General features: G+C 53.7%; 4 protein-coding genes and 1 long non-coding RNA gene across 16 annotated transcripts in view; 4 read left to right on the top strand and 1 right to left on the bottom strand.

Annotated features, from left to right (window-relative positions):
• Positions 1–2,348, top strand: part of TRA2B (transformer 2 beta homolog) — a 15,070-nt gene extending 12,722 nt beyond the window's left edge. Inside the window, exons 7-9 of the mRNA XM_085069935.1 lie at positions 853–915; positions 1,368–1,441; positions 1,939–2,348. Of these exons, the coding sequence (XP_084926061.1) occupies positions 853–915; positions 1,368–1,441; positions 1,939–1,949 (148 nt within the window). The 3' untranslated portion in view covers positions 1,950–2,348. The remainder of the gene's footprint in view (positions 1–852; positions 916–1,367; positions 1,442–1,938) is intronic.
• Positions 2,349–7,955: 5,607 nt separating this feature from the next.
• On the top strand, positions 7,956–30,354 carry IGF2BP2 (insulin like growth factor 2 mRNA binding protein 2). Of its 3 annotated transcripts, none has more exons than XM_085069927.1 (17): positions 7,956–8,283; positions 8,756–8,816; positions 17,935–17,983; positions 18,274–18,325; positions 18,848–18,911; positions 20,121–20,393; positions 24,097–24,231; positions 24,384–24,506; positions 25,074–25,209; positions 25,448–25,573; positions 26,313–26,336; positions 26,887–26,955; positions 27,246–27,362; positions 27,610–27,684; positions 27,902–28,033; positions 28,262–28,375; positions 28,806–30,354. In XM_085069927.1, the coding sequence occupies exons 1-17, from the start codon at positions 8,094–8,096 to the stop codon at positions 28,899–28,901; spliced, it is 1,836 nt and encodes a 611-aa protein (XP_084926053.1). In that variant the 5' UTR covers positions 7,956–8,093; the 3' UTR covers positions 28,902–30,354. The 3 variants fall into 3 exon arrangements, with proteins under 3 accessions (XP_084926053.1, XP_084926051.1, XP_084926050.1); XM_085069925.1 differs by having other exon boundaries at positions 25,445–25,573; positions 26,316–26,336; XM_085069924.1 differs by having other exon boundaries at positions 7,957–8,283; positions 25,445–25,573.
• On the bottom strand, positions 29,248–46,398 carry SENP2 (SUMO specific peptidase 2). 7 transcript variants are annotated; one of them, XM_085069930.1, is made up of 18 exons: positions 45,486–45,651; positions 43,943–43,998; positions 43,651–43,781; positions 43,361–43,427; positions 42,868–42,946; positions 36,531–36,669; positions 36,271–36,374; positions 35,767–35,855; positions 35,101–35,158; positions 34,030–34,093; positions 33,532–33,675; positions 33,240–33,371; positions 32,669–32,872; positions 32,483–32,562; positions 32,176–32,260; positions 31,837–31,932; positions 31,227–31,349; positions 29,248–29,701 (listed from the first exon to the last, which is right to left on the bottom strand). In XM_085069930.1, exons 1-17 carry the CDS (start codon positions 45,611–45,613, stop codon positions 31,272–31,274), a joined length of 1,734 nt encoding a protein of 577 aa, XP_084926056.1. In that variant the 5' UTR covers positions 45,614–45,651; the 3' UTR covers positions 29,248–29,701; positions 31,227–31,271. The 7 variants fall into 7 exon arrangements, with proteins under 7 accessions (XP_084926056.1, XP_084926055.1, XP_084926058.1 ...); XM_085069929.1 differs by lacking the exon at positions 29,248–29,701 and adding an exon at positions 29,919–30,858; XM_085069932.1 differs by lacking the exons at positions 29,248–29,701; positions 45,486–45,651 and adding an exon at positions 46,326–46,398 and having other exon boundaries at positions 31,139–31,349.
• Positions 46,399–46,466: 68 nt separating this feature from the next.
• Positions 46,467–51,200, top strand: LOC146433508 (uncharacterized). The gene is made up of 3 exons (XR_014854139.1): positions 46,467–46,733; positions 50,394–50,505; positions 50,645–51,200. It is a non-coding gene; the product is annotated as an uncharacterized LOC146433508 (long non-coding RNA).
• Positions 51,201–51,555: 355 nt separating this feature from the next.
• On the top strand, positions 51,556–65,824 carry AMOTL2 (angiomotin like 2). Of its 4 annotated transcripts, none has more exons than XM_085069921.1 (10): positions 51,556–51,574; positions 59,180–59,970; positions 61,296–61,518; positions 62,019–62,163; positions 62,303–62,395; positions 63,030–63,325; positions 63,428–63,720; positions 63,847–64,058; positions 64,331–64,486; positions 64,670–65,824. In XM_085069921.1, exons 2-10 carry the CDS (start codon positions 59,267–59,269, stop codon positions 64,726–64,728), a joined length of 2,181 nt encoding a protein of 726 aa, XP_084926047.1. In that variant the 5' UTR covers positions 51,556–51,574; positions 59,180–59,266; the 3' UTR covers positions 64,729–65,824. The 4 variants fall into 4 exon arrangements, with proteins under 4 accessions (XP_084926047.1, XP_084926049.1, XP_084926048.1 ...); XM_085069923.1 differs by lacking the exon at positions 51,556–51,574 and adding an exon at positions 58,041–58,187 and having other exon boundaries at positions 64,346–64,486; XM_085069922.1 differs by lacking the exon at positions 51,556–51,574 and adding an exon at positions 58,041–58,187 and having other exon boundaries at positions 64,343–64,486.
• Positions 65,825–67,284: the final 1,460 nt, after the last annotated feature.

Here is a 67,284-nt window from a genome sequence, read left to right as displayed (position 1 = left end):
CCAAATAATCCTGGATTTCTCTAAATATGGAGCCACAAATGGTTCATGTATGGCTACTTGGAAAATGTCATGGTCTGCTACTTTCCCCTCCTGTAGACATCAGTCGGTTGAGGGAGAGGGCAGTTTTGGGATGTTGAGAGCTTCCCTGAGGAAGGGAAAGTTGGAATTGTTCAGGATGCAGTGGAGCGTTGCATACCCCACCCTAAAAATTCCATTGGTAACAATTCCTTTGCATTCCCTGCCCTCTGTGAAAATAAAGCCTGAAGGGAAATTCAGTGTCAGATGGGAATTGTCCTGTTAGAACTTCAGTTTCTCCTTTTTGCTGTGGGAGGCTTAATTTTGCCTAAAAAAGTATCTGTAAATTAAAGAATAACCTTAAAGAAACGCAATCCCCAAAAAACAACTGAAGAAGATTTTAAACTTAATTTAGTCTCCTCCTTGTAAAGCTTTGCTGATCTGAGTCTGTGAGGTACCAGTCCAACCACTCAATGTTAAAAGATGCTGTTTCTTTTCTAAGAAGTTCACATTTCTTGTTTGGATGTGACTGTGAAGTGTTACAATGTCAGGGTGGCAGGGTTTAACCTTCCTCCGCCTTGGAATCAGTATTTTTCCTCAGTGAGTTGATCTTGCTACTTGAAAATAATTAATTAGTAAAAGGGTTTTCCTTGAGTGAGTAAGTGTTTAAAAATTAACATAAATGATGTAATTCAGCATCATCCAGTGTAGGGACTAATGTCTTATTTTCATGCTATTTTCTTACTCTGATGAGTAAGTACAGTGTGAGTTTTAGTACAGTGAACTTCTTGTTTATTTTTTAAATTCTTAAAAGTCATTCTGCTTTTGTTTTCACAGAGGAGGAGGTGGCGGCGGCGGAGGAGGCTGGAGAGCTGTTCAGGACAGGGATCAGTTTTACAGGTATGTACTGGATTAGTGGAACCAGGCAAGGAAACACAAAACTTGGGAGTGCCTGGATTGGAGGGGTTTGGGGGTGCCTGGCTGTAACACTGACTACAAGTCAAGGAAATCTTCACCTTGGACAAATAATTCAGATTAAAAGTGAAGGTGGATTTGGCTTACCCTGCTTGTGTGGGATGCTCCTGGCTTGAGACTAAAATCACATGTAAGCAGATTGTGAGTGCAAGAGCTTGTATTTATTGTGTTAGTCAAAAATAATACTGGACCTGGTAACAAAAAAAAGAATTCAGATTTGTTACCCAGTAGAAATGCTGATCAGCTCTTCCATGCTTGTTAGCTTTCCCAAGTGCATTCCTGAGGCCAGGATGGGGTTAGAGTTACCCACATAAAGCTGCTGCCACTCACCTGTGCAGGTTTTAATGGAGGGATTGTTTGTGTCACCCCTGTCACAGGAGGAGGTCACCGTCCCCGTACTACAGCCGAGGGGGCTACAGATCCCGGTCCAGATCCCGATCCTATTCACCTCGTAAGTACTCATGGAATGGGTTGGGTTGGGGGGACCTTAAAGCTCATCCCATTCCATGGGCAGGGACACCTTCTGCTTGCTCCAAGCCCTGTCCAACCTGGCCTTAACTGGGCCTGGCCCCATCACAGAGTTCACCTCTCAAAAGCAAATTTCCCATTCCTTGAACTTGGTTTGAGCTTCTATGTCCACTAAGATTGACTTTGGTGTGGATATTTTACTGAGCCACAGTTCCTTTCATGCTTTGTTGAGCAACTGGCAACCTTGAGGACAGCACATACTTAGTTCAGAAAAAACAAGTGAGATAACAGCCCTTGTTTTGAATCTGAGATCCTGTTTCTTCCTCCAGAACTCTGTTAAAACAGGAGTTTGGGAGTTTGGTTACCTCTAGGACATCAGGCTCAAATTTGATGCAGGTTTGAGGGGTGGCAGTGAGTTTAGCCAGAAATCTCCCAATCTTTGAAAGTCTGACTGTATTTTGTTGGGTTTTTGTCTTTCAGGTCGCTATTAAAGCATGACACATAGAGGAATTTCTAGCTACAGCCTTTGAGTTGAAATTGCAAGTTTGTGGACAATATTTTTTTATTGTCTCTTCTGTTTAACCAAGTGACAGTGCCTAGTGAATTAGGTGACTTTTACACCTTTTATGAAGACAACTTCTGTGGTGTTCAATGCTGTTTCATTCTGCGTATTTGTGTGGTTTGGTGCTTTGTTTCCAGTTGTGTTTTGAAAGGAGTATGTTTTGCATGTATTTTTTTAGTCTCCATTTTGACTCCTGAAAGGTTTCTATTGTAAAGACAAAAACTGTTGAGTTAGTTTTTTCTACTGATTCCAAGTTATTCCCAAGATCCAAACCTGTGTAAAATGCTTTCCGAAAGCGAGAAAATAAAATAAAAAGAAGTTTGTTTTTTTTCTTTTCCTACTTATTTTTGCCAAGAAGACAAAATCCCAAAGGTAATTTCAGCAAGTGCTGTCCATTCTTTTCAGGAGAAACCAGTCCTTTGGTGTCCCACAAATAAACTTGCCTTTGGGGTGCTCCTCAAGTCCATTTCTCCCTTCCGAAATCAGCACCCTCGTTTGGGTGTTCAGCTGTTACCTCTTGGATTTAAAAGATTTTGGGCCAACACTTCATGGTGTGTCTGTCATACCACATAGTGAGTTTGGGCACTTGGATCTATGAGCCAGTTATTTTTTAATCTTGTGTTGGAGGAGCCTTCCACATTGGTTTGTGGAAATAAAAGAAATTTCCAGACTCAAAACTGATGCTTTCTGTGGATGTAGGGAGGAAGGTTTGAGGAATGATTGCCCATTGTACGAAGGAAGGGACTGAGGGAACAGGCCCTGCCTGCTGCAGCACACCACGTGTCTTAGAGATTTACAAATTATCCAGGTATTTATTAAGACTTCCCTGTCTTTACTGTCCAGAGTGGACAGTGGGACCATGGCAGTAATTATTTTTAATTGTCTGAGCAGTAACAGCCCATTGAGGGCTGAGTTGGTTGCTCCTGGTGACACATTTCTTGGAATGTATCACGTGGCTCCTGTGCTGAGAGTGTCCCAAATCCCTGCGCTTGGTGTGAGCGTTGCAGGCCATGGTGAATTATGGATCATGGAATAATTTAGATTGGAAAAGCCCTCTAGGAACGAGTCCAGCTGTTTCCTAGCACTGCCAAGGCCACCACTGACCCCTGTCCCCAAGAGCCACAGCCAGAGGGTTTTTAAACTGAGGCAGGGAGGGGGTCTCCACCACTTCTGTGGGCAGCCCTTTCCAGTGCCTGACCACTCTTTCCATGGAAAAAAATTCCTCCTGATGTCCAACCTGAACCTCCCCTGGCACAGCTTGTGGCTGTTTCCTCCTGTCCCTGTTCCCTGGGAGCACAGCCTGAACCCTTTGGCTGCCCCCTCATGTCAGGGAGCTGTGCAGAGCCACAGGGTTCTCCCTGAGGCTCCTTCTCTCCAGGCTGAGCTCCTTTCCCAGCTCCCTCAGCCTCTCCTGGTGCTCCAGCTTTGTTCCCTGCTCTGGACTCACTCCAGCCCCTCGATGTCATTGTGGTGAGGCCAAGGGGTCCTGGTTAAGACTCAGCTCCAGATGAAAATTTCACGAAGGGTGCCAGAGGAAATGGGTGTTGTGTCTGTGAGAGACAGCTTGCTGACGTGCACCCCAAAATCCACATTAAAGCCATTCTGGGGTTTGTGGAAGCAGCTGCTGTGGAGCTCTGCTGTGGGGAGAGCCTGTTGTGCCTCACTTCCTGCTGCTGAATCATTCCAAGGGCTCTGAGTGCAGGAAGAGCCCCAGCTCCAGCGCTTCCAGGGTGTAGTGTTGCCCTGGGGCAGGGCTGACAGGCTGCATGGGATGGGATGTGCTGGAAACCACAGCTGGCTGGCCTGGTGCTCTGCCAGCAGTGAGGCAGGAATTAGCCATGGAAAGGGGGAGCATACCCTGACCCCCAGCATGGATCCCACCAGGACGGTGAGGCATCCTCTGCCAGAGCAGCATCTGCTGGCTGGATATGACAGGCTCTGCCCTTTCCCGACCCGCTTTCCCATCAGCAGAGGAGAAACAAAAACTTTGGAAGCACGTGGGGGTGGAAAAGGAAACCAGGACTGTTTGTGCCACTGGTGTCTCCCTGCACATGCAGGTGGAATTTCCTCTGGGGCCGTTGGAGCCTCTCTGAGCACAGGGATGCTGAATATGGATCTGCCGACATTCCCTGGGCACAAGGAAGGGCCCTGGAGGATTTGTGGAGCTTGAGGGAGCTGCAGAGCACTTAGGGCAGTTGTGGATTGCACAAGTAGTGCAGCAGCTCTCTGCCATTCATGGAATTCTGTGAGCTCCTAAAAATGCCATTTTTCCTTGCAAGTCCTTAATTGGGGTTCAAATGGTTGATTTTGTGGTTCATGTTCCAGCTCCAGCAGACTGATGGCACACAAGGCAGGTGCTCCCATCCCAACGGAGCTGCTTTGGAGCTGGGAGAAGCTGATGCTTTTGTTTTCCTGCTTGGATAGAAAGCATAGAGCTCCACAGGGTGCTTAGTGCCCATCTCTGCTACCTGGTCCCTCCAGCCTTGTTCCCACAAATCCATACCTTTGAGATCACCTTAGGAGTCAGCAAAACTTGGAGCCTGTTGGGAAGGACTACTGCTGCCTGTCCACCATTCCTGTCGTTAATGTCTCCTCGTGCTCAGCCCCAGTGCAGGTGTAATTAACACAGATATTAGTTTAATTACCCAGCCATGGAATTGCCTCCACCTCGGCATTCCCAACTGTTGCAGGCTTGGAAGCTTCTGAAATCCAGTGAGTAGTGGGTAGATTTTCACTCATGTCCCAGCAAAGGGTGAGCAAAGGGATTGAAAAGCATGGATGCATTTTCCAACCAAATTGTGAGTTGTTTCCTGAGCTCTGCTCTTCCTGAGGGATAATCCCACCTCCCAAGGTGGGCTGCTGTGCCAGTCCTTGATGTTCTTCCTTCACCTCCGCAGCAGCTGCACTGTTCTCTTGCTGAGAGGTTTTTTAAAAGCTAAAACCTACATTTCAGACAGTTCATCATGAGGGACATTTTGGATCTGCTCAGCCTGCTGCTGCCTCATGCCTTGCTCAGAGCAGTCAGGGGCAGGTGGAAGCCACTCTGGCAGCACATCCTGATCCCACTCTGCTCCATCGTGGCACATGGAGTCACCTCTGCCACACGCTTGGGAGGACAAAGGAGAGCAAACCAAGTCCTTTTGTGAAAGAAATGGGCTCATTTTTAGGACAGGGCTTACTCGGGGCTTTGTTTTGGCACTGCTTCTCCTGTGCAGTCTGCAGCCAGAGGTGAGTTCCTCACAGAGCAATGAGCAGCTTCATTCCCACCTTGTTCCCAACCCTGACTGTGCAGGGGTGGGATGAGGCTCTGCTGAGACTCTGCATGATGAATAGTTAAAATTATCCTAAGGATTCAGGGAAAGCTTGCAGGTCAGAGGTGGCTCAGGGTTCCTCCTGAGGAAGGCTTTTCCTGCTGGATTACTGCAGCCTCCTGGGGTAACTTCTGGAACCACCACATTCTTCCTGCTGGCTCCATGCAGGATCCTTCCTCCCCACACTGTCCCTTCTGTGTCCTGTTCCCGCCACCATCACCAGAACGAGGTGATGAAACCTCATGGATCCCACCTGCCTGCTCCAAGACAGGTTTACCAGAGGCTCAGGGTAAAACGGAGTTGTGGGCTAGACTGTTTATCCTGAGTTTGGAGGAGACTCAGGAATCCCCCAGGCCAGCCCCAACATGGATTTGGTAGTCCCAGATGTTTGCCTGACCTCCTCCCAAAACCTTCAGCTGAGGAACAGCATCTCCTTCTCTTCCTGTGTCCAGTCAACCAAACAATCGATTTTTTTCTTAGTTTGTCCTGCTTTTTCAAGGCAGCCCTTCGCACACAGTGGGTTATCCTGGCCTTTTCCAGACTAAACAAACCCTCCTTCAACCTCTCATGGCCTTTTGCTCATTTTATCAGCCTTGCTGCTGCATTCCAGACTTGATCCATGCCGGCATCTCCTTCCAGAGAGGAATGATCTTGCCTGCAGGGCTGCCCTTGAAAGATGTCTTCCCTTTCCTGCTGGATGCTGCACCACTTTTAGGACCATTTTTTCCATGTGGTTGCTGCCTCTCCAGCTGTTTTGTACCAGTGCTCTGAAATCTTCCTCCCCAGAGCACAGACTTCCCTTGAGCATCACTTCTGGACCAAGACAGATCCACCAAAACTCTGGGAAATGGTATCAACCCTGTAGGGTTGGGGGAGCCTCTGCAGAAGTTTGTTGAGCTCTTTCTGCAGAGCCAAAAATCAGGGGCAGGAGGGATGAGCTCTTGCAGGTAACTGCAGGAGACTCCTCTGTTACATCCAGCTCCGGCAGAAGGCTGGAATGAGTAGTAAATGAGTATTGCATCCCGTGGGCACTAATTAATCCCAAAACCTCATGTTTCTCCCGCTGCTTCCCAGTGGCAGTGACCTCACACTATGAACCAGCAGCTCCCTGCCCCATTCCTGTCCATAGCTCATCCCTGAGAAAGCAGGAATTACCTGAATGAGGGTAAAATCTTTGAAAAGGACTTTATCAACCCCTTTCAGCCTAAAATCACCTCCAAAAATGTGCTGGGGATGGAGTAGCCACAAGCACCGGTGACAAATGACAGCCAGGCAGGAGCCGCGCTGAAAGCAAAGCCGGGGAAATCGGAGGAGAAGGATTCTTCTGGCTTTGCATCATCGCAGCCCAACCACATCTATTTTTGCTGTAGGCATGGCATCGAGCACCCGTCACCGCTATTCCTACTCCATCCATCTCCGTATGCCAGGGAAGACTGGCAGTGGGATGGAGCGGCAGCAGGAGCGCTGCTTTAAGTGTCCTTAATCGCCTTAAAATCTGGGGAATTCGGATTCCTGCCCTTCACCCGCCCAGCACAGGAAGGGACGCCTGGCCCGGGGACACAACGCTCCGTTCCAAGAGCACAAGGCCACTTGTCACCCCCCCAGCCAGGAATATTCCACACCTTATTTCAGCCTCCAATCATGTCCTGGATATGATTCCACAAGGATGTGGCTTTTATTCTCAAAAAGAGAGAGAAAAATGCCACTTAACCTGCAGGCAGGTGTGACACCAACTCCTGGTCACCTGAGGACACCCTTCAGCAGAGCCCCAGAGGCTGCAGGAGGTGTCTGCCGGGGGGCTGAGAACGTGCACAGCTCGTGGCTGGAGTGTCCAGCCCTGGCTCGGCATCTCCCGGAGCCTTTCTGGCAATGGGATCACACGTGGAGATGGGTGGTTGGATGTGGGTTGGGAAGGGTTTGCACACTCTTGTTCTCCAAAAAAGAGCATTTACCTGCTTGAAAAAATTACTATTTAAATTATTTATTTGTTTTAATTGTATTAATTAACTATAGATATATATGTACAAAAAGATGTGTTTGTTATTTATTTCTTTACTTCGGTTCCTTACGGTTTCCTTCTCCCTGAAGGAACTCCTGAAGGGTTGGGTGTGCTGGGGTGCAGTGGATTCCGGGGCAGAGGAGAGTTTAGGGCTGCTGGGGTTGGGGTAATGGGATCAGGAGTGATGGAGTCTGGGATGATGTGTGCAGTGGGTTCCAGGGCAGAGTAGCGCTTGGGAGTGCTGGGCTGTGGTGGTTTCCAGGGTAAAGGGGCTGCAATGATGGGGGGCAGGAGGTTCCAGACCAGAGGGAGGGGTTGGGGGTGATGGGGTTCAGTGGGTTCCAGGGCAGAGCGGCTGGAGGTGCTCAGTGCCGTGGGTGCCAAGGCAGGGAAGGGATCGGGGTGCTCCAGGGCAGAGGGATGGGGGTGTTGGGTTCTAGGGCAGAGGGATCGGGGTGCTGGGCGGTGCTGGGTGCGGTGGCTCGGGGTGCTGGGTGCGGTGGGCTCCGGCACAGAAGGGCGGGGGGCACAGCTCCGCTCCCCCCCGGCCCATGCCGTCCCCGCGGGGGTCTGGCGGCTCCACCTGCCCCCCCGCGGGGCGGCCCCGGGGCCGGGCCGGGCTGGGCTCCGCCCGCCGCTGTCGGAGACTCCGCCGAGCCGGGGCCGGTGGCGCAGAGCGGGACCCTCCCGAGCCCGTGTCCGTCCCGCTCCCGGGAGGGGAGGAGCCGGGGGGGCTCCCGGGGAGGAGCCCGGGGGGCTCCCGATGAGGCGCCGGAGGATGAACCAGCTGTACATCGGCAACCTCAGCCCCGCCGCCACCGCCCAGGACCTCCGGCAGCTCTTCGGGGAGCGGCAGCTGCCCTTGCCCGGCCAGGTCCTCCTCAAGTCCGGCTACGCCTTCGTGGACTACCCGGACCAAAACTGGGCCATCCGGGCCATAGAGACCCTCTCGGGTGAGCGACCCCCCCCGCGCCCCCCGCATCCCCCCCGCGACCCTCTCATCACCCCCCCCGCCGCCCCCTCCCCGGGCATCCCCCGGTCCCCCCTGCCCTCCCTCCTTTCCCTCCTTCCCTCCCTCCTCCCGCCCCGGCTCTTCCCAACCTCGCCTCTATTTTTCGCTGATTTTTTTCTCCGATTTTATTGGGAGCCCCCGGGGCGCGGCGCCCCCCGGCCCGCCGCCCCGCCGCCCCCCGCGGCCCCCCGGGGACCCGATTACGAGGTGCCCAACCCCAACTCCCCGGGGGCGCCGAGCGGGGGGGACCGGGGGGCCGGGGGGGGCGGAGGGCGCGGGGACAGCCCGGGGGGGCCGGGGGGGTGGGATGCGGTGGGATCCGATGGGGTGGCACGGTGTGGAACGGGATTTGGCGGGGGGATGTCGCCCTGCCCCATCCCGGGGGGATGCTGAGCGCCCCGCTGTCTCCGCAGGGAAAGTGGAGCTGCACGGCAAAGTGATGGAAGTGGATTATTCCGTGCCCAAAAAGCTCAGGTAACCCCGCGCCGTCCCCCCCGGGTCCCCCCGGTGCCTTTCTCCCCAGCAGCGGGCTGGGGGGCTCTCCGGGATGCGGGGGATGGGGGGGCGGGGGAGCCCCGTCGGTTTTACTTTCGCTCCGGAGCGCAGCGCGGGGGGGAAGGAGCTCCCTGCCCACGGCCGCGTTCCCACGGGTGGGCACCCCCGTGATGCCCCCCACCCCACGCTGCCCGCCGCTCCCGGGGTAAACAGCCGCTTACTTAGCAGGAAAACACAAAAAAAACCTCCTTTCCCCCCACTTTCCGAGGCGTGGACAGAGGTTTTCCCAGCAGCGCAGCCACCCGCACCCTTCGGGGTGTTATTTTTAGGCGGTAATTAATAATTTTTTCCCCTCCAAACACCTCATCCCCCCTTTATCCAGCCGGAGAACCCCCAAACCCGAAGCATTTTGTGTTGAACGCATCGCGGCGAGCGCGCCCTCTCCTTTCCATCAGGTGCCCGAGGCCGGGCTGATGGGCGCACGCGTTCCGGAGGGAAAACAAACCCGGGACCGAGTGGCGTAGCCTCATCGCGAGGTTTATTCCCCCCGTCATCTGTCGGGATAAAAGGGGAAAAACCAAAAACCCCGTCGGCTGCCCCGGGCGGGTAATCGGGCGCCGCTTGGCGCGGAGGCTCGGCCTGGGCTGGGCGGTGGGGTACGGATTTGGCCCGGGATTGCTGCTGGGGTATTAATTTGGACATGCCGGGGGGGTTGGAAATGCTGTTGTGTAATTGAGGCTTACGGGGGGGGAATGGCTCGTGCCCGGCATCACGTGTGCCGGAGTGGGATTTCGGCTTCGGCGGGGATCACACGCTCCCTTACCTTCCAAAAACCCACCCAAACGAGCCCCCCAGAGCTCGCCAGGTGTGCTGTTTGCAAGCTGAACCTCTGCAGCTGCCTCAGGCTGGGCTGCCGGTGCCTTTGGAAGAGGGATGGAGCCAGGAATTGGGAGTTTGGGGCGATAGTAAGGAGCCAGGGCTCGACCTTTACCATGTAGCCGGGGATGTAAACAAGGAATTAATCCGTACATTCTCCGTCGGGGCTGGGGTGCTCCTGCTTTTCTGCCCAGGTTTTAAAATTAGAAAAAAGCCACTCAACCAGCCCAGAAATAAATACTGATTTATTTTACCTCGCCCCGTGTTCAGCTGCCACCAAGTTTTCTATTCCCAAGTTTCTTCCGATTATTGAGATCTAATTTAAGTTGATCTCTTTTTATGCCCAGCTCGAAAAATCGACCTTGCTTCATATTAACAACCCCAGTTTGGGGGGGCTGTGCCTTGACTCAGTAGATTATAGATTTTATTTTTGTAATGTCATTTTTGGCTGGGACCGGAGCCTCACGTGGTCGTGTTTATTCCCCCCCCACCCCTTTAAATGTGTAGAAAATCCAATTTTTATGGTCGTGGTCGAGTCCTGGAGAGACGCTGGGATTTCAGGGAGTGAAGTGGTAAAAATCCCCAGGTTATCCGGATGAGTTTGGGGGTTGCTGGGGTTGGGGAACCCGAGCTGGGTTGGCTCTCATCCCTCGGCATTCCTGCGTCACGGGGATGAGGAGGTGCCGATGGCCAGCGACTCCCTCCCGACCTCACCTGGAACGCCTCGTTTTTGTATCAAAATCGAATCTAGATCCAGGTGATCGATGTATTTCTATCCATATAAATACATTCGGGTAAGGAGCAGGCTGGAAAACCCCTGGGACAGCTGGCCACGGGAAGTAGGGAAGGGAATTCCTCGAGGGGAGGTGCTGGCAGAGGGCTTGTTGCTGTTTCTCCGAAGGCAGGAATTCAGTGTGACAGTGGTGGGAAGGAGCCTGAATCCTGCCCAGTCCATCGATTCACCTCCCACGGGTTTAAAACCAACCTTTCTGCTGCCATGCCAGTGATTTGGGCCCCTGCAGGAAGGATCCAACACCTTTCTGGTTGCTTTTTTCCCCTTTTATATTGGATTGTGCGTTGGAGAATTAAAGGAAAAAAAAATCACTGTATTTTTTAATCAACATTTTCTATTTTTAAATTATTTTAAATTTGATTTTAAACTCAGCAGGAGCAGGGAACACATTTATTTGCATCAAGCAATCCCACTCCAAGAGTATTTTGCTTCTGGAGGGTGGCCGTGGGGGAAGCAGCAGCATCTTCCCACTTAAAGATTGGTTGTTTATCCCTAAAAGCTTTAAAAATCGTGGTAATGGGAAAGAAAGATAGAAAAGAAAGGATATACAAAATTATATAAAGAAAGAGCATTTAAAAAAAATTAGGATTGGTTGTGCAAAATGGGAAGCAAAACTCAGATACTCCAGTGCTGACTTTTATACAGGGATTGGATAAAAATGAGGAGTTTAAAAAGTAGCAGAGCTCCAATTATTGTCCCCAAACTGGTGACATTTGGGGGGATCTGGTTGTGAAGGTGCCTTTTAATTTCTGCTTCTGCCACAATTGTCAGAAATGAGAAAAGAAAGTACGAGGGAGATGTGAGCAGCGGGGAAGGGAGCCTGGAAATCACTGCAATATTAAATATATAGAGAGAAATACAGAATTATGTACAAAACTCGGGTTGTTCTGCCTCAGCTGAAGGTGGCTGGAGGGTGCCTGTCCGAGTGGCTTTGCTGGGGGTGATTTTATGGCATTTTCTCGTGTTTCAAAAGGAATCCTCTTTAAATAATTCTTTCTTGAGCATCAAGTCAGTTCTCATTTCTGCGAGGTTTTGCTTTATTGATTATTTACTTATTTCCTTGTGGTTTTCAACCCATAAATGCTGGTGATGTTAAGACTGGGAATAAACATCCAGGCCCTTCACTCTTCCTCTGAACGCCTCATCTTTGCTTTCCTTCTCAGTAATTGCTTGTCGTTAGTGAGATTTGTAATTAGGAGAGAGGAATTCCCGATGTCACCGGTTGCTTTGGCAGGAAAAACCCCTGGAACGTCCTCCCAGGGAGCAGAAAATCGAATTTAGGGTTCAGCTAAAAGTGGGGCTGCTCTCAGTCCTGCTCCTGTATCCTAAAGTAGAAACATTTTTAAACTTTTAATATCTTATCTATGGATATAAATTAATGATGTGTGGTGGTGTGTTGAAAGTATTTGGTATCTTTTATGGAGATATAAATAAAAGATACCACATGTGTAAAGGCACTAGATAAAAGGTACTTTACACAGATATACTTTATATCTATAAAATATGCTTGTAATATATATTTTTATATGAGATTTATGGACTAGATGAGCTCTAAAGGTCCCTTCCAACCCAAACTATTCTATGATTTCTATATTTATGTATAATTATATAAAACATTTGTGTAAACATATTAAATTACATAAAATACACACAATATTTCTATATAATACATAAAAATTCATAAGACATCTTTATATACAGAAAGAGACTTTATACACATATTTTTCTATGTAGACACACATATGAAGTTGCCAGGGCAGTGCTGGTCACATCCAGGATGGGAAACCTTCGTCCTGCTGCCCACTGGGATGTGTGCCCAGTTTCCCATAGGTCTGGGATGTTGTTCCCAGTGGAGCTGGCCAGGAGAATCCCCTTGGAGCCAATCCTTTCCCAGACTCCAGCACTGGCTCTGGCGAGGGGTGACGGCAGCGCTATTTATTTTATTTTATTTTATTTTATTTTTTTATTTTTATTTTATTTATTTTTATTTTATTTTAATCTATTTGCAGGTGTGAGTGAGCTGGGAGCTGGTAGTGTTTGAGTTTTGGTTTTCTTTAGATTCCTGTCCACTTGGGTCTTTGTTTCCATTAATTTTTTGTCTCTTCTTTCCCCCCCATTTCTTTTCCTCCCATTTCTTTTGCCCTCTTCTTTTTCCTTCCATTCTCCCTCCTCCTTTCCCCCCCCTCTTTATTTCTTCCTTCTTTTCCCCCATTATTTTCTCCCCCTTTCTTCCTCCCCTTCCCTTTTCCCTTTTTTCCCTCTCCTTCTTTCTCCCCTTCCTTTTCTTCCCCTTTCTTTTTCCCCACTTTTTTTCTTCCCTTCTTTTCCCGTCTTCTTTTGCTCCCTTTCTTTTTTTCCCTCTTCCCCCTCTGCTTTTCCCCCCTCTTCTTTTCCCCTCCCTTCCCCCTTTTTTCCCACCTTCTTTTTGTAGTCTTCTCCTCCCGTCTTTTTTCCCCACTTCTTTTCCCTCTCCTTTTTCCCCTCCATTCCCCCTTTTCCCCCACCTTCTTTTTCCCCATATTTTTTCCCCCTTTCCTCCTTTTCCCCCTTTTTTCCTTTCCCCCTTCTTTCTCTCTTTCTCCCCCCCATTTATCTGTTTTCCCTTCCTTTTCTTCCCCTCCTTTCCCCCTCCCTCTTTTTTTTTTTTACCTTCTCCTTTCCCCCCTGCTCTTCCCCACCCTCTTTTGTTTTCCCCCTTAATCCTGCCGGGCGGTGACAGATGGGCTGCTGTTCCCTTCCGTCCCCATTGTTGATCCATCCCTCTCCCGTGCTTCCCGGCCCTCGTCGGAGGGATTTTCATTCCTTAAGAGCAAAGCCCCCGGGCCGGGAGGGGAACTGGAGCAGCGCAGCCTCGACAACTGCTGGAAACTGGGGCAGCTCTGTAATGCTCATCCAGCGCTGCCGGAGCTGCAGCTCCGCGGGATCTGCTCAGGGGTGGGCTTGGGCAGCGGCAGAGCTCCTCCAGGACAGACCAGAAAATAAATAGAATCGTGAACAATCGCAAATCCTACAGCCACTGCCTCCCCTGCCCGCTCAGGGCAGCACGGCTGGCTCAGGCTCCGAGTTGCTGGGGCTGGAAAATTCAGCTGGGAAGGAGTTTGGTCCCTGCCTGGTGATGGGAATCGTTTTTCGTGTGGGACAAACATTTCATGAAACAGGCAGAGCCCCCACTGGCTTTTCAGTGTGTTTTCCCTTTGCTTTTTTTTCCCCAAAAAAAGCTTGAAAACTGATTTTTATGGGAAACGGGAGGTGGCAGAGCATGCTTTCTGTGCCCTCAGCACTGATCTGAGGTGGAAGGTGATAAAATCCCTTTAAGCTTTATTATAGTATGATATTGAAAAGCTTGAGTAGGAAAACAATCTGTGGTTTTTAGGGCAGAGAGTGGTGATGCCATCCCTTGTATTCCTTTAGATTAATTGTATACCATTATATGTTCTTTTTGTCTATTACTGTAGGATATTCTTATATAGTCTTATATTACTGTATTATTGTTAGTAGTATTATATTGGGGTTTTTTATATTATTCTATTATTTGACATATTTAAGCTATCTTGTTTCTGGTTCCCAAATTCTTGTGGGAGACAAAACCCCTTCTGGAGCTTCACTTTTTCAAAGGGATGGATGGATGATCCATGGGGCTGCAGGGAAGATCCAGGGAGGCTCATGGAGTCTGGGCAGGGAGCTGGTGGCTCTTTTTCCTTCCACACCTTCCTGTCATCTGTTTCCTTCTCCTTCTGTGTTCCCTGGATTTTCCCACTCTTTCCCTGGAAGCTACAGGAGGGCAGGAAGCTAAGCTGGAAAGGGGGGAAATGTGCCAAAACCCCCTCAATCCACCTGATTCTGGGCAATAAACCCCAAGCTGTAAGGCTTCTCTGTTACCTGCATGGTTTCAGCAAGTGCAGGTACTTGGGGTGGGGGTGGCTGGGGGTTTTCCATGCCCTTTCCCTGCAGGACTGTGATGTCAACCCCACAATTCTGCTCTAATGGATGCATGAAATGACTCACAGCCCTGTCCTGGGTTATTTCATGAGCCCACTTTACCTCTTCACTCACTGCTTGATTCTCCCCGTGCTGCTGGCAGCTCCCAGCACCCAAAACCCGGGTCTGGGATGGAGGAGATGCTTCCTCCTCGAGCTGCTGGCGAGCAGGACCAGTTTGGGATCAATTTAGAAGGGAAACAAGCAGGTGAAGCTGGTTTCTTGAGCCCGTGAAGGTGGTGGGGCAGTGAGATGGGTGTGTGGAGGTAGGGAAGAGCCAGAGGGATGCAGCTCTCCAGGTTATCCGAGGATGTTCCCTACAGCAGGACCAGTTGCATCACACAGTTGAGTGTTTTTCCCCCAGCTGGTTCTTATGGTTTATTTTATTTTACAAATCCCCACCAGCCTGCTGCTAAACAGGGTGGGTGAAATGTGGCTGCTGCACCATCACCAGCTCCTGTGCCAGCGTTCTGTGCCTGCCCTGGGTTTTGGGAGAGCGGGGAAAATGAAACTGAAATCAAAATAAAGGGGGTTCCTGCCTCAAAGTTGTGCTGGGAGTGCTGTTGGAGGAGCATGGCCCATGCCCCAGCCCTGGGAATAGCACATCCATCCCTCGTGGCTCTGGATGTGCATCCATGACTCCATCAGTAATGGCTGTGTGATCCAGCATTGCTTCAGCCAGGTGTGGAATTACAGGAGCCATAAAAAACACACCCAGTAGGAGTAATAACCTTATTTTAAATGCTGAGTGGTGATGCTGAGCTGCTGGGAATCCTGCTGGGGGGAGGTGAAGCCTGAGCACCCTTTGGGTGTCTTCAGATGCTGTGCAGCAGCTTGGATGGACGTTGGAAATGGGAATGTGCTGTTGGGAGGTGGGGTTACCTGGCACTTTGCTGTGATCCTTCTGTTTGGGTGTCTGGGGAGCTGGGCCAGGAGGGCTGAGGCAGTGCCTTGGGAGACCAGGGCTGCTCTGGCATCTCCCCTGGCATCCCCCTTGGTGGAGGAGCAAGGAAATCACTGCCCTGGAGCAATTCCATTCAAGGCAAGGCTTCTCCAGGAGTGGCAGGGGGGTTGTGTCCAACTGCTGAGCTGGTTTCTCCAGGATGTGCTCCTTCCCAATGCCCTGTGTCCCCCAGGCTGCTGGGCTTTGGGCTGAGCCAAATGAACCCCAAAAGGAGAGCAGCTCCTCCGTGCTCCAGGCTGGGGCACCCCGATGGTTCCCAAGCTGGGGGAGGAGGATGGCTGTGGTGAGGCTTTGGCTTGGAGCTCAGCAGTGGCACCCTGGGATGAGGCCAGCCAAGGTGTCCCCCGTTGGTTTGGGTCTGGGAGGTGCTGAGAGTGACCAGGCAGTGTGTCCAGCTCCCTCTGATGGTTTGAGACACGCTGGGATTTGTTCAGGCACTCCAGCCTCACAGCGTGGCATCCATCCTCTCAGCAGTGGGATGTGGCTCTTGGAGCAGGCAGGAGCTGAGCATCAGAGCTGCACCTGGGCACCTTCAAATAGCCCCTCTGGGAAATGCTGGTGGGTTTTAAAAATGAAGCATAGCCCGTTTTCTGGAGTGGTGCTCCTGGAATGTTCGTACAGTGTCAGCCATGGACAAGTGACAAGGGCAGGGGAAGGGTGAACAGAGCAGGATCCTAATTTCCAGGGTCTCCTTTGGGCCAGGTCCTCCTTTTCCCTGCCTTTTCTTCACTGTCCCCAGTTCTTTAGATTCCTGTCCACTTGGGTCTTTTTGTCCATTAATTTTTTGTCTCTTCTTTTCCCCCTATTTCTTTTGCCCTCTTCTTTTCCCTTCCATTCTCCTCCCTCCTTTCCCCCCATCTTTATTTCTTTCTTCTTTTCCCCCATTATTTTCTCCCCCTTTCTTCCTCCCCTACCCTTTTCCCTTTTCCCCCTCTCCTTTCTCCCCTTCCTTTTCTTCCCCTTTCTTTTTCCCCACTTTTTTCTCCCCTTCTTTCTCCCTCCATCTTTTCCCATCTTCTTTTGCTCCCTTTCTTTTTTTCCCTCTTCTACCCCTTTCTTTTTCCCTTCTTCTCCCCCTTTCTCTTCCCCCTGTGGCCCCAAACTACCCAAGGAACTCTTTATCTGCCCAGATTGTTAGTGAGGGCTCTGAGATTGTCTGTGATGAGTTGTGACAGCAGGGACCAGAGTTGGAAGGTCTCATTTCCCAGCAGCTGAAGGTTCCCGGTGGGATCAGATTGTTGTTATCTTCTTCCACCTCCTCCTGCCTCCTTGTCCTGCAGGATTTTTCCCAAAGCCCCTGGGTGTTGGTGGCCATCGGCTGGTGCTGCTTCTGTGTCCCCATGGAGGGTTTAGGCTGGTGGGATCCGTCTTTCCAAGCATTCTCCTTGAGCTCATCCCAAGGAAAGGGAAAGCTTGATAAAATGAGCTTCCAGCTGCTGATCAGCTCCCTGGCCTGGCTGTGTGTGTGGGCATGGGGTGGCTGGGACAGGAAAGCCATCCCTGGTGCAGGCAGGTGTGCTCCAGCTGTGCTCAGACCTGGACCAGGCAAGAACATAGGACAGTGCTGTGGTCAGAGCTGACTGACTCCAGGCAGGATTGGGAATGCTGCTCTGGGTGGCTCCTGGGTGAGCTCCTGGCTTGGCTGGATCCTCCATGGTCTGGGCTGTCTCAGAACTTCTCACATCTCACAGCCAGGCTGGGGAGGAGTTTGGGGGCTGTGAGCCCTTGGGAAGCCTTGACAGTGCTTTCTGTGCATCCACAGCCCGAGGCTGCTCCATGGCCAGGTTGGGAATGTGTGAGATTGGGAATGCAGCCGCAGCCAGGTTGGGAGTGCAACCATGGGCAGGTTGGGAATGCAACACCAGTTTGGGAATGCAACCACAGCCAGGTTTGGAATACAACCACAGTTTGGGAATGAAGCCACGGCCAGGTTGGGATCACAGTTACGTGAGGTTGGAAGTGTTGGAAGTGCCACTGGACAAGGTTGTGTGTGTTTGCCATCTCCAAGCTCGGGCTTCTAAGGATATTTATTTGCATTTCCCCGAGGAAAGCAGCCCCACGTTGCTGGGCAGTGGTGGGCATCAGCAGGATGCACTTTTGGAGAGCCCTTCTCAAGGGGTAGCAGGGCTGGCCATGATGGGGCTGGGGTCCTGTTCCCACCCAGCCATCCAGCCTGGAGCAGCATGGGCAGGGCTGCCCGCGCATCCCTGCACGGTCATGACTCTGCAGAGGCTCCTTTCAGGAGGTTTCCTTGGAAACCTGACAGCCAGCATGAGGAGGGAGCATTCCAGAGAGAGCTTCAGCCCCAGTGGTGACCAGGGCAGGGCTGGGAGCAATGGCTTTCCCTGGAGATGAGCTGCCCCGGCTCAGCGTGGGGAAGTGGAATGCTTTGGAAAGCTCTCAACAGCTGCCATCTGATTCCCAGAGAGGCTCTTCCCTCAGCTGTGAGGTGCCTGCAGACCCTAACCCCGGGCTTTGTCTTTGCAGGAGCAGGAAGATCCAGATCCGAAACATCCCCCCCCACCTACAGTGGGAGGTAAGAAGTGGGTGATCCCAAAAGCATCCCTTTCACCTCCTCCTCCATCAGCACGAGCTGTGCTGCTGGAGCAGATGGTCTGCACTTGGACCACCCTTTAACTTCTCAGTAACCCCAGGAGGGAGCGTGAGCTGGGCTCCAGCTCCTGCCTGCTTGTGGGTAGCAGAGCGTGGGACAGCTTAGGGATGATGGGATGCAGGTGGGTGGTGCTGGAGGGTGTCTGTGGGTGGAGTGGGTTCTTGCCCTGCCTGCCTGGGGCCTCACCTGCCCGGTTTGCTATCTGTCCCCAGGTGCTGGATGGCCTCTTGGCTCAGTATGGCACGGTGGAGAATGTAGAGCAAGGTAAGATGGTCCAGCATGGTCCTCATCCCAGCAAAATCCCCAGTGCTGCTCCCAAGCTCTGCCCAGGTTGCTGGAAACCCACTGGGATGAAACATAGTTATCCCAGTAGCACTGATCTGAAATGGGTTTCCCTTTGGCCACAAACCCTGCTGATGGTGGTGAAACCACCTCTCCAGTGGTGGGATGATATGGGCTATCCATGCTCCATCCCCAGGGATGCTCCTGATCCCTGACAGATTGTAAAAACAATTATCCTGCAAGCAAAAATGAGCTGAGTGTAGCTTGGGATCCCCTGGTTGGTCGGGGATGTCCAGCCTTGCATCCTGCTTGCATCCAGCCTTGGCACCTCCCGGCCTTGTTCCAGCCCAGTCCTTGTGCTGGGGGAATCCCAGCGGTGCCCAGGTGTGCCAGACAGGCATCTCCAAGCTCCCATCCCAGCCATATCCCCTCTGGAGCATTCTGGGAGTAGCAGTGACTCCTCTGCCAGCCCTGCTCCAGCTCTCCTTCTCTCACTCCCTGCAGTGAACACAGACACAGAAACTGCCGTTGTCAACGTGACCTACGCCACCAAGGAGGAGGCTAAAGTGTGAGTTGGCGTTTCTTTCGGTTTGCCCCTAATTTCGCACCAAGCCAACAAATCCCAGGTATCTTCCAGGCTTCTCTAAGCTGTCCCACCTCTGGGGTGTCTTCTGCCTTCTCCCCTGGCATGGGAGATGGGGTTTCTCATGGCCATCAGCCACAAGGAAATACAAAGCTGGAGTTATTTCTTAAGTGGAAGGATTGTTCCAAACAAAACACTTTGTTCTAGGCTTGTAGAGACTTCAGCCCTAGGAGAAAATTGTGAGCTTATTCCTTAATTAGTAGCCAGGGTATTTTTGATATGACCAAGAGCAGATCCCAGGCCACAAAGAGCCTTTGTGAGTCCATTTACTGATGGACATTCCACCAAATTCCCATCTGAATTGACCCATCAAGACATTGGATAAGTGAGGACAGAGATGGGGACAGCGATCTGCTGGCCCAGGAAGGCAGAGGAGAATCCTCCTTGTGCCTCCAGCCTCAGCTGGATGTGCTGTGGACCACAGTTAATTGTGACATGAGTGTCTTAGAATCATGGAATCCCCTGAGCTGGAAGGGACCCACAGTGATCATTGAGTCCAACTCCTGGTCCTGCACAGGACAGCCCTAAAAATCCCACCATGGTCTTGGGATATGTGGCAGTAAAGGAAGACAAAGTTTCCCCAACATGGCAGTGCTCGATGCTTTAGGATAAGAAGCTCTTGTGGACTTTGGGAAGGGGTGGTGAAGCTGCAGAAGTCCTCAGAGGGTGTGGGAGTTCAGGCCTGGCAAGGAGCTGCTTGTTGTGGTGTCTCAGTAGCCAAAGTGGGATGTGGTAGGAGCAGGGAAGGAGCATAGCTGGAGCCAGGTGGAGCCATGGCTGAGCATCACTGCCAGGGAGGGGCTGGGGGGATGGAGGGTCCAGGTGCTACCTCCAGGTGAAGGGGCAGATCCCCAGGTGAAGGAAGGGACAGGTCCCTGGGCTGCCATCCCACCTCTGCTGGGGGAAAAGTCCTGTGCCAGCTCCGGCATCTCCCACGTGGAAGGGGACAATGTCCCACCAGGTTATGGTGCTTGCTCCTCGTGGGAAAAGTGCGGGGCCCTGGCTTCCTGGGACCACCTTCTCCAGCCTGGGGAGGGAGGAAGATGCAGGGCCCATGTTCCCTATGTGGTGGGGATGCTGGACAAAAACCCATCCCTGGAGAGCCCCTCACCAGCCTCTGCACCTCCCTTGCAGAGCAATAGAGAAGCTGAGCGACCACCAGTTTGAGAACTATTCCTTCAAGATTTCCTACATCCCGGATGAAGAGGTGAGCTCCCCTCCACCCCCCCAGCGATCCCGCCGCGGGGGCCACTCTTCCAGGGAGCGGGGCTCCTCCCCGGGGGGCTCCTCGCAGCCCAAACAGCTCGAGTTCCCACTGCGGATGCTGGTGCCCACGCAGTTTGTTGGTGCGATCATAGGAAAGGAGGGCTTGACCATAAAGAACCTTACTAAGCAAACCCAGTCCAAGTAAGTACTTCCAATGGTTTTGTTTCCTTCCCTAGGGTGCTGTAGGTCCCAGCTCGGGTCCTCCCTGCGCTGGGGGCTTTGGAGTGTTGGCCACTGCTGATTTCTTGGGGTGCAGCCTTCGGGGGGTGGTGGCAGAGCTCAGGTCCTAAGCCATTCCTGCTGGCCAGGGTGGTCTGGGTGTGGCAAGAGGGGGATGCACGCTGGAAAAGGCCAGGAATGAGTTCCTAAAGCCTCATGAGAACAGCTGGGGATGAGGCTTTAGGGAGAAATGGCAAGTTTGGGGATAAAATCCTAAAGGGGAATCCTCGGTGCAGTGGTCTTTGCCCTTGGGATTAGCTCATCCTGCAGCATCCCACATGGGCTAGAGCTGTTGAGGGGAAAGGGGCACTGTGGGAGCACTGCCACGAGAAGGATGGGCTTTTGTAACTGTTTGAAGCCTGTTTTAGCAATTAACATTTTTATTTTTGAGCTAAAAAAAGGGAAAAAACCCCAAAAAGCGGGATTGTCTTGCCAAAGTTTTCCATGTTTCTCTTGTTGCTGTTCTCCTGGTCTCACCGCTGATTCTCTGCATGGTTTTCCTGCATGGTTTTTCCCTGCCCAGGTGTGTTTGTGTTTAACCCAAAGCTGTCTTCCCCCGTGCTCATCATCCTGAACCTGGTGATCCCATGGGACACAGGACTCCTGTCCCAGAGCATCCTAGTTCTCAGAGGAGATTGTAGAGGCAAATCTTTGGTAGTAGTGTGGCCGGAGGTAGAAAGATGAACCAAACCCTGGCTCTGGGTTGGTGGGAAGAGGTTTGTGCGGAAAGGGGGCAGAGGAGTAGGGAGAGGAGCTCTTGGAGCCCAGCTCGCCCCAGGGTGTGGCCTGGTAGCCGTGAGTTGGTCCTGGTTGGCTACAAGCCCTTCTCCAGGTGAGTCCTGGTGGGATGAGTAGCAGCTGTAGCTGTGTCCTCACCAGCCGAGACTGGAATTTGCCCTTTCTGAGCCCTGAGCCTGGCAAGGAAGGTGGGAAGGTGCTGGTTTCTCCCAAGCATGAAGCCAAATGCTGTTGCCTGGGGCAGCTTCTGCCACTGAATTGTCCCTGTGTGTGGAGAGGCTCCCTGTGCCTGCCCTGAAGAACTGGTGCCATGGAGGAGGGCTGTGCTCAGTGCTCTCCCCTCTCCTGCCCTGCCACAGTGGGCCACCACCTCTGCTCCGGCTTGGGTGAAGGGGACCTCAGGAGTCCATCCCAGGCGGTCACAGGAGACCCTGTGCTTCAGTTTGGGTGTCATCCCACCCCCTGGCCCTGCCCAGGCTACCCTCACCCACTGCTGTGATGATCCCAGGGTGACACCCTGTTGGCTGACCCCTGCTCCTCCCCAGAGCAACACTGGGTTCTGGATTACTCTGCTCACATTGGATTTCACCCCTGGTTACACACAGAGATCCCAAAGATGATTCTGAGCCCCAGGGGACAAAACTGTCCCCAGGCTGAGCCATCTTCTATTCCATGAAGAAGCCAAGACCAGGAGCCCACCCCACAGCCTTTGGAACCCCATGAGGAGAGGACCACAGCTACCCAGCAGCCATGGGACCAGGATAACCCTACAGGCACACTGTTACCCTCCTGGAGAAGGCTGTCCCTCACAGCAACAGCTCTCTGAAGCATTCCCAGCCCCCTGTGAGGTTTCTTGGAGGCTTTTCCTGCTGCACCACAGGCAAACCCTGTTTCCCCATCCCTGGTCACCCCTCTCTGCAGCACCTGGTGATGGGGTGAGGGTGCTGAAGGCCCCCTTCTTCATCCTCCTGTTGGAATGGAACAGTTCAGCAGTGGCACTGGGATGTGCTTGGATGTCCAGAGCTCTCCCTTCTCTGGCCCTCTGGGGTGGCATGTGCCCAAAAACAGCGATGTCCCATCTTGTCTCTGCCAAGTGAGCCCATGCCCACACATCCAGATGTGGGATTGGTTGGTCAGCAGGAACCTGGCTAGTGCCCCTTTCCAAGGCTTGTCCGAGGTCCTCATCACCCCAGTGCCTTCATTCAGCCCCTCTGTGTCACTTGGTCCCTCTCTGGCATGAAGACTTAGCTGAGTCCTCATCTCCCCCAGCCTCAGCCATTTGTGGATTCATGGAGCTGTGTGGCTCCCATCAATGGTGTTTGTTGGGATTCCTCATGGATTTCCCCTACTGGGAGCATCAGCCTGGTCTGTCATGGCCTCGTGTGGCCCATTGTGACATGTTTGTCCTGTCCCTGGCGAAGGGATGGCAGCAAGTGTCCCTGTGCCTGCTGGGAATGGATCCTCCAGGCCAGCCTGATGCAGCTCCACAGCTGGGAGCACCTCAGAGGCTGTCACTCAGCACACGGCTGGGTCACCATGGGCAGGCTGTCGACGTGGCCAGAGGGTGCCAGTGCCTCCATCACTGCTTTGCACAGCCCACTCAGCACCTGTCTCCTGCCTGAGCAGCTCCAGCTGAAGCTGTGGCAGATCTGAAGAGATGGAGCCTACAAAGGGGATCATGCACTCTCTCTTCAGTGCTTGGATGGAACCACCCTGAGGCCCCTCAGACTGGGTGGGATTGGCTCTGCCTGTCTCAGGGAGGGCTCAGCCAGCTGCTCCCCTTCCACCATCCGTGTTCTGACGTGCTGGTCTTGAGCTCCTGGAAGAGTCAACCTGTGCAAACCCACCGGGACCCTGCAGCCCAGTGTGGCACTCTGGGGTGACTCTGCCCCGTGGCCTGTCATGTGCAGCAGCGCCCTGGATGATCCCAGCTGGGACAGGACCTCGGAGATGTGGCCGGAGGGCACCCCCCGTGTCAGAGCTGACCGCCGGCAGCATTCCCAAGTGGCTAAGCCTCCACTACTGCACCTGCTCGGAAGATCTGGCCTTGGCTGCAGCAGTGACAGGGACACCAAGGTGGTGGCCGATGGCAGGATGGCCGCACGGCATCACCCTCCGGCGGGAAGAGCGCGCGGAGTCGCGCGGAGAAGACGGCAAGGTTCTTCCCCCTGTTGTCCAAGGCGCGTGGTTGAGGTGCGGGAGTCTCCTACCCTGCTTTCCTCTCTCCCTCTCTCTCAGGGCTTTGCCAGGTACGGTTGAGCGTGAGGAGCGAGCTGGAGGCCGTGCCTCCTCCCGCCATGAGCTGAGGGAGGACCGGAGGAGTAGAGCACGGTCCCTGCCGGTGCACACGGGAGCCTTCTGGTCTCCCCTGGAAGGGTGTGAGTACCAGCGCTGTTGTTGCCGGGTGCCTCCGTGTCGTGACAGACGCTGCCCACGGGTAAGTGCTCCTGTCCCGAAGGACGTGGTCGCTGGACAGCCTCGGGTGTCGTGCAGAGAGAGGCAGAGGTCGGAAGGGACCTCCAATCCGGTCTCCCGCTCCGAGCGGGACTGGCGGCAGAGATGATAGACCAGGTTGCTCAGGGCTTTGTCCAGTTGAGGATTTGTTCTGTCCCCTTGATGCATTGGTTGATGTTGTGACACCCCTCAGCTTCCAGGACCTCAGGTCCTGCCGGCAGACGTGGCCCAAATCTGATCCAAACCACCTGGAGCCAAACGCTGCCTGGGCTTGCGTGAGCCAGGTGATGGTAGATGCACCCAAGACCCAGGTCCACCCCACAGCTTGAGCAAGTGTTGAAATGAATTTGTCTCAGCTCCTGAGCTCTCAAAACCCTCCGTGTGACACCAGACCCATCTCAGGGGCTCCTCTCTGCCGGTTGTTTCGCTGCAGGGTTGACATCCATCGGAAGGAGAACGCCGGCGCTGCCGAGAAGCCGATCACCATCCACGCCACGCCGGAGGGATGCTCGGAAGCGTGCCGCATGATCCTGGATATCATGCAGAAGGAGGCTGATGAAACTAAATCGTGAGTGCTCCTGGCTCAGCCAGAAGTGTGGTGGGAAATGGTGGTGGTGGTGGTCCTTCTCCTTCCACTACATCCTTAGTACCTGTGGATGGAAATTTCTTTGTTTCCTGACTGGCTGGACCTTTAGATTTTACTTTTTAAATCCGTTTTAGAGCAGAAGAGATTCCCTTGAAAATCCTGGCACACAACAGCCTGGTGGGAAGGTTGATTGGCAAGGAGGGTCGCAACCTCAAGAAGATTGAGCAGGACACGGGTACAAAAATCACCATCTCCCCGTAAGTTTCTGAGACAGGACAAGGGGTAATGGCTTTCCACTGCCAGAGGGCAGGGTTTGATGGGATACTGGGGAGGAATTGTTCCCTGTGAGAGTGGTGAGGCCCTGGCACAGGGTGCCCAGAGAAGCTGTGGCTACTCCATCCCTGAAGTGTCCAGGACCCGGTTGGACAGGGCTTGGAGCACCGTGGGATAGTGGAAGGTGTCCCTGCCATGGCAGGGGTGGAACTGGATGAGCTTTGCAGTCCCTTCCAACGCAAACCATTCCATGATTCCCTGATTCCATGATTCAGTGGAGTCCTGGTGAGCACCAAGCCACCCCATTCCATCCAACATGGTACAGGAAGTGCTGGAGCTGGAAAACATAGCAGTTACGTCCTTCCATGTGCACTCCCCATCCCAGGTGGATGTTGCTCATCCCAGGTGGATGGTGGTGTTGGGCAGGGCAAGGGCCTGTGGCTCTCACACCATCTCAGGGGGAACCCTCAGCTGTGATTTGAATTTTCCTGGTGTTTTCCTTGCCTTGGAGAAGGAGTGTAACCATGTCTGTGGGTTTTCCCGTGGGGCAGTCTGCAGGATCTGACCATCTACAACCCCGAGCGCACCATCACGGTGAAGGGCAGCACGGCCGCCTGCTCCAGCGCCGAGGTGGAGATCATGAAGAAGCTGCGTGAGGCCTATGAGAACGACGTGGTGGCTGTCAATGTAAGCTCAGCCCTCCTCTGCTGGCCAGACCAAAATCCAGAGTGGAAGTCAATGGGTTACAACAAGGGTTGGGCCTTGCCCATTGTCAGAGACTGAAATAGTTCATGCCTCAAACATTGATGTAAAATTTTGCTCATTGTAACAAAAACTGTATAAAAACACCCATCACATCCACCCAGTGCTGAGAAGCCCAGAACTCCACCTTTCACACGTTTCTCTGTCTTTCTTTTCCCAGCAACAAGCCAACCTGATCCCAGGACTAAACCTCAGCGCGTTGGGCATCTTCTCCACGGGGCTCTCCATGCTCCCATCCACCCCAGGGGCCCGAGGGGCTGCTGCTGCCACCCCATACCATCCCTTTGCAGTAAGTGTGGGATGTTCCTGGTGTCTGGAGTGCCCTGCTGGAGCTCTTGGGTTTGGGTGGGCACTGTAGCTGTAGGAGCCACCTCTTGGCCATTTAGGGAGGGTGCTGATCACAGCAGCAAAGAGGAGAGGACAGGGAATGAAGGTGGCTTGTCCCTGCTTGGGGACAAAATCAGCTGCATCCCTGTGTTGTGCTGAGCTGCATTTCACTGGTGGTTAAGGACTGGCCATGCCCCAGGGGTGCTGCTCTCTTCAGAGAGCATGGACAAACCATGGAGCTGGTCTTCAATCATGACACCAAGCCCATCACTGGGTTGTGATGGTGTGGACTGGGTTGTGCCCTGTGGGTCTGGTCTTGGTGGCCACCAGAGCCCTTCGTGTGGCCACAGGGCATGCAGGGGACAAGCAGCCCACCCTGTGCATCCACTGCCATGGGCTTGGATCCCTGCTCAGGCAGGCTGGGGGCTGTGCTTGTGGGGAGCCAAGCCTCACCCCACCTCTCAGGGGAGGATTCTCCTTGTTCTTGGGGTGCTAAATGTGGGAAGGGATGTTCACAACCCCTGAGGTCAGCCTGGGCATGGATGGTGCAGTGCCAGGAGGACAGGGTGGCCAAGGTGCTGATGGAGAAGGTCCGTCCCAGGTCACCCAGGCGCCATGGGCTGTCTCTGTTAGTCCCTAAATAATTTATTCCGAGCAGTGGGTTAATTTACCTGTGCTGTTTTCTTTCCCTGCAATGCCAGCAGCAGAGCGGGCGGAGGAGGACGGTGAGTGCATGGGTGGATATGGGGGGGTCTGGCAGCTCTGGAGGGCTCCAAGGGCTCTGTCCACTGCCATCCCATGGCAGGAAGGATGTATCCACAGCTGTGAGAATTATTCATGGGTGTGATGGAGAGGAGCAGGACAGGTCTCCTGAAGGGCAGTGTTTGTTGTGGGGTCCTTCACCCCAAAGCTTTGGGTGGCCTTTTTCAAGCCCCCCTGGTGAGGCCAGAAGGAGATAATTTTTCTGTTACAAACATCAGCCGGACAGAGCCAAAAAAACAGCAATAGGGAGGGACTGGGGTTAACTGGGAGCTCCCATCCACATCCCAGCCTCGTGCTGGGCTGGAGGCACTGGGTATGGGCTGCAGCTCCTCCTTGGATGCACCTGCTCTCTCCTGGAGGGGTTTCAGGGGATGAAGGGTGGTCACCTTGTCCCTCATGTGTCACTCATGGCCGTGACATGCTCTCCATATCGGGCTGGGAGTGGCTGGGAAGGGGCTGGCACCTTGGGGATGTTGTTGATGTCACTGATGCTCATTTTCTCTGCCACCACAGGGCTCCTCAGCCTACTTGTCGGGTCTCTATGGAGCCGCCCCGGCCGGCGCCTTCCCCCATCAGCACCCCGTAAGTGCCCCTTCCCCATCAGCACCCCAAGAGTGCCCTAGTATCTCCCACCATGAGCTCTTCACTTGCGGGGTCACCTTGTGGGAGGGCAGGCAAAAAGCAGGGGTTGCATGCCAGGACCACAATCTGACCCAATCTAACTCAGCTCAACCCAATCCCGCCTAACCCAATTTAATACAACCTAACCTAACCCAACCCACGTCCTCTTCAAGCCTGGGATGCTGGCAGGGGAAGCCACCCCTTGATCCAGCTGCTCCCCTGACCCTCTGGCTCTTCCATGCCCTCTCCAGCTGCCGGAGCAGGAGGTTGTGAACTTGTTCATCCCAACGCAGGCGGTGGGAGCCATCATCGGGAAGAAGGGGCAGCACATCAAGCAGCTGGCACGGTTTGCTGGTGCCTCCATCAAGGTGAGCAGGGCTGCAGGGCTGGGCCAGGCCTTTGTGCCTCAGTTTCCCCTTCCCACTGTTGAGGGCAGAGAATGGGGGCCCTTGGCGGATGGTTTTACTCCCCCAATTAGTAGAAACTCAGTTCTGCAGCATCCTGATTGTCACCTCTGCTTGGGCAGAGGCTGTCCCTGCATGGAGGGTGTCCCCACACAGGGGAGGCCTTGCCCAGGGAGGGTCACACTCACACTCCTTCCATGTCTCTCTGCAGATTGCCCCGGCAGAAGGTCCAGATGCCAGTGAGCGCATGGTGATCATCACGGGGCCACCTGAGGCTCAGTTCAAGGTGCGATGGCCACGCAGTGGGGCTGGCTTGGGGACATGGGCAGGGGCAAGGGGACAGCATCCCTTTGGTCCCCACCATGCCAGGGGATTTCTTGCCTTGGGACCACAGTTTTGGTGCTGCTGGACATCAGCAAATATCACCCGCGGGAATGAAGGGCACAGCAGGCACCCCCAGGACGCTGCCCACCACCTTGATGTCCTTTTTTTCCCCTCTCCAGGCTCAGGGGCGAATATTTGGGAAGCTGAAAGAGGAAAACTTCTTTAACCCGAAAGAAGAAGTGAAGCTGGAAGCTCACATCAAGGTGCCTTCCTTCGCCGCCGGCCGCGTCATCGGCAAAGGTGGCAAGACGGTAAATGAGGGTGTGGGAGCTGCAGAGCTGGACAACCCTTATCTCCCATCACCTCTGTGACATCAGTGATGTCTCAACCCCAGCCCCTTGGGGGGTGACCATGCTGAGGGGGACAGGGTGTAACCCACGGCAGCCTGGTGCTGTTGAGCTGGCTCAGAGCTGTGGTGACACCAGCAGCAGAGGATTTTGGTTATTCCACAGCATAACTGGGATGTCTGTTTGCTCCAGGTGAATGAACTGCAGAACTTAACGAGTGCAGAAGTCATTGTGCCGCGAGACCAAACCCCGGATGAGAACGAGGAGGTCGTTGTCAAAATCATTGGGCATTTCTTTGCCAGTCAGGTAAGGTTTGGCTATGGTTTTCCTGACATTCCCAGCTACTTTAAGGAAAGCCACCAAGCACAGCATTCTCTGAGCTGCTCTGAGGGGTTTCTGTGCACCCAGGATGCACTAAAGGGGTTTTTGGCTGCATTACAATTAAAGATTGACTCAATTTATCCAAAATCTGTGTCTTGGACACGGGGTGGGAATTGGCTCCCTCATCCCACCTGGCTGCACATACCAGGCTGCATTCCTGACTGCTGGGGGGGTGGTGACACCCCAAAATCGAGGCTCTTGAGTGATAGAAGCAGCCAAACCTTTGCTTTAGCACGTCTTCATTTATCACAGAATCACTCACAGCTGTGCTGGGGTTAAAAGCTGGAGGGTTCTGATGCTGTTGTGGCTGGGGGGGTTCTGGTGGCCTCCCTGACCCCCATTTCTTGCCCCCCAGACTGCCCAGCGCAAGATCAGGGAAATCGTGCAGCAGGTGAAGCAGCAGGAGCACAAACACGCTCAGGGAGCCGCGGCCTCGCAGCACAGCAAGTGAGGCTCCCGCCAGCACCGCCCGACGAATGTAACCCCCCAGCCAGCGCCACCAGCCCCAGCAGGGCAGGGGACAAACCAAAGACCCCCCGAGCCCCCCTGCAGCCAGGCTGTGCAGAACTGGGGCACGGGGGGCTCTCGACAGCCCGCAGCTTCAGCCTTACTCCATCGCCGCCCCCGCCGCTCCCCCGGCACTTGGACTAACACAGGCAGAGAGGTGGTTTTTATTTTGGAATTCTCCCCAAACCTGCCCATTCCACCCAGGAGGAGCTCGCCGGGCCTGGGGGGGCCACGGCCACACGGCACTCGTTAATTTAGAATTAATATATCAGTAACGAAACTAACGCCGATTTTTAAGTTTTGTAATATTTTATTTTTTAACTCATTTTTTAAAATTTTTGGGGGGGAGGGGGCTGTTTGTTTTTAGCAAAAACAGGCTTTTCTAGAGGTTTAATGGCAGGAGCTGGTCCATTGGTTCTCTAATGCACCGTAGAGCAGAGCTGTAGGATCGCCAGCAGGGAAAAAAAATACTAAACAAGTGTTAAACAGCAATTTCTGAAGGGCTTTGAGAAGAGCAGGGCCTGTAGGAGCCAAGAAGATTCCTCTTGTAGGAATTGTTCCTCTCCTTCACATACCCTTTCCTCTTTGCTTCAGACTCCAGAAGTGGGGTTTGCATCCATTCTGTCCCCCCTTTCTGTCTGTCTGTCCTCTCTCCATCACTGCCTGGCACTGACATCCCTGGAAAACGATGGGCAGCACCAGCCCTGCCCACCTTGGACTGGGATCTTTGGGGAAAGATCCCTGCTGCAGGGAGAGGAGGGGGAAATGGGTGAAAAAAATGGGTTTACAAGAGTTTGTCAGCCCAGGGCTGAAAAACCCAACCAGCAAAATTGGCTTCAAATAAAAAATAACACAAATAACTCCCCTCACACACACACACACACACACACACAAACTACCTCAGGTTTTCGTACCTCAGCACCTTGCGCTTGTGTTGCCCTTTTAGAGATTTTTGTATGCCTTGTAAAACTGATAGTTGGAGCATTTTTTTATTTTTGTAATAAAAAAAAAACCAAGTTGGAAAAATGATCTCGACCAAGTCAGCTGCGAGGTGGAAGAAGGAAACCATCCCCAGTGTCCCAGAGCTCTTCCGTAGTCTCCTGCAAGCTGAGAGCCAGTGGCTGTTCCCTCGGAGAAAGCTTGAGAAATGGTTAAAAAGACAAAAAAAGGGAAAAATAAAAAAAGCCAAACACACACCAAAAAAAAGTGTTTAAGCAAAGGGAAGTGATGGATGGAAGCGGTGAAAGCCGACGGGCAAGAGCAGGGAGGGGAGCAGAGGTGCAGTGCCAGCGCTGCTCCCGTGGCTGCAAATCCGTGTTTTCCTCTACTGCAAAGTGTTCTGTGAAAACCAACCCGAGACACCGACAAAAACAGAGAAATATATCCAGCTAACCAGAGCCTGAGCCTGCTCCGTTGCTTTCTTTCGGGTCCCTTGCAGTGGGCATGGCTGGGAGTTCCTCCATGGTGTCCCATTCCCTGCTGCTGGGGAGGGTTGGGTGGGAGGGAATTTAAGAAATGGGAGGGTTGTAGGCATTTATCCAGGGCCATGGGAAGTGATGCCATCGTGAAGCCCCCTTTCCCTCCCTGCACATCCTTGGCAAAGGCAAAATGATGGACCAGCCAATGGGGCAAGGTGCCAAACAGGGCTGGGAGGTCCTTTGGGGGCAGGGTGGGGCTGCCTGGGGTGCTGCTGGGTGCCACCATGAGGGAACCCCTCCTCCACGAGCCCCAGAGCCAGGTTTTCCACTGCCACACCTCCAGCACTGGGAATGCTGCCACTGCAGAGTGGCTCTGGCGGCACCTGCGACACTCAAAACAGCAGCCCCAAACAGGAAGGGAAGGGGAAAGGACACCTGAAACACTGCCAGCTGTGGTGTCCTCATGCTCAGATCTTCTGAATCCTCAGGGAAGATTAATTATGCCTAATTAATTATTTGTGAGGACAAAACACAAGTGCCTTTGGAATCGTTCGTCCTTTGGAGAATCTGCCCCGAGGCTGGGGCAGGTTGAGCCAATCAGTGAAAGCAAAGGCAGGTAAAGCCCCTCTGCAGCTCTGCCAGGATCTTGTGGATCTTTGGGCCAGGAGCAGCACAGGGATGTCCCCAGAGCCACCACGAGAGGAGACAGCCCCTCTTCTTCCTCAGATTGCGAGCAAGTTAAAAACCACACGGAGACAGCAAATCGGTTTTCAATTAAAAAATAAATTACTCTATTAACAAGTAACATTCCCGTACAATAAGGCTCTTACATAAGTTATTATTTATCTTACCTTAACAATAAGAAATAAATACTACTCTTAGAGAACAGTGTTTTTCTAACAGTGCATGTCTCCCAGCAGCTGCTGATGGATTATTTCCCACACCATCTTCCTGCGGAAATAAGGCATGTGTTCCTGAAAAGCAAAGGGAAAAATCCATTACCTAGGATGCCAGGGGATAAAGAGGCAGGAAATCCCCACTAACACCCTGGGAATTCTTGAATGGGGAGTTGCTTTTGAACACCTGCCATTTGGGTACCAGGTGGGTTTCACATGAGGGTGACACAGACACCCAACAAAGCCACATTGCTTTACAGGGACATTTATTAAAGACCACATCTGAAAATAACCAGTGTCTGAGCTGGGCCAAGGCAGAAACCTCTTTCTCCAAGAGATACAAAGGCCAGATATCCCAAACCACTGCAGCATTCTGGCATTGGAATGAACTGGTCTCTAAGGTCCTTTCTGACCCAAACAGTCTGGGATTCCATGATCCTGCCCAAGATGCAGACACCCCACCAGACATGAGGAACAAACCCTCATTCCCTGCCCAGCTGCTGTGCAGCTTCCCTGGCTCTTGTATCTGTGTGGGAAAGGCTGGAGGGGTTTACACCTCTCTCACCGGGGTGAAGATGATGGGTTTGTCTCTGGAGATGAAATCGGCAAATTTGCAAACAAAAACTCCACAGTCACTTCCATTGTTTTGCTGAGGGATTTCCTGAGGAATACAAAAAAAGACAGAGGATTTTTATCTGTCTTAAAAGAGCAGCAGTTTGGTAGTAGCACACATTGCCCACACCAACTCCTGAAAACCTACATCCATAATCCATTTACTGCTCCCAAACCCAAGGAACAGTCCCAATTAACTGCACACATCCTCCTCTGCTTCCCTGGGAAGTGTTAAACCCTCCATGAAGAGGAGTTCTAGCTCCAATTCCAGATCCAGGCATTTCTCCCATACCTCCGTGCCCATGCTGTGAAGGGTCCACTCAGAAGCAGTCAATTCAATGTTTCTTTTTTCCTTACTTTCCTCTTCCAGGTATTTTCTGTGGAAAACAACACAAAATTACTTTTCATCTCCCTGATTTAAGGCACCAAAAGGTAAAAAAAAAAAAACAAAAAAACACCCAAACAAAACAGCTGAAGGGTGTTTGACAGGAAGATGAACAGCACTGAAATGCCAGAGGACCCATGTGAGGAGCACCATGTGACAGGGAGGGAAAAAGGCCTCAAAAGCAACCAAAAGGGATAAAAAACCAGCTACTCACAAAACAGTTTTACAAATGTGGTCTCCCTTCTGTCCCAAGGAGTCAAAGTATTTGATGGTTTTCTCTCTGAGATCTACAACCTGGGGTTAAAAGGTGATTGTTAGACAAAACACATCCCAAACCCCTAACTGACTTTTCTTGCTAGTTTTGTTCTCCCCATCCCCTAAATAAAAAGACACAACTCACCAGCAGTGTCCAGTGAATTCTGAGGTGAATAGGCACCAAGATGACATCGTGCTTGAAGATATCCACACCTTTGGTCCATTTCTTTACTGCCTTGTGGCTTGTAGAGCTTAGCTTGGAGTAAAAGAAGGTATTAAAAGCATACACTGCTGGATATCCTTCCTTCTTGCTTCTTTCCACCAGAAGACCCATGTAGAAATTCATGATCTAGAACAGAGGGAGGCAAATTGAGATGTGAAGTAAGACACGAAATTAAAAAGACAGCAGCATGTCTTTGCTGGACACCCTCGAGCTCAGAGAACTCCAGTTTGTTTTTGTTTTTTTTCCTGGCAGCTTTTGCTCCCAGGATTTTACACTGGGTGACTCGTGCTGCTGGTTAAAACCCCCACTCCAATAACCCAGACTGACTCCTGGGAGCTGCAGCATCCAAGTGAAAGCTCCCAGAAACATCAGCCCACACAGTACCCAAAATAAGGAGTGTGCAGCTATTTCTGGGCTCTGCAGTGGAGCTCCTGGAAGACTCCCGTGCCCAGGGAGGGGGGATTTCCCAGGAAGTGCAGGATCACTCACGTACCCTGTCGTTGAGCCAGCCCAGGGGCTGCAGGGTGCAGATGTCCTCACGGGTGACAGTGAGCTTGAAGGCTCTGCTCAGGATGTCCTCGGGCTCACCGCTGGCAAAGGCAGCAGAGATCTCACTCTCCATGGCCTGGAAGAAAGGATTCCATGGGGAAAGGCTCATGGATCAGCACAGGGAGCACACCAGCCCCCCAGAAGGCCTCCACGTGCAGCTCCAGTGGCAGAGCAAGCAGCCTTGCAGGCCTTTGCTCAATCAGCCACAGCACTGGCTTGCTGCTGAGCACAGGTACCTCTGTCAGTGGAGCCAGGTCATCTGCTGGCTTTTCTGGGCATGGCAGTGGCTCACTGTCCACAAAAAAGAGGTCTTTGGACAGGACAGGTGTCACGTGGAACTGGAATAACTTTCCTTGGGGGACTTCAGCTCCACGCTGGCCCTGCCAGGCACAAGGACAGGAGGTCAGAGAAGCACAGGGGGGTTTGCTGGGGGATGGGGCAGAGAATCCTGCATGAAACTGGGAAGGTTTTTACACACATCCCAGCAGCAAACCCCAAAGGCACTTCTGATTGATGACTGCATTCCAACTGTGCCCAGAGAGGCAGGAATTTCCTTGGGCTTGGATTAACAGCCTGAACCCCAGCAAAGCCTCCTCATGCAGGTATCAAGTTGAGATCATGATACATATTTCTGATTTCCACACTTCAAATTTTATTTTGGAGCTCAATCCTGGCCAGAGATGAGTTACATTTTCTTAAAATAAAAAGTGAAGTAATGACTAACTCAAACTTACCGCTGAAACTGCTCGTTTCCCTGATTTTCCCTGTCCACGAGAGTCTTCTGGTGGTGTGTAGTAGCTGCCAGGAGAGAAAGAGAAGTGAGTTGGATATCCACACTGCCCCATGAAATTCCCAAAATTCACCTTCTGCATAAGAAATGATTTTTCAAGGCTGATTCTGACACATGACAATATCTCATTTTCTTCCCCATTTTGTAGCAGCCAGACTGGGATAGATGAAGAGCTGGAAGCTTTGCAAATTTTCTTCCACCTTTGGGTGCCAAACTCCTTTTGTTTCTCAGTTTTAATCTTTGGAAAACAGGGAAGCAACCAGCACTTCCTCTATCAAGTGCTTTGTGATCTCCTGGTAACAAATCCCACTCCACCAGTTATTCCCTCTCTTCCCTTGAGCTTAGGAAACAGTGACAATTGAACTCAGGACATGTGCACAGCTCAACAGTGCTTGTGTCTAAGGGGGAAAGAGAATAGGGGCAAAATCACCCAAAAGCAGACCTGCCACAAGCAAACCTCTCTGCTCCCATCTACACTCTCTCCTCTCTCACCTGAGGGCAGCAAGAGGAGGACACCAAACTGCCACACCAAAATCCCTCCCTGGAACTGAAGCCAAAAGCCCCTTTCCCTCCACAGGGAGCCTCCTGCACTCCCATCCTGCCACCCCAGAGTCCACTGGTCCCTGATGAGAGACAGCCACAAAAACGGTCTCAGTCCCCCCAGGTTTAACAAACTCCCTAATCCTTATGCTTAGGATCCACAGGAAATGCAAATTCAATTCATTAATGACGTGGCAGAAAGACACTCGGGAGCAAAAATGGATTCTGCAAACCCCAGGGCAACTTGGTGTGGCCACCACTGTCACCCCTACTTCCTTGTCCCAAAAAACACCCAGAACATCCCACAAGCTGGCCAGCTGTGCCAGGAGAGCTGGATTTGAGGGACAACTGGCTGTGAGCAATTCCTCAAACCAGCTGCTCCTCTCCCCCAGCACTGAGACACTGACCAGGACTGGTCTTCTGGAGGCTGCCAGAGCCAAAAGAAACAAGAGCCACGGTTAAAAGGCACTCTCACCTGATCATGACACCTCTCTGAGGCAGCTGGGGGCTGAAAACATCCCCATGTCTGACACCTGCAGGGAAAAGCAGCAATGTGAGAACAAGGAGGTGATTTCCCATTCCAGCAGCTGCACAGAGCTCACAGTTTCTGGGTGACACCACAGACATTTCAACAGCATTTTCAACTTAAAAGTTCAAACCCTGGCTCCTGCCCAGAAATAATTTCAATCCCCATATGATCATGTCATAAAGGCCAAGATATAAAAGAGCTAGTGATGATAAAATATTTAAGTAATGAACACAGAAAAGAACTCCAAAACTGGGGGAGTATTAAACATACATGTAATTAGTTTACTTGGTTTGGAACCTCTGCTATCATGGAACAGTCCTGTCTAGCATTAAAATGGAATTGAACTGCAGCTCTGAGGGTAAAATATCCCCCTCCCATGCTACAAAAAAACAGGTCAAACAGGTACTACAACCTTCTCCTGTACAGTGGGGTCACATCCAGCTGCAGACAGCACTGCTACAGTCACAGCTCTCAAATACCATGTTCAGCTATTTTCTTCCCTTCAATAAAACCCTCACAAACCCAGTTTGGCCACTAACTGGCTTGAGGAAATGCCCTGTTTTGGGATGGAATTCCACCTACAGAGTGGACTTAGATCCTGGGGATACTCACTGGTCCTTCGTGGCACAGATGGAGAGGCACCTCTGGATTTTTGCTCTTTCTGGAAACTCCCAGTCATCCCTGGTTCCTTGGTTTGAACCCTTTGGTGTAGCAGAAGAAAAGGACAGAGTTTTTACAGGTGATTTGTCACCTCTGCACATCAATCCACTGCAGAGGACACAGTTATTATTTGTACACGACTGGCTAAATGAAAGCAATAGAAACCCATAAAGTAAAATGAGGCTTTTTAATCCTCACTAGAACCATGCTGTCACTGGTTCCATGACCAGATGCAAAGGGCATTTCCAGTTTACATCCACAAGTTTGGCCACCTTCAACTCAGGCACAGTGAACATCCAAGAGTCTAATTTTCTGTCTCCACTATTCCAGAAGGGGCTCAGTCATTACAATTGACTCTGTCCAAAATCCTGAGAGTACGAAAGATCAATTCTCCTCCCCTTCCACATACAACAAATTAACCACCAGAGAGTTAAGGGTTATTTTGCTCATACTTACTTATTGAGCCTTGCTTGCCGTGGAGAATTAAGTCTTCCAGAATATTTTTCCTTGAAGAGACTCAAGAGCTCTTTGTATTTCTTATTTTCTGTTTGCTGAACATCCTTACAGAAGGGAAAGGGAAAAAAAAAGAAAAAAAAAAAAAAAGACTTTAGCAGGCATTCCCACCCCTTCCTTTTGTCTCAACTTGACTGTAGAGGAACTCCACAGCTATGGAGTGTGGAGTTTCACCCCAAAAGATCCCTTCTCCCCCTGTTTACCTCTTCAGCAGCACACATGGGCCTCCTGGTGCCACTGACTCCTGGAGGGTTGGGACCTGGCAGGGGGTGCTCCTTAATTGGGGGTCTGGGTGTGACAGGGCTCTCTGCAACAGCTCGGATGTGGTTATTCTTGCTCAGGCTGAAACAACAAAGGCAGAAGAAACGGTGTTAAGAGAACTTTCGTACTGGTTTGAAAACAAACCAGTGGGAGATCACAAGTCAATATTAAAATTAATAGGAAAAATTAACAATAAGTGAAATAATACAAGGAAAAAACACTGACAAAGCCAGACACAGCCTGACACCCTGTTAGGGTGGTGGTAGCAATCCAGATGAAGTAGGTCAGTTGAAGCAGTGATCCTGTGAAGGTCTAGTCTCCAGCTGAAGGTCCAGTAGCAGCACTTGTCCTCTGGGAACCCAGTAGACAGGGCTAGCTCAGGCACTTCCAAGGCCAGGTTATATCCAGGTGGGAATGCTTGGCTCCTCCCTCCTGGGCAGAGCATCTCACAATGGGATGAGATAAGTCCATGAGTCACACGGTGGGTCCCTGATGGCCCATTGCCTGTCATGCGGGGTGGGTCGTTAGCAAGTGATAATAGCTAACGGATGGCCCATTGCCTGTCATCCGGAGTGGGTGATAGCAGCTAATGGCCCACAGCTGGTGGTAATAGAATACTTAACTACATCTGTATTGCAACCTAGGACATTATCCACCCCTTATTCTATTACCATCTACACAGTTCTCACTTGAGATAAGGACTCCTTGTGGTACACAACGGGTTTCCCCATCTGCCTTCATCACCCACTAAGTATAACCAGGTCCTTGGGCTAAAACAACCCCACGGATGGGTTTGCCTTTGCCTGAGGTGGGACTAATCCACACAGTCTTTCCTAAAAAACCTCTTATGTGTACCACAGGGACTCTATCTCCATCCACTGTGTGCAAAGGTTTGGACTGGGCAGGACTGGCTCGACTGATAGAACCTCTTGTGTTAACCATCCAGGTGGCCTTTGCTAAGTTTAGTTCTCAATTTTTGAAGGTTCCCCCGCCAAGTGCCTTCAAAGTTGTCTTAAGTAGTCCGTTACACCGTTCAACTTTCCCGGCAGCTGGTGCATGATAGGGGATATGGTATATCCATTCAATTCCATGTTCTCTAGCCCAGGTGCTTATGAGGCCATTCTTGAAATGGGTTCCATTGTCAGACTCTATTCTCTCAGGGGTACCATGTCTCCACAGGACTTGCTTTTCCAGACCCAAGATGGTGTTCCAGGCAGTAGCATGAGGCACAGAGTAGGTCTCTAACCATCCCGTGGTTGCTTCCACCATGGTCAGCACGTAGCGCTTTCCTTGGCGGGTTTGGGGAAGTGTGATGTAGTCAACTTGCCATACTTCCCCATACCTGTACTTTGACCATCTGCACTGCCAGTTGGCCTTTCTCCAGCGATCTAACCATCCCCATAGCGCGTTGGCTACCATCCAGGAGTCAGTGTAGAGATAGAGCCTTGGCCATTTCTCTCGTTCAGCAATATCCAAAGCCAGTTGGATGGCTTTAAGCTCTGCGACCTGGCTCGATCCACCTTGTCCCTCGGTAGCCTGTACAGCTTGTCGTGTGGGGCTCCATACTGCAGCTTTCCATTTCCGATCTGCGCCTACAATTCGGCAGGACCCATCGGTGAAGAGGGCATAGCGTCTTTCACTCTGGCAGCTTGTTATACGGGAGTGCTTCCTCAGCACGTGCTACTTGCTCCTCTGCTTCTTCTGAAGATAATTTAAAAGTCTCACCTTCAGGCCAGTTTGTTGTAATTTCCAGAATCCCAGGACGATTTGGGTTTCCAATACGGGCACGCTGTGTGATGAGGGCAATCCATTTGCTCCACGTGGCATCGGTGGCATGGTGGGTAGAGGGAACCCTTCCCTTGAACATCCACCCCAGCACTGGCAGTTGGGGTGCCAGGAGAAGCTGTGCTTCTGTGCCAATTACCTCTGAGATGGCTTGGACTACTTCATAAGCTGCCAAGATTTCTTTCTCGGTGGGAGTGTAGTTGACTTCAGACCCTCTGTAACTTCGACTCCAGAATCCCAGTGGTCGGCCTCGGGTCTCACCAGGCACCTTCTGCCAAAGGCTCCAGGACAGACCATGGCTCCCGGCTGCAGAGTAAAGCACATTCTTTACCTCTGGTCCTGTCCTGACTGGTCCAAGGGCTACCGCATGAGCAATCTCCTGTTTGATCTGGGTAAAAGCTTGCTGCTGTTCAGGGCCCCAGTGGAAATCGTTCTTCTTGCGGGTTATGAGGTAGAGAGGACTCACGATCTGGCTGTACTCAGGGATATGCATTCTCCAAAAGCCTATGGCATCTAGGAAAGCTTGCGTCTCCTTTTTGCTGGTTGGTGGGGAGACTGCAGTGATTTTATTGATAACCTCAGAAGGAATCTGACACCGTCTGTCTTGCCACTTCACTCCCAGGAACTGGATCTCTCGGGCAGGTCCCTTGACTTTGCTCTTCTTGATGGTGAAACCAGCTTCCAGGAGAATTCTGATGATTTTCTCTCCTTTCCCAAATCCGTCCATTGCTGTGTCCATAGACTGCAGATGTTCTGGAGCCTCACCCTTTTCCAGTGCAGCCTGGATCAGTCCATGGCAGATGGTGGGACTGTGCTTCTACCCCTGGGGCAGTTGGTTCCATGTGTACTGCACACCTCCCCAGGTGAAAGCAAACTGAGGCCTGCACTCTGCTGCCAGAGGGATGGAGCAAAAGGCGTTGGCAATGTCGATGGTAGCGTACCACTTTGCTGCCTTGGATTCCAGCTCATACTGGAGTTCCAGCATGTCCGGTACAGCAGCACTCAGTGGTGGTGTGACTTCATTCAGGCCACGGTAATCCACTGTCAGTCTCCATTCTTCACTGGACTTACGCACCAGCCATATAGGGCTGTTAAAGGGTGAGTGAGCCTTGCTGACCACCCCTTGGCTCTCCAGATCCCGAATCATCTTATGGATGGGGGCCACAGAGTCTCTGTCAGTGCGGTATTGCCGGCGATGCACTGTTGCTGTAGCAATTGGTACCCGCTGTTCTTCAACTCTCAGTAGTCCTACAGCAGATGGGTTGTCTGAGAGACCAGGCAGGGTATTCAGTTGTCTTATGTCTTCTGTATCTATGGCTGCTATCCCAAAAGCCCAGCGATGTCCCTTTGGGTCTTTGAAATATCCACTCCTGAGATAATCTATGCCAAGGATGCATGGGGCGTCTGGACCAGTCACAATGGGGTGTTTCTGCCACTCGTTCCCAGTTAAACTCATTTCAGCTTCCAGTACAGTCAGCTGCTGGGATCCTCCTGTCACCCCAGAAATAGAAATGGATTCGGTCCCCACATACCTGGATGGCATCAGGGTGCACTGAACGCCGGTGTCAACCAAAGCCGTGTATCTTTGTGGGTCAGACGTGCCAGGCCATCAGATCCACACAGTCCAATAGATCCAGTCATCCCTTTCCTCTACCTGGCTAGAGGCAGGGTTCCTCTAATCCTGGTTTTGGTGCACGATGCTCTCCTCCTGTAAATGTGTTCCTGAGGTCCCTTCAAGAGGATCAGTCATATTGTCATTCCCATGCCATCTGGGGTTCTGTCCACAAGAGACTGGGGCAGTGTCGAACCTAGATGAGCCTCCTGAAGTGGATGTTTCTGTTTTCAATTCACGTACCCGGGCTGCTAAGGTGGAGGTGGGTTTCCTATCCCACTTTCTCATGTCTTCCCCATGCTCCTGCAGGAAAAACCAGAGGTCACGTCGCGGAGTTTGTCTTCTTTCCCTGCCTGGGGGACGTCTGCTCCTGACGGCAGAGACTCTCGTTGGTTTCGGTGAGGCATGGTAAATTCCTTCTTTGACCTCTTTCCTTAGTTTCTGAAGGCTCTCTTCAATCAAGCTCTGGACTTGCTCGGCCAGGTTTGTTTCCACTGATGAGACATGGGTGCGTAGTGGGGCACTGACGGTGTCTTCATAAATTCTCAGTTTGTTTGCTAACACGCCCACCTGGTCTTCGCCTTCCCTCCACTGCAGTGTTGCCAGGTAACCAGAGTATATCTCTGGTCCGAGCCGCGCCAATCTTAGCCACATTTGTGAAGTGCACTGGACGTTATCTGGGCTCTTGGGGAATCTCTCATTGTCCGAGAAAATGATCTCTAGCACGGCCAATTCCCTCAGGCATCAGATACCTTGTTCTATCGTGTTCCATTTCCTTTGGTGCATCTGGAGGTCTTCTTTGCAGAGGTATCTGTCCTGTACACTTGTCAGCAATCGCCGCCAGAGGCTGAAAGTTTCCTGGGTTCTCCCAATCCCCTGGTCAATGACCACATCCTGGGACAGGGATCCCAGTTGCCTGGCCTCACTTCCATCCAGAATGGTGTCATTAGCTGCGGCGTCCCAGATGCGGAGCAGCCAGGTCAGGATGGACTCATTTGCCTACCAGGTGAATTCCCTCCGTAGGTCCCACAGCTCCCCTAGGGATAGAGAGTGAGTGATGATCTCCGGCTCTGTCTCTTCTGCTGGGTGCGATGGTCCTGCCACATCCTTGTCAGTCACTATGCAGACTGATTTGCTCTTTGATTTCTTTTTCTGGACAGGGGCAACTGCTACTGGCTTTGGCTGTTCTGATTCAGCAATAGTCTGTGTTGAGACACTGACTGCTCTTTTGGTTCTTTTCCTCTTGGTGGCAGTTTGCGTGGACGTGGTGCCTGCTGACTTGTTTCTTTTCTCCTCCTCCTCAAGAAGGAGAGGTACAATGCTGTACCACACCAAGTATTGCTCTGTTCCTCAGCATGATGTACACAGTGCTGGTCAAAAAAAACAGAACTAACAAAAAGATTATGCCATCTTTAGCATCCAGAGAAAACTCAATATTGTCAAAAATGGCTATGCCTGGCCTGAAATGCTGGAAGAAACCACTCTCTCCTCCTAGCCCCAGAGGGTGGGTGCGATTGCTGAGGAGGTCCCAGACGTAGCAGCTCAGGTTAGGCCAGGCAGACAAAGTCAAGTATTTATAACAAATGGCATTCATCGCCTCACAGTTACCATGCAATAGGCACAGTAAACCAGTAAAGCAATTCTCATGCCATTCCCTGGTTGCAACAGGAGCAATATGATGGGCAGATAGTTTCCCACTTGAGGGAAAATATAAAGGGTAAGATACAGTACCCACATAGACAGGCTGAGCATCATGGTGATAAGATTTCTGTAATAACAATTATATTTCTGACTTTCCCTCAGATCAGGCCCCACATTGGGCGCCAAAATATGTATTGGCTTGAAAACAAACCAGTGGGAGATCACAAGTCAATATTAAAATTAATAGGAAAAATTAACAATAAGTGAAATAACACAAGGAAAAAGCACTGACAAAGTCAGATACAGCCTGACACCCCTTTAGGGTGGTGGTAGAAATCCGAATGAAGTATTTCAGTTGAAGCAGTGACCCTGTGGAATGTCTGGTCTTCAGCTAAAGGTCCAGTGGTAGCTCTTGTCCTCTGGGAACCCAGTAGACAGGGCTAGCTCAGGCACTTCCAAGGCCAGGTTATATCCAGGTGGGAATGCTCATCTCCTCCCTCCTGGGCAGAGCACCTCACAACAGGGTGAGACAAGTCCATGAGTCATGCGGTGGGTCCCTGATGGCCCATTGCCTGTCATCCGGAGTGGGTCATTAGCAGGTGACAGCAGCTAACGGCCCACAGCTGGTGGGAATAGAATACTTAACTACATCCGTATTGTAACCTAGGACAACTTTCAAAGCTCCTGATTTATTAAATAGATTTTAATTAGCACCTCCTGATTCAAGGAGGCACAGCATGCTGCTCAGGACCATGTCTGGGTGGGTTTTCCAACATCTCCATAGACATACTCCACAACCCCTCTAGGTGAGCTGTGGCAGCAGCTGAGCATCCTCACAGAAAAATAGTGTTTCCCAGTGGAATTCTCTGGGGTTTTTTGGGGCATTTTCTTTGTGGTTGTGGGTTTTTCTGTTTGCATTCCCAGCCTCAGCCTTTTCTCAAGTTCAACACTTCCTCCTACCACAGGAGGTGGGAGTGTTGGACTTGATCTTTCTCTGATCTCCTGAGACTATGAGCTATCTGGATTTAAAGAGGAAGTTTAAAGGTGGTTAAAGGCAAGAACACCCCACAGCTGGAGATCTCCCTCAGTATGGCAGCCTGGAGGAGCCCCAGAACACCCTGGAAAAATGCTGTTCTGTGGACACAAATCCAAATGCTGGGCAACACAGGAAGTTCAAGGATGAAAGTGAAAGGCAAGAAACCCTTCAGAGGAGAAGTGACATGAAACAGAAGGATTTTTACCTCAGATATAAAACTCTCTTGAAAGGAGAAGGCAGTGTTTCCCCAGTCAAGCATGGGTTGGTGTCACAAGGCATTTTATCTATGAGAGAAGAGCATAAGCCATCAACAACCGGACAAGAAAACACGAGTTTTATGAGTTTAAAGAGCTTCACCAAAGAAAAATTGCTTCCATTTTTTCCCTCACATCCTAATATTATTTGTATTATGTTGCCTATTTTCACATTGGCAACTACACAAAGTTGCCAGCCTAAGCCTAATAAAAAAGGATTCTCAGGCTCTACTGTCTACAATCAGCATTTATAACAATTTCCTTCTGGAAAACTAGCAGTGGGACACACTAGAACTGCATCCAAGGCAGCTCCTGGGATAAATCACAGAATATGCTGAGTTGGAAGCAACCCACAAGGATAATCCAGTCCAACCCCTGGCCCTGCACAGCTGCACAGACACAGAGCAGCAGCAGAAAGGAGTAAGTGAAGGACTGTCAGCTTACCAGGTTCTGTTGTGTCCTCATTCTCTGCAGACGCTACAAATGAAGAGTCAGAAGAAATGTACACAACCTGAAATAGAAACAAGTACCAGAGTGAGCCTAACCTGGATGTGAATCCAAGCAAACCCCTCACCTTCCTGAAATTCAGGCAGCTCTGTTCTGACTCAGAGCCCATGGTTTTGCTTGGGCTGCAGCAGAAGGCAGGGATGGCACCACTTTTGTAATACATGTTCTCATACATGCAGGGATTTTGGGAGCTGATCCCTGAGTTCTCCTCAAAAATCTTTGCTCACCTCATCTTCACACTCGGAGAAAGAAAAGTCATCGCACCCTGAAGTCTCCTGGCTTTTACTTGTTGCCTCAGGGGGCAACTTGGCAGCCACAGAAACCTCTTCAGGCTCCTTGTTAGCCCCAGAGACACATTCTGGAAAAAAACATACCACCAGGCCATAAAGAACAGGACTGAACACAGGGATTGGGATTTCTGTTTCAGTAGCAATTCCAAAGTACAAAATCCAGAGTTACCTAAGTACCCCAAACCCAAGGAAAATCAGACATTTGAAATCCCTCTGTGAGGGGCAATACCTGTTTTCCGCTTCTTTGCGGGAATCTCCTCAGGATCTTCCACAGGTGACCGAACACTGAGGGAAGAACAGACAGAACAGTGTTTTGTAGCCACAGCTCAGCTCCCAGCAGGTTCACTTCCCTCCAAAAGGCCCAAACCTCCAAAGGTGGCTCTCAGATCTCCCCAGGATCATCTCCCAGAGAGTTAATCGTCCCACTAAAGCAGATCAAACCTCTTTTTCTCCTGCTGTTAATGCTTCCTCATGTTTTATGTTTGTTCCTATCACCAAAAAATTCCTTAATGTGTAATTCTTTCCTTTTTCTTCCAGGAAAGAAGCATTACAGAGGTCACTAAGCCATCCAAGCTCATGTCACCACACTGAGTTGCAAAGGAAAGTTTAAGCAGAACAGGAAGTGAAAGGTGGGAAAGCAAGTCCTGCTTACATCCACTCCAGTAACTCCTGCTGAGTCAGCACTCGGGCACGAATTCTTAAAATAACTACCAGCCACACCCTTTCTCAGAAGCCTAAATCCAATGATTGTACCAGTTGATACCACTATTAAGTCCGGTAAAAACTTCACTTTCAGGAACACAGCACAAATAATGCTCCTATTCTTCTTCCTAAGAGCTAATTCCTTCTGAGCTAGTGCTTGATGTGCAACACATGGCTCTTTCCAGAAACATTCCCTTGTCTCCTTCACTCTGGAATGAGACACTAAGCAAAGCCTCCTGGAGCAAGTTTCTCCCAGAAGGAGCAACCACACTGCCCAAACACGGGATGTGATCCATACATTCTGAGCAGCAGGCATAGAATCACTGCCATCATCACTGCAAGCTCAGGGGTTAATGCCTGGGAATGTATCCCTCTTTTACCCACTTCACATCCATATTCCATGACTGCCTTCCATCCAACAGCTCCCTATAGGTTTATACACCCTTCCCTGCTCCTCCAACACATCTGCTGCAAATCTCCACCCCTTTTCGAGCCCCCGCCATGCAGGTGGCAAGGGAACGAGGGGCCAGTGGATTTATCGGGAATACCTGGGACCCACGATCATCTGGGGTTTGTCAGGAATATCTGGGATCCACGGTCATGTCAGTGTCTGGGATTTATCGGGAATACCCGGGACCACAGTCACCTCTACCCCTGGGTCTGTCCATACACTTATTGGGACTATCTGAGACTCACATCCACGACAGCACCTGGGGTTTATCAGGATTACCTGGGACCCACAACCAACTCAGTATTTCGGATTTGTCAGGAACATCTGGGACCTGCAATCATTTCAGCATCTGGGATTTATCGGGAATACCTGGGACCCACAATCACCTCCACACCTGGCTCTGCGGACAGACTTATGGGGAATATGTGGGACCCACAACCACGTGAGCACCCGGGACTTATCAGGATTATCTGGGACCCACAACCAACTCAGTATTTGGGATTTATCAGGATTATCTGGGACCCCCACGGAGAGCCCCCGGGGCGCGCAGACCGCGGCCAGGCCGAGCGGCGGGGCAGCGGGCGGGGCGCAAGCCGCGGGCGCGGCGGGAAGGGCTGACCTGGGGAGAGGCCTCTTGCGGGGCGGAGGGTCCGGGTGCGGCTGCGGCTCCGGGGCGAGGGCCGGGGCCGGGGCCTGGCGGGCGGCGGAGCGGAGGGCGCGGAGGGCCGCGAGCAGCCATTGGTACATGGGCCGCGCGCACTTCCGGCGACACGCCCCGCCCGCCCCGCCACCCGAGACCCGCCCCGCCCGCCCCACGCGCCCCGTAGCCCCGCCCACGCCCCGTAGCCCCGCCCACGCCACACGCCCCGCCCACGCCACACGCCCCGCCCACCAGCACGCACATAGCCCCGCCCCCTCAGGCCCCGCCCCGCCCCGCGCCGTCCCCGAGTGACGTGCGCGTGCGTTTTGCAACACTCCGGCGCCAAAATTTGGGCTCTTGCTGCCCATTCTGACCCTGTCCCGACCCGCTCCGCCTCCACCCCGGCCTGTCCTGCGAGTTGGGTCAGGAGCTTTGCCCTCTTGGAGCATCACGAGCTTTTGCCCTGTCCGAGAGTCAGCAGCTTTTGGCTTCTTGGAGCATCAGGAGCTTTTGCCCTCCCCGAGAATCAGGAGCTTTCCCTGCTCCGAGGGTCACGAGCTTTGTCCCCTTGGAGGCTCAGGAGCTTTTGCCCTCTACTCCAAGCCTTGGTCGCCAGGCTCTGGGGGGATTTGGCATGGGGAGCTCGCCGGGGGTCCCTGCCAGGCGGTGCGGCTTGCTGGGCATCCCCGGGGCTCTGGTTATTGCCCGGGACTCCGGGGAGCAGAAGCCCCCGGTACTCCAGAAGAAGCAGGACTGGCCCCGTGTCTCCCCGGCCTCCCTCTCCGTGCCCCCGGTGCGGAATGCCCTCCCGGCACTCACCGAGCCGCTCTGGGCTCACGCCGGCTCTTCCTCGCTTGTCGGCGTCGCGCTCGCATGCTGCTGTCGGGACAGCGGCTGAAGGGCCCCGAGCGCGGCCGCGGGGGACAGTGGCGGCTGGCAGCGCGGGCAGTGCCGCGGGACTCGCCCGCTCCGCCCCGAGCCCGCAACGGCCGCGCTGCCCGTCCTGCCCCGCCGCTAGCGCTGCCCGTCCCGCAAAGGCGCTTTGGGCAGCTCGGGAACAACTCCAGGAGCCCAGCCCCGTTCGGGGGCCATGCGGCCGCCCAAAGTAATGAATTGCCCCGGAAAATGTAACGATTTCCTGAAAATTTGGTGACACCCGGCTAGTAAATGAGCCGGGCGTGCCCGTGAAGGCGGGGTTGTCCATCGAGCATCCAGCGCTGGAAAAAGGTAATGCCTGCTCCTCGACACATTGGCGTTGAGGAGTTTTTAGGGAAGATGTGTGCTAGAGTCTCTACAGAGAATTCCCTGGGTGAGGGGATGATGGGTGTTAACGTCTGTGCAACGGGTGCTGATGGCTCTGCTGGGGTTTGACACAGCCTGGCTCCTGGAACAACTCCTAAACACACCATCGCCACCGTGGGATGGCGAAGACACTTTATTGCAAGAGCCCAGGGTTCCCAAACTGTTAGTTTGTTATGAGTTTCCATCCTTGTGAGGCACAACAAATGTGCTTAACCCACACCACAGACCAGATAGAACAGGTATCAGATGTAACCAAGCACAGCCCCACCGTGTGAGCACTGATTGGTTCTAATCATTGTTTTGCAATCATGTAACTTGTTTTTCACCTCTAGTCTTCTGAGCCATTCCCAGAACGCTTTTCTAGTTAGCTAAAGTAACAGAGTTGAGCAAAGATTTTACAAGACAGCGAGGCCCTCACTTTGCAAGGCCTTTCTGCTCCACAGCAAAATGGGGCTGTACAAGACTGATTTTCTAAACTTTGGGGTAAAATGAGGAGTTCAAGGGGGAATACACACCAGGCTCCTGAAGGCTGTACCTTCCCAGTGCCTCAGCTGATGGGGGAAGGAAGAGGGCAACGTGCAGCTGGGAGTTTAGGATAAAAGGGAGCTGTGCCCTCCAAAACCTGGAGAGAAAACCCCATGTTGGTGTGCCCAGCAGACTCTCTCCCTTTATTCGAACAGCATTGCATGACTCCTCTGTCTCCTTTGTGGACACTGGCTATTCATAGCGGGATTTTCTGTGCAGAGTTTTATTCCTGACTTTCGGTGGCAAAAGGGGTTTTAAATGCTTTTCCTGGTGTTTCCCAGCTGCTCGCTCTGGGCTGGGAAGGAGCAGTGGGAGGTGGATCCCAGAATATGGATCCAACATCTTCCACAGGAGTGGAATGGATTTTTAAAGGGAGGAAAGAAGGAAAGCAGGGAGGAAAATAAGCAGATTAAAGTGCTTTGGGGCAGCTTTTCCCACAGGAGGCCCCACAGGGAATCCAAGGGGTGGTGGGGTCTGGTTCAATTAAAACGACCTTCCTGGTTATTCTAGGATTGAATTCCCAGGCTTCAGGCCTCATGGAAGGAGCCTGAGCATGGATGCAGAGCCCAGCAGAGGGCATGGCAGCCCCACGCAGGACCTGCAGAGCCTCCTGGCAATCCCTTCCTCATCCTGCCGGGACACTCGCAGGACAAGGATTTTGGGGCTGTCAAATGATTTTTAATGTCTGTGGTTGGATTTTCGTGAGCTGGGGGTGTGGGGTGGGACTGATCACTGCGCATCCAAATCCCTGTAACCTGTGCAGCTGGAAGAGGTTATCCCAAACACAGGATAACTAACATGGAATTACACGAGCTGGTTCTGTTTTCCATGGTGTTGGTGTGCAGATGATCACAATCTCTGAAACATCAATAACCAAATACACGAATAAATTGCAATTTCATTAAATTAATACCACCAGACTGAGCAAACTCTTCTTGTATTGTTTTCCATACAGCAAAAATTTTCCTTTTTTCCCCCCAAAAACCATAATGAGTGGCTGTGTGTTGTAACTCCTGCCACGTCTTCCCAGAGCAGTTTGACGTCAGCTGTTTCCCAATCCCTGTATTTTTGCAGCAGCTGGTTCCCTCCATGACTTCATCCTTACTGTGCCCCTGAGCATCTTGCTCAGAGCACTGACGTGCTGTGACTCAAAGTGATGATATTTGATGCATGTAAACCAAAATCCCATTCCTGGCTGTTAAATAAACCTGGATCACATCTGTTCTGTCTCCAGTCCCAGAGGGAGAGCAGACAATTTCCATCAATAATTATTAATTATGGCTCATTATTCATGCAGTGCTCAAAGTGTCTCTCCCTTTAGTGCAGCTTCTGTGTGACAGCAGTGGGGCTCCAGTGCCTGGTGTTTCAAATTATTGGGATAACAAAGTAATTCCACTGAGAAGTTAATCTGGGAAATGATGGGTGATTTTAGGCATATGATTTTAGTAATATAAAGCAAGATAGGGTTAATCTGTCATTTAAATCCCTTTATTTTACACGTGTGCAGGGTGCCAGGTGGAACAGCTGTGCCTGCAGGGCAGGTGGTTAACCTGGATGGAGGGAAGGGAAAGGGAAGGGAAGGGAAAGGGATTGGAAGGTGAGAGAAGGGAAAGTGAGGGAAGGGATGGCAAGGTAAAGAAAAGAAGGGAAGGGGAGAAAAAGCAAGGGAAGGGATGGGAAGGTAAGGTAAAGAAGAGGAGGAAAAAGAAGTGATGGGAAGGCACATCAAGGGATGGGAAGGCAAAGCAAAGGATGGGAAGTGAAGGTGTGGGAAGGGAAAACAAGGAAAGGGGAGGGATGGGAAGGCATGGCAAGGTAAGGGAAGGGAATGGACAACAAGGGAAGGAAAGGCAGGGGATGGGGAGGAATGGGAAGGTAAAGGAAGGCAAGGCAGGCCAGAGGGCACCTGGAGCAGCCTGGGCAGGTCTCCCAACCCCATTCTGAGGAGAGGATGGGAAGTTCCACCTGCCCTAATATTTCCCCACCTCCCACTGTCAGGTCCTCCCAGCTGCCCATGGTGGGCAGAAGATGCCCAGGATGAGCAGCCTGATGCTGGAGGTCTCCTGGGAGAGCCCAAAGGCATCTTCACTCTGAACTTGGGAGCCCTTGGGAATTCTCCTGGTGTGAACACAGAGGCCTGCAGTCTGCCCAGTGCTAGGTGAGGGCAATGGCCCTCCTGACAGGTCTCCTGATCCCCACGCTCCAGGGAGTTTATCCCTGACCCTCTTTAGTGCCAGCAAGGGATTATTCTTGACCACTTCCTCCCAGATCCACCACTCTTTAGCCTGTTTCACCAGCAACTGCTGGATCCCTGGACCCTCTGGTCCCTGAGGGGTGATCACCTCCCTCAGGATGGCTTCTCCAGTGACTTCAGGTGGGAGCTGCCAAGCTAGAAGCCTCAGAGCACTTGGAAAAGTCCTGGAAAGGGAAGGTGAAGGCTTCTGGGAGAGGGCTGCACACTCAGCACAGCCCTGGCAGCATTCAGAGAATGCTGAAACCATCCACATTAAAGCCAGTGTTTACTGGGAGAAAACCAGCTCCTGAAGGATGTATCCGTGTCCCAGCCATAAGCCAGCTGTTGGAAGCCTCCTGGACTTCTACTGCACTGGCTGGTGATGAGTAGGGGCAGGAAAGAGAGGAGGAGCACAAGGAACCCTCAATCATGCAAGCCCTGATCCCACATCTGTATCCCATGGAGCATCCCCACAGCTGTGAGGAGCTCTGGGAAAGCTTGGGCTGCAGGAGAGGAGCTGGAGTGAGATTTTGGGGCATGCAGCTCCACTTGTGCCTGAGCTTGGGCTGCAATTTGGGATAAGGAACAGGTTGTCTGGGGAAGCTGTGGCTGCCCCTGGATCCCTGGAAGTGTCCAAGGCCAGGCTGGACAGGGCTTGGAGCAACCTGGGATAGTGGAAGGTGTTGCTGTCCATGGCAGGGGGATGGAATAAGATGAGCTTTAAGGTCCTTTCCCACCAAAACCATTCCATGATTCTGTGATCTCAAGCAAGTGCTTCCCTCAGACTCTCACTTTCAAATCTCGCCGATGATTTATTTCCTTGTCAGTCCCTCCACTGCTTTTCCAGAAACCATCCATGGGTGGGAGGCAGAGCATCCTGCTGGGACAAGCCACTGGCAGCTGGATTGGGAGCAGAAGTGGACAAATCATGTGTAACAGGTGAGATCCAGCTCCACTCTCTGTGGGGTGGTTTGCAGAAAGATGAGAAAGGAGCCTTTATACAGCCCCTGATCCTTTCAGAGGGAGGGCATTTCCAGCTCACCAAAATTTCTGAGCCTCTCACTTTCTCACCCTGCAGGGACAGGACACCATCTCCCAGAAGAGGCTGCCCAGAGCCCCATCCAGCCTGGCCTTGGACACTTCCAGGGATAGCAGTGACCTCCTGCCTTTCTCATGGCCCCTGTAAAATCCATAAACCAAAATGTCACTGTCAGACAGCAAAGCTGTGGCTTCTTCTGGGTTGGGCTGTGGGACTGGAGAGGACAAGAGTGTTCCCACTCTGCAGAGGCTTCAGGGCAGGGTGGGGGCTGACAGGTATCCCCCCAGCATGATGACCACCACTCTGAGCCCGGGGGTCTCGCTGGTCAGGGCTGGAGCAGAGGCTCTCCCTGCTCCCCTGGGCTCGGATTCAGCACTCCATTGATTCAAACAGACCCTGCCTGACTCGCCCAGGAGCAGGGCTGAGCCTTTCCAAAGGAAAAATCCCATTAAACCCTGCCACAAGGCTCTGGTGACCATATGGAGCTGGGAGAGGGGTGGGGGCCAGCCCTGACCTTTATTGTAGGGAGGGCAAAGCCACTGACCCTCTCCCTGCCCCCCGGGGCTGCTGTTCCCAGGCCACTCAGGTTGTTCCACAGGGCTCTCTGCTAAATGAGACAATTAAATCCTTGAGTCCAGGTTTTAGTGTTTCCATGTGCAGCCAAGTATCTTAATCTGGGCTGTTTGGGGAATTTTTATCCCGTGGATCCCTTGGTATGCCTGGAATGTTTGCTTTTCCTACTGTGTGCGTGTGTTTGAGGCACTCCTGTAAAAACAAGAGCTTCCTGCCTGCCTTGTAAATCTTTCCTTGATTGGCAGAGTGGCCTTTGGTGATTAATCAAGGGGCACGACGGAGCTGACACCCTCCAGGAGCTCACTCCTTGCAAATCCCCAGCGCGGCGGTGGGAGAGCTGGGAGGGGACCCTGGAGCTGGCTGCTCTCCAGAGCCGTGTGGTGACATCGGTTTTCGGTAAGAGCCTGGGAGAGGAAGGACTGAACGGAAATTCCAGAGAGCTAAGGAAATGCTCTGGAGGGCTGGGACTTCGGAGGCATTTTCTATTGTATCATCGGCTGAAACATGCAGCTCTGCTTGGAGGATCCACTTGGTGGCCAACCAAACCTTCCCACCTTGGCTGGGCTGGAAGGATGAAGTTTATTCTAACCAAACTTTCCCACCTTGGCTGGGAAGGATAAAGTTTGTCCCAACCAAACCTTCCCACCTTGTCTGAGTTGAGAAGGATGAAGTTTATTCCAACCAAACCTTCTCACCTTGGCTGGGCTGGAAGGATAAAGTTTATTCCAATCTCATCTTCCCACCTTGGCTGGGCTGGAAGGATGAAGTTTATCCCAACCAAACCTTCCCACCTTGGCTGGGCTGTGAAGGAGATTTGTCCCACCAAACCTTCCCACCTTTGCTGGATTGCAAAGGATGAAGTTTGTCCCATTTAAACCTTCCCACCTTGGCTGGGCTGGGACAGGGGAGGTTCACCCCATGTGTGGATGAAGGTTTCTGCAGGAGATGGACACAGGAGAGGGGAAAATGTTGAGAAGAACCACCTTGTTGGTGTTCCTGGGATTCTTCACGTTCCTGTTGGAGGCTTCCAGGTGTCCCAGGCTCTCTGGATGTGGCACAGGGGTTCCAAGTTAGCTCTCACCTCCAGCACAGCAAAAACAACTCCAGCATTGTGGCCAAAGGGCTCTGATTTGTCCCAACTAATGCAGCTTTTGCTGCTCTGGCCCTGAGCTTGCCCAGAGCTGGCTGTGGGATCCCTGAACTGGAGTTGGCTTGTGCAGAGCACACATGTGCACCTGTCCCCATGTCCCCATGACCCCAGAAGAGACTCAGCTTGGGAAAAAAGCTGGCAGAGCTGCAGGCTGCCAGCCCCAGGGCCAGCAGCATGGGAGCCTGGTGGAAGCTTGCCATGGAAGAGTTGAGTATTCGGCAGATTAGAGGAAACTGTGGGATGTAGCAGGAAGTTTTTTACAATGAGGGTGTTAAAACTGGCACAGAGTGCCCAGAGAAGCTGTGGTTGCCCCATCCCTGGAAATGTTCCAGGACAGGTTGGACAGGGCTGGGAGCAACCTGGGATAGTGGAAGATGGATGGGCTTTAAGGTCTCTTCCAACCCAAGGTATTTTGGGATTTTCAAGTCCTGGTCTTTGCACTTTCCCCCTTTGCTGTGCTCACTGCTGGAGGCAGGATCTGTGCTGTGTGCCAGGGCAGGGACAGTGCTGGGATGAGGAGGTCCAGGAACACAGCACTGCTGAGCAGGCAGCCAAGCAGGGTCTGTGTCCCACCTCAGCTGAGCTGTGGGAGGAGGGACAGGCAGGAGGGAGCAGAGGAGCCCTTGGGACACACGGGAGCCCTTGGGACACACGGGAGCATTCAGGACACATGCTGGCTGCTCTCTGTACCACAGAAAGATGATTTTTGAGGTTCCTTCCAACCCAAGGCGTTCTGTCATTCTGTGAAAGAGCATTTCAGCCACACCCAGCAGTGACAGTGGGGACAGAGCCCTGCAGCCTCTCCCTGCTCTGGACGAGCTGGTCCCAAGGCCCTGCCTCTGTTTATCCTGCTGGATTCCAGGGCAGCTGCTGATGGATCCCCCCGAGCCATCTCTCCTCACCTGGGTTCATCCCTGCTCTATCTTTCCCAGGCACTGTAGGGTTTGGAGATGCTGCTCCAACCTCCACCTTTACACCCTGCTGTGCTCCCTCCATCCCCTGCTGGAGGATGCTCTTCACTGTCCCCTCTCCTGTCCCAAAGCCACTTCAGCTTCTGTCCCAGCAATCATCAACGGGAGAAGTTAAAAAACTCATTACAAGAGGGTCAGGGGTGTTTTCCAGGAATTTGTGTCCCTAAGCAATGAGCCCTGTGGCCATCCAGCCCTGTTAGCCAGTGACCATCCCGGTGACACCTCATTGTCACCATGCCAGGGGATCCTCAGTGCCATCAAGGTGTCACCTCCATGTCTGGCACCTTGTTCCCTTGTGCTGCCCCCACCACCCAGCTCCCAGCACAAACCTGGTGTGTGGATGCAGCTGGCAATGATCCCAGAGGTGACACAGAGCTGCTGTGTCCCACTCTGTCCCACTCTACATGGCCTTCCCCTCTGATTCATCACCACAGAGTGGCTGGAAGTCCCCAGCACTGGTACAAGCCCAAGTGAGAAGGCAGAAGGTGGGTGAAATAGCAAGAAAGTTACAATTCCTGCTGCATTTGGGGTGCTGGGATGGAGAACAGCCCCTGCCCAATGCTGTCCTTCCCCTTTCCTATTTCACTCAGCCTGTCCCTGCACTGGGGACAACCTCCCTTGCAAAGTGTGGCACAGGAGTGAACAGCATTTTTCTCTCTCCTCAACCTCTCCTCGGCCAGGGCTGCTCTTCCAGCATGGATAGTTCCCACTTTTTCTGTGTTTGGGAACACAGGGCCAAGCTGATTTTGCCCTGGCTGCATCCCTGTCAGGTTTTCCTGATAGCCAGCAAAGTGAGAAATTCCTTAGGGATCCAGATGTGTGTGCTTATCTTCACCCCCTCAGGGTGACAGGGACCAGGGTGTCTGGTGTCCTCTTGTCCCTCTGGGTGCTGCCCCCTCCTTTTGCCAGTGGTGGCTCCAAATTAGGATGCAGACCCCCTCATGGCCCTGGGGAGGAGGCACAGACCCATCTATCCACCTGCATGTCAAGTGGGCAAATGTGGCCAGAGAGGAGGTGCTGCTGGTGGCCACCTGGCTGTGACACTTTCTGGGTGTCTCTGTGTCACCCCACATTCCCGCCGAGCTCTGAGACAGGGGATGGAGCCTCCCCACTCCCAGAGCCATGGGGGCTTCCCTGCCAGGCAGGCAGGAAATCACACCCAGCACTTTGAATTTCTCAGGAAAAGGAGAAAATTCCACAAAGGTGGCAAAACAACAGTGAGGGGCTTTGCTATGGAAATGTAGAGCTGTGTCCCCTGGGGCTGGTGGCTCTTGGGACCTCGCTGGGCTCCACCTTTGTCCCTGCTGGCATCTCCTTGGCAGATCCCAGGACTGGGTCCCACTGGTGCTGACAGGTCAAGAACAAACCCCTTGCAGGAAACAGGGAAATAAAGGAAAGCAGAAAAGAACAATTTAACATCCAGGAATGGAAATGACTCAGGGGGATTAAAATGCAGGAACGATGAGAAAGAGGAGGGTCCTGGCCCTGTTTTCAGCCACACTTTTCCCCTCTCAAAATTCCTAAGTAAGGGCTTTGTGAAGGTGCCTGTGGCATCACCTCCCTGAGTGTTTGATTGATGAAGAGCTGCAGCAGAAGCTCCTGGGAGCTTGGATGTGCCCTGGGTTATCTCAGGGGTCTGACCTGGGGACAGAGCTCTGAGGCATGGAGGAACTGGCTGTCCCCAGAGCAATGGACAGGCAGGAATAGTGCTGGATTTGTGTTTTGGGGATGGCTGCCCATGGGGATGTCACCATCAGCCTCTTTCAGACGGGATCAGTCCTGGTCCCCTCATTGCTCCAGCTGTGCCCCACCAAGACTACTTGGGTTTCCCCCTGGGTGGGGAGGGATTTTTCCATTCCTTCCTGGAAATGGTGAACCATATCAGTCACCAGCTCACAAAGCAGCAGCAGCAGGGTGAGGGGATTTGGCACAACCAGGAGCATCCCAATCGCACCCATGCCCTCCCCAGTCACATGGAGGAGTGTTCCCTGCTGGAGTTTTGGGAATGGAGCTCACCCTGTTGCACAGCAGCACCCCAGGCCACGCATTCCTGGCAGGGGGGTCAGACTTGGGACACCCCAAAATGATGCAGATTTCTGAGAGAAGGCAGGGAAGATGAGTTGGCCTCAGGCCTGGCAGCTTGTGGGGATGTCTCCAGGAGGATAGGATCCCCTGGGAGCAGGGGAAAGGCTGGGGTGCTGCCTTGGCTCCCAGCTTGGGGATGTAGTTCCCTTGCAGGGCAGCCTGGGGAATCCTGGCACAGGGAAACAGCACTTGTGGGATTCCTTGATCTCCAGCTCTCCTCCCCACCTGGCTGCACTTTGAATGCAGAGTTTGGGACAGAAGCAGCGACCTGGAGGGAGCTTTATCAGGAAGATTGCCTGGAGAGGTTTGGGGGTTCAGCATCAGTGGTCACGGGACGCTGTCCCTGGGGCTCACTGGTCACGGGACGCTGTCACCACTGTCACCATCACCCCAAGAGATGTGCTGAGGCTGCAAACCTCCTCTCCATCCCAGGCACCTTCCTCTGCCCACAATGCCCCAGTTTTCCAGGCTCAGCAGGGCTGAGGCATTTTGAGAGCCTGAAGACAGCCGAGGTGATGTCATGCCGAGAGTATTTTCTTGGCTCGCTCGCCTCGCTCCAACGCCTCGGCGATAAGGCTGGGCTGAGGTCAGTGGGAGGGTTTGGCATTGCGGAGCCGTGTGTCACCCCACGGAGCCTGGGACAGGCACCTGCACTGCCCTGCCTTCAGCCACATCCCCGAATCCCTGCCCCATTCAGGATGCTCCACCTGGGCAGAGGGTCTGTGCAGGCAGCCAAAGGTACCCCTGCCACTGATCACAGGTCCAGCTGCTGTTGCACCTTCTCCCGAGGAAAACAAAAAGGTTGAGGCTTTATTCGCCTCCAGCATTAGAAAGGAGAGGAAACTCTTGAGATCACTTTCCAAAGGGGTGTTATCAGCCCAGGAGGGGTTTCCTGCCACCAGAATTAGAGTGGTGTGAAGGTAGGAAGGGAAGCAGGATGACGCAGGCATCAATAAGGCCAGGGGGACGAGCCAGGGGAGGAACCCTGGCTGCTGGGGGAGCTGGGCTGGGAGCCCCATCCACCTGGGAAAGAGCAGGGCAGAGCCACAGCTGGCTCCTTTCGGAGGTGCTGCTGCTGGGCTTGGTATGTTGAAGTGGTACATCATCCATCCATCCATCCATCCATCCATCCATCCATCCATCCATCCATCCATCCATTTATCCATAGAATCACAGAATCACAGACTGGGTTGAAATGGACCTTAAAGCCCATCTTGTTCCACCCCCTGCCTGGGGAAGGGACATCTTCCACTAGACCAAGTTGCTCCAAGCCCTGTCTAACCTGTCTGTCTGTCCATCCATCCATCCGTCCATCCATCCATCCATCCCCGTGGTGCTGGGCCTGGGTCATTGTTTCCAGATTCTATGTGTGCTCTGGTCTCCTCTCCACACAAAACTTCACCCTCACTGGGGTTTCAGGGCAGGTGCCAATTCCCAAATTTCAACTTCCATTCATGAGGATTTGTCTTGTCACTAGGAAAAATGGGCTGAAAAACCTTTCTTGAGCTTCCAGATGCTCCTCTGCCTCCCAGCACTGACTCCATCTCTCTGTGCATTTTCACTCCATGCTCCCCTGCCTTTGAGTCTGGTACCTGTTACATGTTGGGGATCTATTTTTTCCCCTATTTTTTGGGAGAAAATCCAAAGGGAGTCAGCTGTGCCTGCAGCCCTGTGCCTGGGACTTTCAGGGTGGGATGGAACAGCAAAACAAGGAGATGAAGCTGGAGACCCCCGTGTCCCCCTCCCCAGATCAGCCTCCCGGCTCTGTGCCAGTCAGAAGATGCTGAGTTCCTTCAAAAGAATGGGAGCTTAATGTCCCGGAGCTAATAAGCAATTTTCCCCTGCACCTGCCTCTCCCCGCCACCTCCCCTCCAGCCATCTGCTGTCTCGGGGCCTCTGGACTCTGCACAGGCAGCCTGGGGCACCCAGGGCCGGGATGGGGCTGCTGCTTCACTGCTTTGGGGCTGGGGGTGCTCGGTGTGTCCCCATGGGTGAGCTGAGGTGCCTTTAGGGGGGAATTTGCTCCCTGATGGCTTCCTGCACCCCCATGTCCCCCCAGGGAGGTGGGTGGCAGAGCCCAAAAGGGGAAACTGAGGCTGGCAGAGCAGCAGAGAACACCCAAAGGTGCCGAGCCAGACACGAGCTGGCAGGAATTACTGCATCCACAGGGAGCTGGCACCCCCAGCCAGAGGGACGTGAGGATGGAGGACACAAGGAGGTGATGCAAGAGGGAGGAATGCAAGGAGAGGGATGTGAAGTGGGGATGAAAGGAGGGGGAAGGTGAGGCGGGGGGGATGCGAGGAGGGGGATGTGAGAAGGGGGATGCGAGGAGGGGAAATACAAAGAGAGGGACATAAGGAGGGGGATGTGAGGAGGGGGATGTGAGGAGGAAGACACGAGGAGGAATGTGAGATGGGGAATGAGAGGATAGGGGTGTGAGGAGGGGGATGTGAGGAGAGGGACAGGAGCAAGGGGAATGCGAAGAGGGGGAACGTAAGGAGGGGGATGCGAGGAGGGGGGCCGCGGGGGCAGAGCAGATGGGGCCGGCAGGCTCGGGGTTGCCCCGGCCCCGCAGACAAAGGCAGGGGCAGATTTACGGCCCGGGACAGCTGGCGGGCAGAGCCGCCCCCCCGCCCGCAGCTGCCGCTCCCGCTCCCGGCCGCGCTCCTGCGCCGGCGGCGGCCCCGGGGCGGAGCGGGGCGGGACCTGCCCCGCATTCCGGGCATAGCAGCGCCCGGCCCGGCCCCCGCGGCCCCGGGACGCCCAGAGCCGCCGCAGCACCGCTCCGCTCCGCCATGCCCCGGTGAGTTCCGCAGCCGGGACCCCCGACCGGCACCGGGACCCCCCGGCACCGGGAACCCCCCGGCACCGGGACACTCCCGACCGGCACCGCCACCCCCCCGACCGGCATCGGGACCCCCCGGCACCGGGAATCCCCCGGTACTGGGACCCGTCTCCGGCACTGGGAACCCCCTGGCATTGGGACCCCCCCGACCGGGATCGGGACCCCCGAGCGGCACCGGGAACGCCCCGGCACGGGGATCTCCTCCGGGAAAAGGACACCCCCCCGGCACCGGGAACCCCCCATCAGGGATCGGGACCTCCCTCGGCACCGGGACCCCCCCTGGACCGAGATCCTCCCGGCCGGGACTGGGACCTCCGGGACTGGGACTCCTCGACTGGGATCGACCTCCCCCGGCCCAGGGAAGTCCCCAGCAGGGACTGCGATCCCTCCCCGGGAAAAGGACGCCCCCGGAACCGAGACCCTTCTCTCTGGGAGCGGGACGCGCCCCCCCATCATCTGGACCCTCCGGGTGAAAAGACCCTCTCCCATGCTGGATCTACCCCAAGGGACTGGGGAACTCTCCCGGCACCCTCCCAGCTTGGGCCGGAATATCCCCACGGCACCTAGAGCCCCCCCGGAAAAATCCCAGACCCTCCTCGGGACTGGGACACCCCTGCAGGTCCAGAACGTCCGGGGATGAGGGGTCCTACCCATCTCCCGGTGGCTCTGTGCCCGGTCCCGTGAGGCCACTTCATCCCCCAGTGCCGGGTCCGTGGGGAGCCAGCTCCGGAGCCCGTTCAACCCGAACCGGCCCCGCTCGGGTGCACCGAGAGCCCCGGTGCTCAGCCACCCCACCGCGGAGGCTGCCGCGCTCTCCCACTGCCGCCACGGGCTCCCACCCCTCCGGCACGTCCCGGCCGCATTCCTGGCACACAATCCCGCGTCCGTCAGGATCCGCACCGCGTCCTGCCCCGGCTGCTTCCCAACCATCCCCTTTTTCCCTCTTGCAGGTGTCTCGGCGTGGCCAGTCGCTGCTGAGGTCCCCCGGGACGCCCTTGTCGGGTGGAAACGTGGCTCTGCCGCCGGCACGGACGGACATGAGGACGGCGGAGGACTCGAACGGGACGGTCCTGCACCGCCTGATCCAGGAGCAGCTGCGCTATGGGAACCTCACGGAGAACCGCACTCTGCTGGCCATCCAGCAGCAGGCTCTGCGCGGCGGCGGCGCCGGGAGCCCCCGCTCCTCCCTGGAGAGCCTCAGCCCCGAGGAGAGCCAGATGGTGCAGCAATCCACGCGGCAGGAGCCGCAGGGCCAGGAGCATCACTCCGACCACGTCTACTTGGAGAACAGCGTCTATCGGCTCTGCCCGCCCAAGGGCGAGGAGCTGCCCACCTACGAGGAGGCCAAGGCGCACTCCCAGCTCCTGGCCTCGCAGCGGGGAGCGGCCGGAGCGGCGCTGCGGGCTGAGAACGCCCCGCGCGGGGCGGACAGCGGGCCGAGGCGTCCCGACGAGGGGCTGAAGGACCTGAAGCACGGCCACGTGCGGTCGCTGAGCGAGCGGCTCATGCGGATGTCGCTGGAGCGGAACGGGGCCAAGGCGCAGAGCCCCATCAGCGCCTCGCACAGCTTCCCGCAGCTCTCCCGCCAGCTCGTCCCTCTGCGCGGGCAGCACCCCGAGGGCACGGAGCCGCGGGGACCTCCCCCGGAGTATCCCTACGTCATCCCTTCCCAGGACGCTTACCTGGCCGATCCCCGACCCTGCTCCCGGGAAGGTCCTGGATTTCAGCATCCTGAGATCAGGTAAACTGTGGCCCCTGGGCTCTGCCTTTGGATGCATCTCAGGAATGTCCAGGGTGGATGCTTGGAACTTGCAGGGTGTGAAGGGCAGTGGAGGGCCCAGAGCAGTTGCTCTTGTCTTCACTGGGGCTAAGGGGGTCTGCTGGGAGCTCCCCCACTCTGCTCCTCTCCCCAGTTCTGCCAGCATGGCTGGGCTTTTCCAACTGGTGATGAAAATTCCACTCCCTCTTCAGACTCTGTCCCCTTCCCATGCAGTAGGAAGAATTTGGGGGTAACTTCGGGGGTAATTTAGGAGCTGGATGCAGCTCAGGAAACAGCTAAAGGTGAAACAAGTATGGGGCAGGATGGAAGGCAAATATGCTCCCTGCTCCATGGAAACCAATCCCGTGGTCCTGAGCTGGGAATGTCCATGTAACTTGGAATTGCTGCTGAGCAGAGCCTGGGCTGGTGCCAGGTGGTTTGAGGTCCCTTTGGCAGCTCAGTGCCTCTGGCAAAGCCCCAGGCTGACTGTGAGATGGACATCTGGGGGTCCAGGCATTGCCTGGAATTTGAGGAGGACTGGAAACAACCTCTTCCAGTGTGGAAAATTATGGGAAGAAGTGAATTGGTGGCTCAGTGGGAGGACACACTGCTCCCAGCCCTGCTGATCTATCCAGGCAGAGAATGATAGCATCTCCAGCAGGAAAACCTTCTCCTTCCAGGGAACAAAGAGGGGAAGGGGAGCCGCGAGGAAGATGTATTTATTCTTCCTTGCTCCTATATCATCCCGCAGGAATGCAGGTCCTTGGCGGGCAGCCCGCGGGGGAGCGCAGCGGGGCCGGGCCGTGCACAGCCACCCTGCGCAGGGTACTCCAGGCGGGATGGTGAGCTGGGATGCTGCAGCAGTGGCACAAGGGGCAGCCGGGCTGGCCTGGCCCCTCTGAATGTAAAGAGGACATATCCACAGTTTGGCAGTGAGGACCTAAGCCAGGAGCCCTTGCTTTGCCCAGAAAACAAGGAAAATGGGTAGCACTGCCAGCTTCCAAGGTGCATCCTATGCCAGGCTGTCTGCAGCATTCCCAGGAACAGGAGGGTCTGGGGGGTTGGCAGCCTATCCAGACCCACTGGGCAGGTCCTGGAGGGGTCAGATCAAGGCACCCCTGCAAGATGGGATTTGTGGTTAGAGGGCAAGTGCTTCCCAGCCCTAAAAAGCAGTACAGGCATTCTCAGAGCCTCCTTCCTCCTTGGGGGTGACTTGGAGAAGTCAGCACGTGCTTGGTGGGACGCTGCAGCTGCAGCTGGCTATCCCACCCTGCCGAACCCTGACACCCCCTCCTCCCGCCCCGCAGGGTGCTGCCCACCCCGGTCCCGGCCGCCTTCCTGCCGCTGTGTCCGAGCACGCTGGGCCCGGCCGGCGTGGAGGCCCTGGTGAGCGCCCAGGCCGTGTCAGCGGGCAGCCGCCTGGCCCGGGCAGACGCCGTCCTGCGGGAGAACGAGAGGCTCCAGCGGGAGAGCGAGAAGCTGCGGCGGGAGCTGGAGAGCTGTGCCGAGAAGGCGAGCCGCATCCAGAAGGTGAGGGAATGGCGGCAGCCCCGTGTCCCCCCTGCCCCGGGGGACGCTCGACCAGCTGCTGTGCAAATTCACCCCCTTCAGTGATTTAATCCCTTCTTCTCCTCCCTCCGGCGGCTTGTTCCCCTCGGAGCAGCTGCGGCACGGCAGCCGGGATCGGGGAGAAGGAGCCCATTCTCCAGTGACCCTCTCCCTCCGCCTGTCCCCCCATCCCAGCCGCCACAGAAAGCCCTTTGTGTGGCCATGTACAAGGGGCGGCTGTTCCCCGCGGCTGGGCTATGGCAGAGCCAAAATCTGTGCAGAGACTCTTCCTTAAGAAAAAAGGCAGGAAAAACTCAGTTCCCTGCCCCCGAATGTGTGCTGGGGGTAAATTTGGGGCGCACTGAGCTCCTCTGGCAGCTCAGATTGGGCTGAGCACCCCGGCTGAGCTTTGGCTGGCAGCTCCCTTTCCTTTCCTCATTCCATGAATGTCTAACCCCTGCCTGTCCCTTCCTCCACCCCAGCTGGAGAGCGAGATCCAGCGCATCTCGGAGGATTACGAAAACCTCGTCAAGGCATCTTCCAAGAGGGAAGCCTTGGAGAAAGCCATGAGGAACAAGAGAGATTGTGAGATGCGACGGCTCCAGGACTTCAACCGGGACCTGAAAGGTGAGGGACCCTCTGTGTCCCCATCCCTGTGGGTGCTCTGTGTCCCCCGGGTGTTTCCACGGGAAAACAGGCTTTCCCCACTTCCTCCAGCCAAAATCTTGTATTCAAATCTTAATTGGGTTTGATTGTTTTGGACCAGAGCGGTTGGAATCAGCGAACAAGCAGCTGGCCAGCAAGATGCAGGAAAGCCAGGAGAGCAACCAGGGCAGCGTGGCCAAACTGCTGGCACAGAGTAAGTCCCGGGGGACACCCATCCTTGCCCGGCTCCCCGTGGCGTTGCGAGCGGGGCTCTGCTGGAGGAGGAGGCGGTGGGTGTCGGGCGGCAGCTCTCACCCTTCCCCAGGAAGGATGGAGCAGCTCTTGGCGCTGGACTCGAGCCATTAATCCCGGCGGCCGGCCGGCGGCGTGACCCGCATTCCCCACATTCCTGCCGCAGCGCCGGCTCTTCCAGCACCAAGCCCGCACTCCCGCCCCACGCCAGCCCTGCCGTTCTCTCTCTCCTCCCTCCTGCACTTCGCAGCTGTGCCAGCCTGGGCTTTTTTGGGTGGGGGGGAACGTACCTAAAGTTTATCAGAGAGACGCGGTGTTAGTGTTAGTAGGAGGAATTGCATCCCCTTCCCTAAGGTGGCTGGATTCACGCCAGGCATGTTTCACCCTTCCCGAGCTAAAATTTAGGCTGGAATGTGGCAAGTAAAGACTTTTGGCCACCTGCCTAAGTGGCTGGAATGCCCTTGACCCCCACTTGATAGAAGACCTGGAGGAAGGGGTGGCACGGTCAGATGTGGGGCAGGAAACAACCCCCTCGGGGCTTCATGGAGCAGCCTTAGGGAAGCCAGATGTGTGAGATTTGTGGGGTTCCCTTGCAGGCTACGAGCACCAGCAGGAGAAGGAGAAGCTGGAGCGGGAGGTGTCCCTGCTGCGCAGCGCCAACGAGGACCAGCGGCGGCGGGCAGAGCTGCTGGAGCAGGCGCTGGGCAGCGCCCAGGCGCGGGCGGCCAAGGCGGAGGCAGAGCTCCGGAAGAAACGAGCCTACGTGGAGAAGGTGGAGAGGCTGCAGGCAGCCCTGGGGCAGCTGCAGGCCGCCTGCGAGAAGCGGGAGCAGCTGGAGCTGCGGCTCCGCACCCGCCTGGAGCAGGAGCTGAAGATGCTGCGGGCTCAGCAGGTGGGTGCCGGCGAGCCGCGGAGGGTCGGGCGAGGCTCGGCGGGTGCTGCATCCTCCCGGCGCCTCCTCATCCTCACCGGGGCTTTGTTTTGGCCGCTGCAGAGGCAGGCAGGCGCCGCGGGCGGGGGGACACCGGAGCTGAGCGCCCACACGCTGTCGGAGCAGCTGAGGGAGAAGGAGGAGAAGATCCTGGCGCTGGAGGCCGACATGACCAAGTGGGAGCAGAAGTACCTGGAGGAGTGCACCATGCGCCAGTTCGCCATGGACGCCGCGGCCACGGCGGCCGCCCAGCGCGACACCACCCTCATCAGCCACTCCCCGCGGCACTCCCCCAACAGCAGCTTCAACGAGGACCTTCTCCTGGCCAGCCACAAGCACCAGGAGATGGAGAACAGGTAGTGCCACCTTGCCAGAGGCATTTTGCCCTCATCAGGCTTTTTCTGTAGTCTGGTCGGGCAGTGCCTGCATCCTCCTCTCCCTATCTGGCTCCTCTCCCATCTTCTGCCTTTCCTCCTCTCCAGGTTGAAAGCCCTTCATGCCCAAATCCTGGAGAAGGATGCTGTCATCAAGGTCCTGCAGCAGCGCTCTCGGAGGGACCCCAGCAAAGCCCTGCAGGGCTCCCTGCGGCCGGCCAAATCCGTGCCCTCCATCTTCGCCGCCTCCGCCGCCCCAAGCTGGCCGGGGGCTGGCCAGAGTGACCGGTCATCTGAGGGCAGCTCCCGTGGCAGCACAGGTAAATAGGGACACCTGCCCACTCCCTTGGGGGTGGGGACCTGCTTGCAATTTTCCCCTGTGATTTTGGAGTTAGTCTGGGGAGGGGGAATTCAACCAGGACCACCCAGCAATCCCAGAATCCCAGAATGGTTTGGGGTGAAAGGGACCTTAAAGCTCATCCAGTTCCACCCGCTGCCATGGGCAGGGACACCTTCCACTAGCCCAGGTTGCTCCAAGCCCCATCCAAGCTGGCCTTGAACACTTGAATCCCTTGCCCTGAATCCCTAACAGAGTCTCCTCCAGCAGGCAAAGCCAGCACTGAAGGCACAGCAGCTCCCACTGCCCTTCCCCTGCCATCCCACTCCAAACATGGCAGCAAGGATGGCAGCACACAGACCGACGGAGCAGCCGGGAGCAGCGGGCAGAGCGAGGGCACCAGTGTGCTGGGTGAGTCCCCCGGAATGGCACGGGGGAGGGAGTTGGGATGCCCCAGCACGTGGGTTTAGCACCCTTTGGATGGGTTTTGCATAAGCATCAGTAATTTTTTAAGGCATTTTTAAGGCCCCAGTTGAGTTGGATGGGTTCGAATCCCTGTGAATCCCTGTAAATAAATCCCTTCTTTCTCCGCAGAGAGCTCAGCCGCTGCCAGAGCTCCGGACCTGTCTGACATGGTGGAGATCCTGATTTAAGGCCACCCAGGGCTGCACGGTGGCTCCTCCGCCCTTCCTGCCAGCATGCCGGGATGGAGAAGCCTGTGGGAAGGAGGGACTGAGCCAGGAGCTCAGCGGTGTCCCCTCGGCCGGTCTCGGCAGTGACTCCGGGCTGTGGGAGGGTCACTGTCCCCCTCGGTGCCCACACGGGTCCCTGGCTGCGCGGGGCGCGCTGGAGCCCGGGGACCCCGCGCTGGCTCCATCCCCATCCCGGCTCCATCCCCATCCCAGCTCCCACCTCTGGGCCTTGGCCATCTGCACCCACCCAGCTGCTTGGCTTCACGCTGGAAAATCCCTCTCCAATCGCCCGAACTGTTCCCACAAGCTGAAGTCTCTGCACGAGGGCAGAGCTGGGAGGGATCCTCCATGGATCCGCGTGGCCAAGCTGAGCACTGGGAGCTCCAAAATCCCACCACCTGCACCCTGCCTCTGGGTTTTCAACACGGGCGGGTGAGGGGTTTGCAGTGGGGTGACAGCAAAACAAAAATGACAATGGAGGGAATGACAGGTGGAGGAAAAGCGGAGGTGAAAGGCTCCGAGGATGCTGATGGAGGCAGTGGGATGTGCCATCCCTCTCCTGGCTGCATCCCCCGGCTACTGGCAGCTGGCTTCTGCCCGTAGCCAGCGCCAACATCCTGCTTCTCAGAGCTTCCCATCCTTGCCCTTCATGTAAATATATCTATTTTTCTTTATTTCTTTCCCCTTTCAACGTGTGCATTTGCTGGCCAACTGCATTTTTTTATTTTTCTCTCCCCAGACACGTAAAAAATGCGTTCGGTTCTCGTGCATTGTTTACAAAATGGAAAAGAAACAAAAAATTATGAAAGAGGAAAAAAAAACCCCAAACCCTACGACTTAATATATTTTATATTAATATTGGTATTTCTTTTTAAGTATTTTTTCGTGCTGTGAACTTTTTTCCTGCCAAAGATGACGAGTTCTTGTTTGTGCGTTTTAAGTTATCTTTAAGTATTTAAACGTAAACCTGGCTGTTTCGTTACGCCGCCCTATACCGAGATTGCTGTAGCATTCCACTTGGTATAACAATATTTTAATAAAAAAACCCAAATATTGATCCATGGATTGTCTTTTTTCCCATGTGATGGGGAGAGGTGGAGGTGCCGCCAGGGGAAGAGGGTAGGGGGTTGGTGACCCCTTGGTTCAAATCTCCCTCCCAGCTCCCCAGGGCAGAGATTAGGGATGCAGCTGCATGGGAGAGGGAAAAAAATTCCCAAAATCCATTTGAGATCCCATTCATCCCACCTTCATGGGGGAAAAGGATGGAGTTGTCCAGAAGTGTCGATGTAGTGTCCTTCCTGCTCTTGCATCCCTGCATCCCTGTGTCCTCAATCCCTGCACCTTGGTGTCCCTGATCTCTACATCCCATAACTGCATCCTGATGGGATCCTCCTCTTCCTCACAAAACCCCTTCCTGCTCTCCTAAGCCCCCACCACAGGGACCCCCTGATGTCTTCCAGCATGGATGGCTCTGCTCCCCAAGCTCTTGGCTTTGTCAGCCATCTCCAGGCCCTTCCCACTCTGCCTGGCTCCTTGATAATCCCAAAAAACCAGAAATTTTCCAGGTGTTGGACTTTTATGTTCTAATAACTGTGGCATTAAAGCTTCCCAGGCAACATTCCTGGGGACTCTGCCATCTCCAGCCAGGCCAAGGCTTTCCCTTTGTGCATCCCTTGGTATGAATTTGCAGCTCATCTTTGTTATCCCTCTGACCCTGGGAGCAGGAGATCTTTGCTCTGCAATGAGGTTTAGCCTGGATTATGTGGAACAACGGCCTCAGAAACCAGTTTTTCTGCCAGCTCCTCCCTGGAATCATGGAATCATGGAATTGTTTAGGTTGGAAAAGCACTTTAAGATCATCAAGTCCAACTGTTAACCCAGTACTGCCAAAGCCACCAAAAACAACATCCCCAAGTGCCACATTTCCATGTTTTCCAACATTTCAAAGGATGGTGATTCCATCCCTTCCCTAGGCAAAATACCTTAGGATTCCATTGAGGATCACTGGTCTTGGTGGGACAGCAGTGCTGAATCCCAGCTTAGCCCCACACTTCCCACTCAGGAATCTGGCAGGCGTATGGCAAAAAAAAGTGAAAATTTGGGCTTTCTATGGCTGTGGGACAGATCTCCATCCCTGAGGAGCAGGTTAGAGAGACTTGGAGCAATGGGAATCTCAGAGCTGGCATCCTCCTTGCACTCATGACTTCTCCTGGGCACTGCAAGCAGGAAAACCAGCTCTGCCCATGGGGAAAGCTGAAGAGGACCCTGAAATGGGAAGAACTGGGTGGGAAGCTCACAGGGAACTGTTGAGGTTGGGAATATATTTAGGAGATTCTGGCAGCTGCCAGCCAGGGCCATACCTGACCTGCCTCCCCCAGCTCCTGCTGCTCCAGAGCCCGGGAAGGCCGGCAGCATTCCTGGCATACCGCAGCTCTCACACCCCACGCTTTATTTACTCGAATCCGGATGCAGAGTGGCCTGGCTGCAGGTCTGGCTGTTTGCAGGGAGCTTTCTGGG

Source organism: Lichenostomus cassidix, chromosome 9, assembly GCF_008360975.1.
Source record: "Lichenostomus cassidix isolate B80296 chromosome 9, HeHo_3.0, whole genome shotgun sequence".
Taxonomy (NCBI): domain Eukaryota; kingdom Metazoa; phylum Chordata; class Aves; order Passeriformes; family Meliphagidae; genus Lichenostomus; species Lichenostomus cassidix.
Note: the sequence above shows the minus strand (reverse complement) of the source record. Positions and strands in the feature narration are given on the sequence as shown.

Bases quoted from the DNA above. Each gene is read 5' to 3' on its own strand.
- IGF2BP2 (XM_085069924.1), top strand. From the start codon at position 8,094: ATGAGGCGCCGGAGGATGAACCAGCTGTACATCGGCAACCTCAGCCCC. The intron at 8,817-17,934 runs GTAACCCCGCGC...TTGTCTTTGCAG, and splicing joins TCCGTGCCCAAAAAGCTCAG to GAGCAGGAAGATCCAGATCC. The intron at 24,507-25,073 runs GTAAGTTTCTGA...CCCGTGGGGCAG, and splicing joins ACAAAAATCACCATCTCCCC to TCTGCAGGATCTGACCATCT.
- SENP2 (XM_085069930.1), bottom strand. From the start codon at position 45,613: ATGTACCAATGGCTGCTCGCGGCCCTCCGCGCCCTCCGCTCCGCCGCC. The intron at 36,670-42,867 runs GTAAAAATCCTT...TTGTTGTTTCAG, and splicing joins AAGAGAGTTTTATATCTGAG to CCTGAGCAAGAATAACCACA. The intron at 32,261-32,482 runs GTGAGTAGCTGG...TGTTTTCCACAG, and splicing joins CACATTTGTAAAACTGTTTT to AAAATACCTGGAAGAGGAAA.
- AMOTL2 (XM_085069921.1), top strand. From the start codon at position 59,267: ATGAGGACGGCGGAGGACTCGAACGGGACGGTCCTGCACCGCCTGATC. The intron at 61,519-62,018 runs GTGAGGGAATGG...CCTCCACCCCAG, and splicing joins AGGCGAGCCGCATCCAGAAG to CTGGAGAGCGAGATCCAGCG. The intron at 63,721-63,846 runs GTAGTGCCACCT...CCTCCTCTCCAG, and splicing joins CACCAGGAGATGGAGAACAG to GTTGAAAGCCCTTCATGCCC.